This window comes from Ovis canadensis, chromosome 20, assembly GCF_042477335.2.
Source record: "Ovis canadensis isolate MfBH-ARS-UI-01 breed Bighorn chromosome 20, ARS-UI_OviCan_v2, whole genome shotgun sequence".
NCBI lineage: Eukaryota > Metazoa > Chordata > Mammalia > Artiodactyla > Bovidae > Ovis > Ovis canadensis.
Genome location: NC_091264.1, coordinates 22,091,166 through 22,163,254, shown reverse-complemented (window position 1 = coordinate 22,163,254; position 72,089 = coordinate 22,091,166). Strand labels below are relative to the sequence as shown.

Sequence of the window (72,089 nt, the reverse complement as noted above, 5' to 3'; positions counted from 1 at the left end):
GGCTTCTGTTAAGACTTTTTCTAATTTTTTAAAAAAATTTAAAAATAATTTTGTTTGTTTCTGGTTGTGCTGGATTCATTGCTGCACAGCCTTTTTCTCTCGTTTTGGCAAGTGGGGGCCACTCTTTAATTGTGGTGTTAGAGCTTCTCAAGCCCGTGGCTTCTCTTGTTGCAGAGCTTGGCCTCTAGGCATGCAGGCTTTAATAGCTGTGGCTCTTGGGATCCGGATCACAGGCTCAGTAGCTGTGGCACACAGGTTTAGTTGTTCCACGACAGGCGGGATCTTTCTGGCCCAGGGATGAAACCCATATCTCCTGCATTGGTGGGCAGATTCTTTATCACTGAGCCACCAGGGAAGTCCAGTTTTTCTGCATTTTGAGACTGGTTTATCTTGGTGTATTTCTCTTTCTGTTTATCCTGCATGGGTTTCACTGAGCTTCTTGGGTCTGTAAATGAAACAAAAACATTTCATCCATCTTTCCCTCAAACATTTTTTTTTCCTTCTCTATTCTCTTTCTCTTTTCATTCTGATACTCCCATTGCACATATATTAGATCATTGGTGTTGCCCCTGAGGCCACCAAAACTCTGTTCATTAATATTTTTTCTCTTGGTCTTTAAGTTGGATGATTTATTTTGATTTTTCTTCAGGCTCACTGACTTTTTCTTTCTTTCTTTCTTTCTTTCTTTTTTTTTTATTTTACTTTACAATACTGTATTGGTTTTGCCATACATCAACATGAATCTGCCACGGGTGTACATGAGTTCCCAATCCTGAATCCCCCTCCCACCACCCTCCCCATATCATCTCTCTGGGTCATCCCAGTGCACCAGCCCCAAGCACCCTGTATACTGTATCGAACCTAGACTGGTGATTCGTTTCTTACATGATAGTATACATGTTTCAATGCCATTCTCCCAAATCATCCCACCCTCTCCCTCTCCCACAGAGTCCAAAAGTCTGTTCTAAACATCTGTGTCTCTTTTGCTGTCTCACATACAGGGTTTTCATTACCATCTTTCTAAATTCCGTATATATGCGTTAGTATACTGTATTGGTGTTTTTCTTTCTGGCTTACTTCACTCTGGATAATGGGCTCCAGTTTCATCCACCTCATTAGAACTGATTCAAATGTATTCTTTTTAATGGCTGAGTAATACTCCATTGTGTATATGTACCACAGCTTTCTTATCCATTCATCTGCTGATGGACATCTAGGTTGCTTCCATGTCCTGGCTATTATAAACAGTGCTGCGATGAACACTGGGGTACACGTGTCTCTTTCAATTCTGGTTTCCTCGGTGTGTATGCCCAGCAGTGGGCTTGCTGACTTTCTTGTTTAGTCTTTAGCTTGCTGTTAAGCCTATCTCATGAATATTTTATCTCAGGTGACGCAATTTTCAGTTATAGAATTTCCATCTGGTTATTTGTTATTTCCATTTCTATGCTGAGGTTTTGTACCTGTTTACTGTTCATTTTTTCTGTTAAGTCTTATGGCTACTTTCATGTCCTTGTCTGCCAATTTTAATGCAAGGTCATCTCTGTGTCTATGAATGAAGCTTTAGAGGAACACAGCAATGCTTGTTATTTGCGTATTTCTGTGGCTGTTTCCCTGTTTAATCACAGTACTGAGAGACTGAGCAAGAGATTCTATGACTTCAAGCTTAAAATATTTACCATCCGAGCCTGTAACAATTTTATGCCTACCTCTGCTCTGCATCTGCTGCACTTGAGCACATGATGATTTCTGCTACCATGTGACCTTCCTGCTGCCTCAGGAGGTGCTCCGGGAGCCTGGCAAGTCCTCCCCCCACTGGCTGGGCTGGAGCTCCAAAGCCTTCCAGTGCTGGGCTGTTTCTGCTGTCTCCTTTCAGGGCTCAGTCCTGCAGCAGTGTCTGTCCAGGGGGCCTTGTGGAGGTTTGCTCTGCTATGCATACCCCCTCCCTCAACCAAGGATCTGCTGGGAACTCTCATGAAGACTTCTAGGAACTCATGTCCACAGTTCCCTGATCTCTGTGCCGTGCTCTACGCATTGCAGCCGTCTAGCAGCCCTGAGCTTCACTCTCTGCCTCTTCTGCCCAGAAGACTCTTATGCTCTCCTTGGGCTTCACCTCTTGGCCACGATGGTTTGGAAGGTGTTTCAAAGCAAAGAACCAGGGTGAACATGCTGCTCACTTTGTGGGCTTCCTTTCTCCCAAGGTTCTCAGCCCTGTGCTGCCTGGTGTCCAATGTCTGAAAATAATTGCCATATTTATTTGTCATTTGTAGTTATTTATGGCAGGATGACAAGTCTAAAACTGGTTGCTATAAATGTGACAAGAGGCAGAAGTTTCTCTGTATTCCTTTTCTATTCTTAAACCTTATATACAATTATGACTTAGTTAATAAACCCTCAATTATAGTAAGGAAAAACATATTTGAACATGAGATGGTGTAAATACTTCTCTTTAGCTTATTGGGCTAGCCCTCTGTCCTTGTACTTTGTTACTGGTGATATCTTCCATTTAATTTTTTTTGGAAAAAAAAAGATTTAATGACTTTTACGACCATGATCTTCTACAGTTATAGAAAATGTTTACATCCATTGCACCATTATGCATTTGTTTTATCCTCTGAGTTAGAAACTAACACAAAGCTGACAGCACTATTTTCCTATTCTAAGGAACATTTTTGTATAGGAAAAAAGAGATGTTTCTTCTAGTGGTGCCTAAATTTAAATTTCCAGAAGTTGGAGGCAGGCTGTGCTTATAGAAAGCAGTGTATCAAGCTGAATTGTCAAAGTCCCAACTTGTATTGCTAAACTTCTGTGGCACAAAGAAGTTCTAAATTAGCAGGTTAATTTCGGATGCTTTCTCAAAATTTTAGTTATTTTGCATTTTATCTCAATTTTAGAACTTATGCTATTGCACCAAGATACCTTGGTTTTAAACTACTACTTGATTTTAAATTACTAAGCACTTCTTGGACGTCAAATTGATAAGCATCAGTTTGAATTTTTGCAATTAGCGCCTACAGGCACAGTGATAAATGACTGTCCAGAAGAGGGAACTGAACATTCTGAGATGTGTATAAATCATGTCATAAGGAGAACAATAGAAAGAATTAAGGCTGGTGATGGAGGTGTTAACCGTGAATTTCTCAGTACTATTAAGGGCTGTTTTAAATGTAGAAAAGACTATTCAGAGGTTGGTTAAGTTTCAAGAGTCAATAATAAATTTAAAATCATATTTCCCCTTAAACTTTAAAGATTAGTCTACAAATCTTATTTTGTTTATGATCCAAGCAAAGTTTGAAGTCACTTGTAAGGGTCTTTGAAGGCAGGAGGAGAAGGGGAGGACAGTGGGTGAGATGGTTGGATGGCATCACCGACTCGATGGACATGAGTTTGAGCAAGCTCCGGGAGTTGGTGATGGACAGGGAAGCCTGGCGTGCTGCAGTCCAGGGGGTCTGGTCAGTCGCTCAGTTATGCAACCCCATGGACTGCAGCACCCCAAGCTTCCCTGGCCATCACCAACTCCCGGAGCTTGCTCAATCTCTTGTCCATCAAGTCGGTGATGCCATCCAAACATCTTATCCTCTGTCTTCCCTTCCTCCTCCTGCCTTCAATCTTGCCCAGCATCAGGGTCTTTTCCAATGAGTCAGTTCTTCACATCAGGTGACCAAAGTACTGGAGTTTCAACTTCAACATCAGTCCTTCCAGTGAATATTCAGGGCTGATCTCCTTTAGGATGGACTGGTTGGATCTCCTTGCAGTCCAAGGGACTCTCAAGAGTCTTCTCCAACACCACAGTTCAAAAGCATCAATTCGGTGCTTACCTTATAGTCCAGCTCTCACATTCATACATGACTAGTGGACCAGATGGACCTTTGTTGGCAAAGTAATGTCTCTGCTTTTTAATATGCTGGCTAGGTTTTCTTCCAAGGAGCAAACGTCTTTTAATTTCATGGCTGCAGTCACCATTTGCAATGATTTTGGAGCCCCCCAAAATAAAGTCTCTCACTGTTTCCATTGTTTCCCTATCTATTTGCCATGAAGTGATGGGACTGGATGCCATGATCTTAGTTTTTTGAATGTTGAGTTTTAAGCCAACTTTTCACTCTCCTCTTTCACTTTCATCAAGAGGCTCTTTAGTTCTTCTTCACTTTCTGGTATAAGGGTGGTGTCATCTGCATATCTGAGGTTATTGATATTTCTTCCAGCACTCTTGATTCCAGCTTGTGCTTCATCCAGCCTGGCATTTTGCATGATATACTCTGCATATAAGTTAAATAAGCAGGGCGACAATTTATAGCTTTGACATACTCCTTTTCTTATTTGAACCAGTCTGTTGTTCCATGTCCAGTTCTAACTGTTGCTTCTTGACCTGCATACTGATTTCTCAGGTCAGGTGGTCTGGTAGTCTCATCTCTTTAAGAATTTTCCACAGTTGGCTGTGATCCACACAGTTAGAGCATTTGGCGTAGCCAATAAAGGAGAAATAGATGTTTTTTCTGGAACTCTCTTGCCTTTTTTGATGATCCAGTGGATGTTGGCAATTTGACCTTTGGTTCTTCTGTCTTTTCTAAATCCAGCTTGAACATCCGGAAATTCACAGTTCATGTACTGTTGAAGCCTGGCTTGGAGAATTTTGAGCATTACTTTGCTAGCATGTGAGATGAGTGCAATTGGGCAGTAATTTGAGCATTCTTTAGCATTGCTCTTCTTTGGGATAGAATGAAAACTGACCTTTTCCAGTCCTGTGGTCACTGCTGAGTTTTCCAAATTTGCTGGCATATTGAGTGTAGCACTTTCACAGCATCATCTTTTATGATTTGAAATAATTCAACTGGAATTCCATCACCTCCACTAGCTTTGTTCATAATGATGCTTCCTAAGGTCCACTTGACTTCGCATTCCAAGATGTCTGGCTCTAGGTGAGTGATGACACCATCGTGATTATCTTAGTCATGAAGATCTTCTTTGTGTAGTTCTTCTGTGTATTCTTGCCACCTCTTCTTAATATCTTCTGCTTCTGTTAGGTCCATACCATTTCTGTCCTTTATTGAGCCCATCTTTGCATGAAATGTTCCCTTGGTATCTCTAATTTTCTTGAAGAGAGCTCTAATCTTTCCCATTCTATTGTTTTCGTCTATTTCTTTGCCTTGATCCCTGAGGAAGGCTTTCTTTCTTTCTTTCTTTCTTTCTTTTTTTTGAGGAAGGCTTTCTTATCTCTCCTTGCTATTCTTTGGAACTCTGCATTGAGATGCTTATATCTTTCCTTTTCTCCTTTGCTTTTCACTTCTCTTCTTTTCACAGCTATTTGGAAGGCCTCCTCAGACAACCATTTTGCCTTCTCATTTCTTTTTCTTGGGGATGGTATTGATCACTGCCTCCTGTACAATGTCACAAACCTGCATCCATAGTTCTTCAGGCACTCTGTTTATCAGATGTAATCCTTTGAAGCTATTTCTCACTTCCACTGTATAATCATAAGGGATTTGATTTAGGTCATACCTGAATGGTCTAGTGGTTTTCCCTACTTTCTTCAATTTAAGTCTGAATTTGGTAATAAGGAGTTCATGATCTGAGCCACAGTCAGCTCCTGGTCTTGTTTTTGCTGACTTATAGAGCTTCTCCATCTTTGGCTGCAAAGAATATAATCAATCTGATTTTGGTGTTGACCATCTGGTGATGTCCATGTGTAGAGTCTTCTCTTGTGTTGTTGGCAGAGGGTGTTTGCTATGACCAGTGGGTTCTCTTTGCAAAACTCTGTTAGCCTTTGCCCTGCTTCATTTTGTACTCCAAAGCTATATTTTCCTGTTACACCAAGAGTCTCTTGACTTCCTACTTTTGCATTCCAGTCCCCTGTAATGAAAAGGACATCTTTTTTGGGTGTTTTTCTAGAAGGTCTTCCCAAGTACTGCATTTCAGATTCTTTTATTGGCTATGATGGCTACTCTATTTCTTCTAAGGGATTCTTGCCCACAGTAGTAGATATAATGGTCATCTGAGTTATAATCCCCCCATTCCAGTCCATTTTAGTTCACTGATTCCTAAGATGTCAGTGTTCACTCTTACCATCTCCTCTTTGACCACTTCCAATTTCCTTTAATTCATGGACCTAACGTTCCAGGTTCTTATGCAATATTGTTCTTTATAGCATCAGACTTTACTTCCATCACCAGTCACATTCACAACTGGGTGTTGTTTTTGCTTTGGCTTCGTCTCCTCATTCTTTCTGGTTGTTTTTCCTCTCTTCTCCAGTAGCATATTGGGCACCTACCAACCTGGGAATTCATCTTTCAGTGCCACATCTTTTTTCTTTTTCACACTGTTTGTAGGGTCCTCAAGGCAAGAATACTGAAGTGGTTTGCCGTTCCCTTCTCCAGTGGACTATGTTTTATCAGAACTCCGCACCATGACCTGTCTGTCTTGGGTGGCCTGACACGGCATGGCTCATAGTTTCCTTGAGTTAGACAATGCTCTGTTTTGGTTATTTAATGGATTTGCCAATTAAACACCTTTAGAAATTTTGCATTACATTTACATATTTAATATATTTCACTTCTTTATCTCTAAAAATTGTTTGACCAAAAATAAACTTTCCCAGGGGCTTAAATAATTCTTATAAATTCAATATGTTAAACTTAAATGCAACAAAGTTAAAATTCTCTTAAATGTTAGTGCTATTCCCCAAATTTAAAAGATTTCAACACTAAGCAACAAGTCTATATCAAGTACTCAGTTAACACATTTAAAGTATAAATTAGAAATTTGACACTCTAATTGATTTAATTCTCCTAAATATTCCAAATACAGAAGATACTAAATTTGCACATATCCCCTAATCTCATAGAACGACAATATGGCTTTGGTTATCTTAGATATTTCTGTACTTGATTCTGAAACTTCCTGGAGTGGAAAGGTGCTTCTCCCCAGTGGAAACCATTTTACTGTCCCAGACAGTTTTGGTATTACTGTCTCGGCTTGCCTGAGGTTAGACAATGACTGGAAATCTCAGGAGGTTTACTGTATTCTTTTTGGTGACTGTGATGGGACACACTATACGTAGTTCTTGCAGCTTTGACTTTGACTCTGTGATTTCCAGAGCCAAGCAGCCCTTTAACCCTCAAACATCTAATCGCTGCAGGGAAGGCTACCACTCCTTGCTCTTTGACTTTTAAGATTTGTAAATAAGTATAGCTCTGTAACACTTCAAATTTTATGGAATCTCACAGAGCTCTTGTGCATTTCAAAATGATATCAAATTGAATTTTAGGTCTCTCTCCTGGCTCCCAATTTTCCCCAGCTTCCTGGGTCACAGTCCTGAGAAACCTGTCAGGGATTCCTGTGTTATGCTGCCAGAGGACTTGCACAAACCCTTGTAACCAGAGATAAAACACCCAGGATTTTTCTCAGAACAATTTTACTTGTTTACCGGAATCAGGTATCCATAGGTGCTTCATTTTGCCTGTATAACGTGATTTTCAAGTTATATTTTCCAGATTTTCAACTGGCCATCCAGTTATGTGCTATTTTGGTTTTCAGCCCTGGATTATGATAACACTGTTCCTCCCCTCCTTCCTGTACCACCATCCAGCCTCCTGCTTCTTCTTTTCTCTATAACACACAATAAGTGTGTACCTGCTTTCAGCTGGGTGTGGTTCAAGAATAAACAGATAGATGAGATAGAGGTTAAATCAGAACACACTAAAAATGATTTAAAACTTTAAAAAATTTGAGATAAAACTTTCATATAGTAAGACGCGCAAATTTTAAGTATTAATATAAGCTCAATGAATTACCAACAACTTAGAAGTTTTCATACACTGGCCTTCAAACTGACAATTCAAACGAAAGTTCATTCATTTTATTTGGGATATTGTGCTCATTGGTATTGAATTTTTAATAAAATTTCAGTTATCCCCTTATGAGCACAATATCCCAAATAAAATGAATGGAGTTTGGCTTGAATTGTCAGTTTGAAGCCCATTACTCAGAAATTTATGCATTGCTGGTTTGGAGCAGGGTTGGTATATTTCTATTTCTAGTTCTGTGTGGCCTGAGAGCTAGGAATGGTTTTTATATTTTTAAAGAATGTAAGACAAAATAGAAGAAGGAGGAGGAGAAAGAGAAGAAGCAGAGACTATATGTGGACTGAAAATTTTAAAGTAGTTACTATCTGACCCTGTACAGAAACGTTTGCTGGTCCTAGAGCCATAGAAGAAAGAAAGCTAACTGTCAGCCAAGGATAATGGTGGCTTTCCTCTTTTCTCTAGTCCAGGAAGCCAGATGTGTCAACAGCCTTCTTTTGACTAGCATTAACATGTTGCTCAATCAGAAAAGGGTTTAAATTTTTACTAGCTTATGTCAGCCCCACCTAGTGAAGTTGAATACAAGGAAGAGTTTGCCCAAGCCCTGTGCTGGAACCACTAAGTCAAGACACAGAGGTCATTGACCTTAATCCTCAAATGAACTCAACAGTTCAGAAACAACAGGAAGAGTTATGGCTATGTCGAACTATTTTCAAGGCTGTGAGTGTATTTTGAAGACTTTGTCACAGATACTGTCATCATTGGCTGGCTAAGGGGTCCCCTGGGACTTATGCAGCAGGTGTGTGTGTGTGGTGTGTGTGTGTGGGGGGGGCTGGGGGGCAGAAATCAGGGACTGGATGCCAGGGGCTGTGAGTTGATTTCCAACCTTATCCCCATCTCTCTTTCTCCGGATGATCCACATGCCTCGTCAGGTCTGTCCAGTTTGCAGTGTGTTTCCACTGTCAAGCTCCTCCTCTCCAGAGGGGAGTTCTGGTTCATACAGGGCAGCTGGACCAGCTTTGGGTCTGATAACTGAAAAAGGTCAGTGGGGGAATTCCAGTGGTGATGTTGGAATTGTTGTTGAGGTCTGGGTTGGTCTGTATTGTTGCACTGACTATGGTTACTGGCATACAAAGGGGGTTAGAAATAAGTGGGAGAGTAGTTAAGCTCTAATAAAAATGGGTGGGTCTTGGGGGAAAGTTTGCCATGGAAAGGAAAAAAGCATGCAAGCTAGGAAATACGTGCAAAAGCCGTTACACAGGCTGAACTAAGATGCCTGGGGTTAGAGACATTGCCATTTGCTGGGTTCCAGGCTCAGTCGGGCACGCTGCACACCAGGCTTATGGCAGGAGAGTGAACTACTCACCTGCTCATGTGCATGGTCTCTAGTAGTCTTGGCCTGGCTATGGGGCCTGGGCTTGTTGGCTAGAGGCTGGATACCAGTAGCTGGGTTGGGTTGATAAAGCCTAGGATAGACAGGACTGTTGCCAATACTATCGAGTAGAATATTTGATGACACTTGTCATTTTATTGAGCAATTACTATGTGACAGCTTATGAACAATATCCCTACTCCTTACTACAGGCAAGCTGAACGTTGCCTTATTTTACAGAGCAGACAACTACAGGTCAATGAAGCAAAGTGATTAACTCTATTCAAGCAGCTAAGCGGCAGAACTGGGCAATGGATCCAGATCTTTGAGTCCAAAGAATAAAAACCACTTAATTTTATACCCAGTGTTCCTTCCATAAGGGACACTTACCACATGTGGCAACCAAAAGACAAAAACCAAAAGTCAGTCCTCATACATCCTTAGAATATACATACCTACCCATGCAAAGATTGGGATCTATCTAAGAACTTTGGATTCAAAATAACGCTGATCTCAGAATCCTTTGAAATGTTAGTACAATGAATTTAGACAATTTAAACTGAGCATCTTTTGTGTGTGTCAATCACTATGCTAGCTGCTGAGTTTGTAACAGCAAATGAAATACATATCGTCATGGCCCTCACTGAGCTTCCAATAGAAGGTGTTAGAGAGGCATTAAACAAGTAAGCAAGATAATAGGTACGTAATTGCAAATTATGCAAATGGCTACCAAGAACAGGACTGGGGTGGTATGAAAGGGAGATTAATAAGGGATGGTACTTTAGATTAAGGAACCAGGGAGGACCTTTTAGAGGCAGTGACATTCAAGTTGAAACCTGAAGGATGAGCTGGAACCAGCTGGAGCAGTGGTCCTCAGCTGGGGACATTTGCCAGTGCCAAGAGACATTTTGGTAGTCACAGCTGGGCAGGGCGTAGGAGGGGGGTTGGTGGTGTTGCTGGCATCGAGTGGGTAGAGGCCAGAGATGCTGCTAAACTTCCTACAGTGCAAAAGACAAATTCATGGCAAAGAATTTTCAGGTCCCCAATTTTCAGGCAATGGTACTGAGGCTGAGAACCAGCATGTGGGAAAATCAGCATTTGGGAAGGCTCCTGGTCCCAGGTGGGCTACTGCTTGACGCAGCCCAGAAGTGGTTGAGAACAGCAGCATGACTGAGCTCAGCCAGTGAGGGGGTGCCGAGAAGGATGAACTGTTCATCAAGAACCGCAGAATGGGTCATTATACGGCCTGAGATCTTCCTGCAAATCCTCAGTGAGTCTGCGCCTTCGTCCATTTCAAAAGTAGTGATGCAATCAAGTTTCTGTTGTCCAGGAATTTCCAGATGGATTAACTTCAAATAAGAAGGAAGTGTCAGGGTGTGGGGAGGAAGGAAATAGGTGAGGGGGATTAAGAGGTACCAACTTGCAATAACAAAATAAGTGAGTCACAGGCATGAAATGGACAATATGGGGAATATATTCAATAATTATGCAAATATCTGCGTGATGACAGATGGTAACTAGACTTATCATCATGATCATTTTGAAATCTATGGAAATATCCAATCACTGTTGTGCAACAGGAACTAATGTGGTATATTATAAGTCAATTATACTTCAAAAGCAAGCAAACAAACTCATAGAAAAAGAGATCAGATTTGTGGTTCCCAGAGGTGAGGGGAAGAAATTGGAAGACAATCAAAAAGCACAAACTCCCAGCTGTAAGATAAGTAAGTCCTAGGGGTGTAACATACAACATGTTAAGTATAATTACTACTCTCGGATCTTGCATATGAAAATTGAGAGTAAATTTTTTGTATTTCTTTACTTTTGTATTTGTGTGAGATGATAGATGTTCACCATACTTACTGCAATCATCATTTCCTGAAGTATGTGAGTCAGATCATTATTCTGTACGCCATAGCTTATGCAGTGCTGTATGTCAATTCTATCTAATAAAACTGGGAGAAAAGAGATAGAAGGAAGCCTGGGCTGAAGGACTGCATTAACTCTTTTCTTTTCCGCTTTTGGTAGTACATCTGTAGTAGCAAAGCATCTGGTACATTTTGAAGCACAAATTACCAGGTCAAATGCTGCCTATTGACTTTCTCATACCTTTAACTAGACTTTTCCATCAAACTCTACACATCACCTTGATCTCTTTCACATGTGCCCACAAGTTTCTTGCTGGGGCTGACAGTGTAACCCTATAGACAAAGTCGGACTGAGTCACTTTTAATGGTTTAATATATCACCCATTTCCAGAAAAATGCAGTGTTATGAAAATTCCCGTAAATTTTTCTACGTGAGTAGGAGCAAAAAGGGTAAAAAAAAAAATTATTGTTACAGATGTCAGTGGGTAACATTGCACAAGCTTCAGAACATAAATTTTTTTAATCTATGAAGTTGGTATTTAATGGACTGGTTTCTTAACTATTTCGGTATTGTTGCAACTCAGAGAAAAGGTTGGACATCCTAACTGCTTCATGGAGGGGACTAAAGAAAGTAAAATATAAAGAAAAAGAGGACATACCCTCTTTAATTCTGCCAATGATAAGATTTTAAACCAGCCCTCGAAGAAGCAAGTTATTAAAATAAAGATATATTTATAAATATATGAATATGAAACCATATATTTCACATATATAAGTATGTATATATGAAGTTCTGCAAGTAAATAGATAAAACAAAGTTAAGGACACTGCAGAAATACTAATGTATTCACTCCTGAATTCTCTTCAGCCTGAGCTTTGCATACAAGCTGTTAATTCTCAGCCCTGGCTACATTTCCTGAAACTTTCCCCAACTAACCCTTCTTACTTTGCTGGGAACTCCTGGCACCAGGGGCTGCTTCTTTCTTTTTCGATACTTTTTAAGCTCATTTGCCTGGTGCCTCAGTAAGCAGCCAAAGTGTCATGACAGGTGGATGGATGAATGGATAGGGGAACTGGATATTTAATTTTGAACCGTCCTATCCTTAAGTGTTTATTGGATCTGGAGGACAAAACAAGGTGGCCTCTTCTGTGAGCTCTGCAGCCTGTCCACATGGTAATCAGCTGACACAGTCGCCAATGACTTCTTGGTGTAACTATTGAAAAGCAGAGACATTACTTTGCCGACAAAGGTCCATCTAGTCAAGGCTATGGTTTTTCCAGTGGTCATGTATGGATGCGAGAGCTGGACTGTGAAGAAAGCTGAGCACCGAAGAATTGATGCTTTTGAACTGTGGTGTTGGAGAAGACTCTTGAGAGTCCCTTGGACTGCAAGGAGATCCAACCAGTCCATTCTGAAGGAGATCAGCCCTGGGATTTCTTTGGAAGAAATGATGCTAAAGCTGAACTCCAGTACTTTGGCCACCTCATGTGAAGAGTTGACTCATTGGAAAAGACTCTGATGCTGGGAGGGATTGGGGGCAGGAGGAGAAGGGGATGACAGAGGATGAGATGGCTGGATGGCATCTCTGTCTCGATGGACGTGAGTCTGAGTGAACTCTGGGACTTGGTGATGTACAGGGAGGCCTGGCGTGCTGCGATTCATGGGGTCTCAAAGAGTCGGACACGACTGAGCGACTGAACTGAACTGAACTGAACAGGAGTCCTTTCAGCCAATGTCCTCATGACATCCAATCATTATCTTTCGGACTGAAATACCATAACATGGGCGGATCTTGAAAATATGACACTGAGTGACATGTCAGAAAGACAAATACTGCAGACAGAAAGAAAGACATATAGTCCCACTTATATGTGGAATCTGAAAACAAAAACAAAAGCAACCAAGCTCACAGGTACAGAGAACAGATTGGTGGTTCTGGTGGGAAGAGGGTTTGAAATGGGTAAACGGGGTCAAAAGGTACAGACTTCCAGTTATAAGACAAATGAGTTCTGAGGATGTAGTGAACAGCATGGTGACTATTGCTAATAACAACTGTACTGTATATTTGAAAGTTTCTAAGTGAGTTGTTGTTGTTCAGTCACTAAGTCATGTCTGACTCTTTGCAACCCCATGAACTGCAGCATGCCAGGCTTCCCTGTCCTTCACTATCTCCCGGAGTTTGCTCAAACTCATGTCCATTGAGTCAGTGATGCCAACCAACCATCTCATTCTCTGTCACCCACTTCTCCTCTTGCCTTCCGTCTTTCCCTGCATCAGGGTCTTTTCCAAAGAGTCAGCTCCTTGCATCAGCTAAATGAGTAGATCTTAGAGATTTTCATTACAAGAAAAAAATTTTTGTAATTGTGTACGGTGATGGGTTTTAACTAGATTGATTATAGTGATCATTTTGCTACTCACTCCAGTATTCTTGTCTGGAGAATTCCGTGGACAGAGGAGGCTGGCAGACCACAGTCCATGGGGTTGGGAAGAGTAGGACACGACTGAATGACCAACACTTTAACACACTTTTGCAAAATATACAAATATTTAATCATATTATACACTTGAAACTAACAGAGTGTTGCGCTTGCATGCTCAGTTGTATCTGACTCTTTGCAACCTCATGGACTGTATCCTGCCAGGTTCCTCTGTCCATGGGACTTTCTAGGCAAGAATACTGGAGGGGATTGCCATTTCCTCCTCCAGCAGTTCCTCCTGACCGAGGGATCGGACCTGTGTTTCCTGCATCTCCTGAATTGGCAGGCATATTCTTTACCATTGAGTCACGTGTTACACGCAGTTATATCACAATTTAGGGCTTCCCTGGTGATCCAGTGGTTAAGGCTCTGCCCTTCCAATCTGAGGGACGCAGATTCCATCCCTGGTTGGGGAACTAAGATCCACATGTTGCATGGCCGATGTATATATTAGACATATATACACCACAATTTTAAAAAGTGGAAAAAAGTATAGTGAATGATAAAAATAGACTGAAAGGGAGTGTTAGGATTTTTCTGTAACGTGTATTTTCTGTGTTCTTCATACTCTTAATTACTTATGATTTTAGGTTTCAGGAAATGGAGCTAGTTATTTTTTAGTTAATCAAATTCTAAACTCAACCCTACAACACTCACCAGGGTGCATGAGAATTTTAAATGCCACTCTATGAATTTAAGCACAAATTTTAGTTCTTAGTTTACATATTAGAATTATTTAAGTGCTTTGGTATATACATATTCATATTTTTATTCCTGATTTTGTTGTAGAGCAAGATTCTATTACTTCCCAGCCTGTAACTCTGCCTTTCCCCGTACTTGACTCAGGGGCTGGTTTCCATCCCATCTTTTTCTTTCATTCAGATCCTTATCTTTTAACCTTGACTGTTGGAAGTAGAGCAAACGTTTTCAGATGCCATAAATATATCAAAGTAAGCACGATGTTGACAATTTAAGGGCAGCGTGGAGATCTAATGCTGATCACAGAACAGATCGCACCTTCTCTGACAAATAGAACCAAGAGAAAAATATGGTTCATGGCGTTCACTGTGTCCAAAAAAGAGAGAGAAGGGAGACAGTCCAGTTATTAAATAAACTCTTACCATCTGCTTCACAGGCAAGCAAAAGTGCTAACATTTGAAAGCAAACTGAGAAGAAAATGCCTACTTTTGCAAGGCAGAGGCATCTGGTTGCTAGACCAAAAAAGAGACGGAAAAAACTGGGACTAGGAGAGTGGGGAATGTGTGAGAGGTGGAGGCTGGGAAACAGAGAAAATGAAGACTGTTCTTTCTCCTTGGAAACACGGGGCCCGAAGTTGCTCCGCACTAAGGCGTGGAGTGGCACATGATTGCTCCTATGGGCTTATGAATGTTGGCATTCATTCATTCACTGATTTTCCAGCAGATGTTCGTTGAGCATTCACCACTAGCCAGGTACTGTCTAGGTGTTTGGGATACATCAGTGGATGAAACAAAGATGTTCATCCTTGTGGAGCTTACATTGTAGGAGGGAGAAACACAGAATACCTATAGTAAATAAATAACTGTAAAGGGAGTCAGAGGCGATAAATGTTATGGGAAAAAAGAAAAATTAGAGTGGGATCAAGAGTGTGAGGTAGATGCATGGTCAGGACTTGATATGACCTGGATTAGGTGGCCAGGGTAAGTACGTCTCCTTGAGAAGGAGATCTGACAAGTACTTGAAGCAAGTAAGGGAACCAACCAAGTGGCAGTCTGAGGGAAAAGCATTCCAGGTAGGGGGAACAGCTTGCTCAAAGGCCTTGTGCGGGGAGGGCAGCTGCAGTGGAGGGGTCAGGCTGGTGGGGGTGGAGAGAGGGAGTGTGTCAGGAGAGGAGGAAGCTCTGAGACCAGGGTAGAGCGCTGCATGTTCCCTCTTTGTCCCCTTCCCTTACCCCACCTTCTCCCCTCCTCCAGCTTCTAAAACCCTTCTGTGATTCTCCCTGGAATTAACGATCAATTGTCACAAGGCATAATATCAGGCTAGACATAGCTCAGTTGGTAAAGAATCCGCTTGCAATGCAGGAGACCCCGGTTCGATTCCTAGGTTGCGAAGATCGCCTGGAGAAGGGATAGGCTACCCACTGCAGTATTCTTGGGCTTCTCTCATGGCTCAGCTGGTAAAGAATCTGCCTGCAATGTAGGAGACCTGGGTTGATCCCTGGATTGGGAAGATTCCCAGGAGAAGAGAAATGCTACCCACTCCAGTATTCTGGTCTGGAGAATCTCATGGACTAAGTCCATGGGGTCGGACACGACTGAGCGACTTTCACTTTTCACTTTCAGACTCTCGTCATCTTGTTCCAATGTGGACCCTACTTCTTTAGCAGCCCTGCAAGAGGGATCTTCTACAGCTCATACCATTGGGCCTGAGAGCTTTTAAGGTATTCTGTGGGGCAAATCCTTTTCCATCCTTTCAGACTCAACTTATACAATGACTAGGTGTGGTCAATTTAAAAAGTGATGTTTGGGAACAAAATCTGAGCTCAAGTTTTTCATGGGACAGTTAACAGCAGACTTTGGCCGGTCATTTAGTGTCATATCCTCAGTTTTATTCCTTGTGAGATGGGGATAATAAAACCCTGTCTGTCAGGTTTGGAAGGAAGGTGGAACGTAGCAGTGTCTCTGAGAGCGCTTCCTGAACTACTCAGGGGTGAGCCTGGTGACCTCCTGTGGTTTGCAGGAGGTTCACAGTCATTGCATCCCCCTGGTGCTTCTGTCTCCATGCTCAAGCCTGCTCACCACCTGAGGGCTTTATTCTGGTCCTGGGAGAGTGACCAGCAGCATGTGGGGCTAGCCAGGGTGCCCAGCAGAGCCCTAAACCAGCGGTGGAGAAACACCCTGGCTGCCCCGCCCTTGGCTGGGATGACTGTGCTCCAGCTGCGCCCTGTAATTGCTGACTGGATAATATTCCCTTTAGCAGCTTCCCTCCATTTCCTATTTTATTTCCTTACTCCCTTTCTGGTATTTCTTGAGATTACCTTCTAAATAAGTGGCAGAACTAGAACCTGGTCTCAGTCTGTCTGATTTCAAATTGCTAAATTATAATGCCTCTGATATTGCTTCAAATATTGTTTTTGGGTAAGGGTTATGTCACATATGTAGATGGATTTACCTTCCTCATGAACTTAGTCAAATTCTTTTAGATATTTGTATTAAGTTGAAGAGAGTTCCAGAATCCCAGCTACCAGATTTAGAAGAAGTCTAATAGTCCCCCTTTTTTGGTTCTTCTTTATGAGTTGTTGAAATAAAACTCCAAAACATCATGGTTACTTCTAAAGTCTGAAAAGGGCCTTTGTCTAACCTCACAAGTGATGTATCAGCTGCTACCACTGTCTCCACCCTGCACACACTGTTGCAGAAAAAAAGAATCCTCCCCAATCTGCAGGTGATGGTGGTCCACTCTGAAATGGTGCCTCCTGGGTAACTCTCAGCAGTCAGTGTCTTGAGGGTGGTTGGGCCATCCCATCCCTTCCCTTCCCTTCACCTCCCCTCCCAACGCATCTCGTCTCATCTCATCTCATCCCCTCCCCTTCCTCCCTCAGTTCTGGGCCTTGAGGGAATTGCGCCCACGGCTCCTCTCACAACCCCGAGCTTAGAGCCTGCTTCTTGGATCATCATCACCCAATCCTGTTGGCTGGCCAGGGGGCGTTCCAGCATCTGCAGGACCCAGGTTGTTTGCTCTTGTTTTTCTTCTGTATGTTTCCATTTTGTTAAACATATAAACACACAAAGTCAATCTCTGATGACTTAAGATCAACGCAGTGTTTACCTTGGGAACAAACATTCATAGCAAGAAGGGAGTTCAAAGAGGGCTTCAGGGTGCTGGTCTGTCTTGATCTAGGTGGTGCCTACCTGGGTGCGATCATTTTGTAGAAGTTCATCTAGCTACATAATTGTATCGTGTGTCCTTTTCTATATGTATGGCATCTTTCAATAAAAATGGTTTTACAAGTAAAAACAAAAATATTAAAGGACTGTGAATTATGTTTCCAATTACATTTGGTATATCCTAACCGATGCATTTTTAGATCTCTCTTTCTATGTTCTAGGGTCCAGCTGTTAGGTTTCCACAATTATGGGGACATAGCACCCACGTTAATTTCAGCAGTCATGAGTTCTTTTTTCAATATCATTAACAATGGCTACTTTTCTTCCCTTCAAGTATTATTGAGGTGTAATTGATACATAGCACTGTGTACATTTGAGGTGTCCAGGGTATAACATAAATACATCATGAAATGATGACCACAATAATTTTAGTGAGCATCTGTTATCTCATACAGATATAAAAGAAAAAGAAGAAAAAGTTTTTTTCCTTGTGATGAGAACTCAGGATTTACTTTTTAAACTTTCATACACAATATACAGCCATGTTCGTTTATCACATTGTACATTACAACCCTAGTACTTACTTACAGCTAAAAGTTTGTAACTTTTGAATACCTTCATCCGATTTAACTTCCCCTCTCCAAGTACTCCCCACCCCTGCCTCTGACAACTACAAATCTGATCCCTTTTTCTACCAGTTTGTTTGTTTTTAAATTATAATTGACACACAGCATCGTATGCACCGTAGTGACTCAATAATTCCGTGTGTGTGTGTAGCTGTGTGTGTGTGTTAGTTGCTCAGTCGTGTCTGACTCTTTACAACCCCATGGACTGTAACCTGCCAGGCTCCTTTGTCCATGGGATTCTCCAGGCAAGAATACTGGAGTGGGTTTCCATTCCATTCTCCAGAGGATCTTCCCAACCCAGGGATTAAACCACAGTCTCCCACACTGTGGGCAGATTCTTTACCAATAGAGCCACCTGGGAAGCCCAGCAATATTTCCTAATCATCACAAAATGATCAGCCCAAAATGATTTTTGGGCTCCAAAATCACTGCAGATGGTGACTGAAGCCATGAAATTAAAAGATGCTTGCTCCTTGGAAGAAAAGCTATAATCAACCTAGACAGCATGTTAAAAAGCAAAGGTCCCTATAGTCAAAGCTATGGTTTTTCCAGTAGTCATGTATGGATGTGAGAGTTGGACCATATAGAAAGCTGAGTGCCAAAGAATTGATGCTTTTGAACTGTGTTGGAGAAGGCTCTTGAGAGTTCCTTGGACTGCAAGGAGATCCAACAAGTCAATCCTAAAGGGAATCAGTCCTGAGTATTCATTTGAAGGACTGATGCTGAAGCTGAAGCTCCGATACTTTGGCCACTTGATGTGAAGGACTGACTCACTGGGAAAGACCCTGATACTGGGTGAGATTGAAGAAAGGAGGAGAAGGGGACAAGAGAGGATGAGATGGTTGGATGGCATCACCAACTCAATGGACATTAGTTTGAACAAGTCCCAGTAGTTGGTGATGGACAGGGAAGCCTGGTGTGCTGCAGTCCATGGCGTCGTGAAGAGTCAGACATGACTGAGTGACTGAACTGAACTGAACTGAGCAAAATGATCATCACTGAATCTGTTTGATGTAGCCTTTCTCTGTTAACTCTGGGGCAGGCTCAGCTCACCTGTTCAGACCTCTGCTAACCTAGAATTAATTTAATTTCAGGGTCATTGTAGTTCATCTTGGCAGCTTCCTGTCTTCACATATCAGAGAACTGGGGATGGTTAAAACTTCATTTTCTTGCCTCCCAGAAGACCCTGAACTCACTCAAATCAACCCACTGTCTCCTCCCTGTCTCCCTAGTTTTATATTACAAGGCTTTCAGCCTTGACTGGGACACAAAATTTGGGTTCCATCCTAATCCCAGGACAATGCCTGCATTCTTCTGCGTTTGCCAAGAAAGTTCACTCATGTGACTGTCCCAGGGCAGAAGCAGGCTCACCTCTCTGGTACAAACCATTTGAAAGCCATTCATTAGGGCACACTTTCAATCCCGGACAAAGCTTTGAGGCAGCCTCTGTTTAGGAGGTACTGTTTCAGAAGTTTTGATTTCAAAAGGAGAGCGGATTAAGATAGAGAAAGGCTTTCCTCCTCTTTGAGCTGGGAATAGAACATGAAGTACTCTATTGCCCCTTCTCCCAGCCTCTAGGAACCACCATTCTACTCTGTGTCCCTGTGAATTTGACTAGTTGATGTAACACATACGAATATGAAAGGAATCACACAATACCTGCTCTTTTGTGACTGGCTTATTTCCCTTAGCATGATGTCCCCGAAGTTCATCCATGTTGCAGCGTGTGTCAGAATTTACTTCCTTTTTAAGGCCAAATTATATCCCACTGTACCGGAAGAGCCCCTGGAGAAGGAGATGGCAACCCACTCCAGCATTCTTGCCTGAGAAATCCCATGGACAGAGGAGTCTGGCGGGCTACAGTCCATGGGGTCACAAAAGAGGCAGACACGACGTAGTGACTAAACAGCAGTAAATGTATATACTGCGTTTCTGCTTATCCGTTCATCCACTGATGGACGATGCTTGGGTTGCTTCCAGCTTCTGACTATTGTGAATAATGGTGCTAGGAATGTGGCTACAAATATCTCTTTGAGGCCTTGCTTTCAGGTCTTTTGGGTATATTCCTTGAGGTGGAATTATTGGATCATATGTGGGTGTGTGCTAAGTCGCTTCAGTCATGTCCAACTCTTTGTGACCCCATGGACTGTAGCCCACCAGGCTCCTCTGTCCATGGGATTCTCCGGGCAAGAATACTGGAGTGGGTTGCCATGCCCTCCTCTAGGGGAACTTCCTAACCCAGGGATCGAACCCAAGTCTCCTATGTCTGCTTCTTTGGCGGGCGGATTACTTACCACTAGCACCTCCTGGGAGGCCCTACTGGGTCATATGATAATTCTATTTTTGATTTTCTGAGGAACTGCCATACTGTTTTCTATAGCAGCTGTATCCTTTTATATTTCTACCAATAGTGCACAAGGGGTTTTTTATATTATAGATATAAACTTTTATGTGCATCTGTTTTATTTTTAAATATTCTCATTCACTATATATTATATCTACTGGATTTAAATCTCATATTGATTAAAATATACTGTAAATTTATACTAAAAATTGATTTTCAGGACTATGGTATCTAAAAAGCCAAGAGGGACTTCCCTGGTGTCCAGTGGTTAGGACTGTCTGCTTCCTCTGCGGGGGCACAGCTTCCTTCCCTGGTTGGGGAACTAAGATACTTCATGAGGCTCAGCATGGTCAAAAAAATAAATTAAAAAAAATTGAGAGTTAAAAAAATTAAAAACCAAATGGTACACTGTTTAGGAAAAGAAAGAATTCATGCAGAAATGGATTGCTTTTGTTACAGTTTAAAGGTTTAAGTTAACAGCATTTCAACCGCTGAACATAATCAAGTCTCTAATATTAACATGATTAGAATATTAGAGTGAACTAAAGCATCTTTTTTGAAATGTGAAGGAAAAATCGGACATGCTAGACATTTCAGAATCTGGCTACCAAGGATGTGAGCAACAAAGTGAGAAAGTTTGTGATAAATTTTCATAGCGCTCTGAACTGGCCACCAATTTCCAATAAAAGAAAAATGATTTAAATAGAACATAGATTTGGGGGATGATGGAGGCATTCATAATCTTGATTGTGATTACACAGTTGTATGCTTTCGTGAAAACCAATAGAATTGTATTCTCAAAACACGGAGCATTTTCTTTGCTCAGTGAGCCTTAGACTTCATTACAGAGAAGCACATAACAAGTTCTCTTGGGGAGGATGTGGTAAGAAACAGAAATTTGTAGGGAAAGATTCTGGGGACAAGGAGGCCAGTTTAAATCCGGTATGATAGTCCTGTAGAAACTGTTCACTCTGAATTTCTTTTTGTCCTTAATTTTTGTGGAGTTCTTCACTCTGCTCAGCATCTTTTATGGCCTATTACGTAGGTAACATCTCGTTTTTTTATGGGATCTAAATGTTCCTTGCTTGTAACAAACCTAAGAAGTTAACTGGGTGCTCTGGAATTGCCTAACTCCACTGCAGGCTGGGAGTTCAAGGGACTCTTAAGAACACACATTTTCTCAAGGTTGGGCTTAATTACCTTTCAGTAAAACCTTGGCGCAGGGACAGCCATATTCAAGGTGCATGTCGGAGCAGAGGCTTCTCGTCTTTGGAGGTTTTCGCCCACATCTCAATTATGTTTTTCATTATCCTTGGCAAGCTGGCTGGATTTCTGGCGTTCTCCCTAAGACTTTGTGGATTCTGAGATTTATGTTTCCCTTCAAAGCAACGAACAGTAGTCAAGTGGTAAACAAGAATGTGAGCAGGAAAGTAAGAACGTGCTGTTTGTAATAAATTTTGATAGTACTCCAAATTCGCCACCAATTTCCAGTAAAAGTAAAATGATGTTAATAGAACACGGATTTGAGGGAAACAGTCAGTATCTTGTGGTTATGGTCGCACAACTGTGTGCTGCAGACTCTTGCAACTGTATGTTAACTACTCTTTTCCATAGTTTGGTTCACAGATAGAGTATATGAATCCTTTTTTAGAGGATTATGATAACCCAGAGTTGGAAGAAGCTTGAGGGCCTTGTTGTTGAAAATGTGGTGCACCGTTCAGCATCTGTGTCACCTGGAGGTCTGGGAGAAATGCAGAATCCGGGCCCAGCTCCAGGCCTAGTAAATCAGAATGCACGTTGTAACAGATCCTTACCCCCACCCTCTCCAAGTGTGTGCTCACTGGAGAAGCATAGCGGGGCTTGTCATCTGGCCTCACCACTTACCTGGAGCTCAGCTCTGCCTCAGTAGTCCTGCAAAGAGCTCAAGCAAAGTTAATTCATTGTATTTTTTATCTTACAATATTATTTAGACAATATTTGCAACAAGATAGTGAAGTGAAGTCGCTCAGTCGTGTCCGACTCTTTGCGACCCCATGGGCTATAGCCTACCAGGCTCCTCCGTCCATGGGGTTTTCCAGAAGAATACTGGAGTGGGTTGTTATTTCCTTCTCCAACAATCTAATATTGAACAAGATAATACACTGATTATTTTGGCTCTCATTTATCATGTCAATAAATGTGTTTTAGCAGAAGTTTGCTAAGCATGTAAAGCAGTCATGGGATCCAATCAGATTGCAGTTCTACTGCACTGCTGAGAGCTATCTGCTTAAATATTGCGTTGGCCAAAAAAGTTCGTTCAGGCATCTTACAGAGAAACCTGAATGAACTTTTTTGGCCAACACAATATTTTCAGATGGAGGATCATCACAGAGTAACAGGCAAGAGCAAAGACCTCTTGTGCAGTTTCTTTACCCTTCACCTTGTGAACCCTCTGGCCATGTAGGGGGCAAATATTAGCCTGGAGTCATACTTGTCACTGATACTCCTGAGACTTGTCCTAGGACTAGGATATGTACATTCGAATGTACATAATATTTAGAATTTAGAAATATGTAATTCTTGATGTCTTCACCCTAAGTCACTATAGAAATGGTTCAAATTACTCAAATATAAGCAACATATTAATTTGGCCTTATTCCAGTTTCTCAAAATTTTAGGATTTTTTTTTCACTTCTGCCTGCCTTAATTTAAAGTTATTTATACCATTCCTCTGCCAAGCTGTGTATTTACACTGAGGCCATCTTTCTAAGTGTGGCTCCACAATCCCCAATGCAAACCACAGGACAGAGGTGTGAAGAACACCTAGCAGGATAGTTTATTATGTAATATTCCAAGTGGGGTCTGGGGCAGCACCCCTTAATCCAACATTAATATTTCTGCTATATATGAAATAAACAAGCACAATTGTTCATATTAATAAAGGCTCTAAATATTTTCTTCTTGGGTCAGATAAAGTTTTTGCAGGAAAATAGGCTACATTTTTTTTCCTGTTTTCATAGTTTTTGTTTAATCTTGTTTTTACATTTTGCAATTGTGGATAAAAAGAGATGGATTTGTTTACAACAACAAAATGAGAGGAAATTTGAGGAGTACTTTAGCTTACCTTTTGCCTGCAAATAGGAAGGATTTTAGCAAAAATTAGTGTGAATAGATGTTTATCAAAACTAGGATTTCTTGGAATAGCCCACAACTTTATCAGTGTTAAGAACCAACACAGTCATAACATTTATCATTTGACGCCAGGGCTGATCCTCTGTCTCCTGTCAATTCTCATCCCCTCTGTCTTTCTGAAAGAGCCTTGGTTTTATCTAGAGTGCCAAACTAAAATTCTTTGCTTCCCCAGACTATCTCGTAGTTACAGGGATCTTGTGACCCTGCAGAGTTCCATGACATGTAAGCAGAGAGTTGCTGTGGAAGCTTCTGTTTTCCTGACAGAGATCCAGCCCCTTCCTACCTCTCCTTTCCTTCTTCTCCTTGTCTGAAATATTCTCCTTGTCAGTTACATTCCAAGAAAGTGGTGGCAGCATGAAGACAAGTGAAAATCAGAAAAGGCTGTTGAGCCTGCGTACCAGCCTCGGCCTGCCTCAGACTTCTTGCTACATCGGGCAAACTTATTATTTTTAAGCAGCTGTTGCTGAATTTCTGTAATTTGTGAAGGTGAAAGTGAAAGTTGCTCAGTCATGTCTGACTCTTTGCGACCCCATGGATTGTACAGTCTATGGAATTCTCCAGGCCAGAACACTGGAGTGGGTAGCTTTTCCCTTCGCCAGGGGATCTTCCCAACCAAACGATTGAACCCAGGTCTCCCGCACTGCAGGCAGATTCTTTACCATTTGTAGCTAAATGTATTTCTTAATGCCATGTTGTATTGCTATCTTGTTTCTCCTATTGATTTTTAAAAATTATTTATGTATTTATTTTTGCCTGCACTGGGTCTTCGCTGGGGCTTCTCTAGCTGCAGTGAGCGGGGACTACTCTAGCTGCGGTGTGCAGGCTTCTCATGGCAGGGACCTCTCTTGTTGCAGAGCACAGACTCTAGAGCGTGGGCTCAGGAGTCATGGCATATATCCTTAGTTGCTCCTCGGCATGTGGAATCTTCCTGGGGCAGGGATAGAACCTGTGTTCCCTGCATTGCCAGGCAGATTCTGAACCACTGGACCACCAGGGAAGTCCTGATTTATATATCAAATTAATTGACTCAGTTCAGTTCAGTTCAGTTCAGTTCAGTTCAGTTCAGTTCAGTTGCTCAGTCATGTCCAACTCTTTGCGACCCCATGGACTGCAGCATGCCAGGCCTCCCTGTCCATCACCAACTCCTGGAGCTTGCTCAAACCCATGTCCGTTGAGTTGGCCATGCCATCCAACCATCTCAACCTCTGTTGTCCCCTTCTTCTCCTGCCTTCAATCTTGCCCAGCATCTTTTCCAATGAGTCAGTTCTTCACATCAGGTGACCAAAGTACTGGAGTTTCAGCTTCAACATCAGTCCTTCCAATGAACATTCAGGACTGAATTCCTTTAGGATTGACTGGTTGGATGTCCTTACAGTCCAAGGGACTCTCAAGAGTCTTCTCCAGCACCACAATTCAAAAGGATAAATTTTTCAACACTCAACGTTCTTTATGGTCCAATTCTCACGGCCATACATGATTACTGGAAAGACCTAGCTTTGACTATATGGACCTTTGTCAGCAAAGTATTGTCTCTACTTTTTTAATATGCTGTCTAGATTGGTCATAGATTTTCTTCCAAGGATCAGGTGACTTTTAATTTCATGGTTGCAGTCACCATCTGCAGTGATTTTGGAGCCTAAGAAATTAAAGTCTGTCACTGTTTCCATTTTTTCCCTATCTATTTGCCATGAAGTGATGGGACTGGATGCCATGATCTTAATTTTTTGAATGTTGAGTTTTAAGCCAGCTTTTTCACTCTCCTCTTTCACTTTCATCAAGAGGCTCTTTAGTTCTTCACTTTCTTCCATAAGGGTGGTGTCATCTGCATATCTGAGGTTATTGATAATTCTCCTGGCAATCTTGATTCCAGTTTGTGCTTCATCCAGCCCAGCATTTTGCATGATGTAGCCTGCATATAAATTAAATAAACAGGATGACAATGTTACCGAAAGGTATGTGTTGGGGGCTCTGGCTGCTCGCCGCTCAAAAGTCAGTAAACAGGCCAGGTTGGTGGGAAAAAAAGTTTGGTTTATTTCAGATGCTGGCGACTGGGGCAGGTGGGGTGGTAGTGGTGGCAGATATCTGTCCAAAGGCCGACTCCCCCCTCTGGCAAGCAAGGAGTGAGAGGTTTTATAGACAAGGTGGGGGGTGGGTTACGTGTAGAAACAATATAGTCATCTCTGATAGTCATCTTCAGTTTGATCATCAGTAGTCTAAGTGATATCACCTTGGTTGTTTTAGGTGCAGTTAATCTTCAGTTCCAGGGTGCACTCGTTCCCCTTTCTCTGTGGCCAGTTCTTGGAATTGTGGCAGCTCAAGTCCTGGGTACAGTCTTGTCATCGTGCAGTTAACTTCTCCACCTGGTGTTTTGGTATCTGTAAGACAGCTTACAGGATATGGCTCAGAATATTATCCACAGCCCTTGAGAAAAAACTAAAGGTCCTTGACTGTGTTTAATGACTACATTATTATTATTTAGTCTCCTTAGATTGTTTTCTATTATTTCAGTATTTCTTGTTTCTCCGATTAAACTTATTCTTTGACTACTAAAGTTTCCCACAAGCAAAAGGCAGGCAGAAGACATGGTGCGGGGTAAGGATTATAGAGTCCTGCTCTGTTTCTATCCCTCCTTTGCTTTGATATTCCCCAGTCTTGAGGAGGGACAGGTGCAGAACAAGAAAGCCAACAGCCTTGCACAGCGCCTGGACAAACATCTGAAAACTACTAGACATATGACAATGGGGACAATAATCAAAACGTACTTTGTACTATTTTTTTGTCTTAATGATTAAAGCAGATGTACAATGTATGTTTAATACATTGTTTAATAGGCCACAAACAGGCTGTTTTGGGTTAGCCTAAAGATTAAATTAAATCATGTATAGGCCAGAATGATTTCTCATATCTCAATATGTGAAAATTTCTTTAATCATTTTTTTTTTCCTTTTAAGTTGTAACTCTTTCCATAGAGAGCATTGATAATCTTTTTTTTTTTTTTTTTAAATTGTTGTCAGAGTGGTTCATTTGTCTGCTCTGGATCCATTCATGTTGCTGGATGCTAGGCCTCCTTTTTATTTGTATGTTTGTCTAGTGTCCACGTTTGGGGAAAACTAATCAGACATCAGAGGTATGTTAAAAGGGAAAAGTTTTATAGGCCATATATTTTATCATTTTTATCCAGTTGTCACACGGAATTGTACATGTGCGTTAAATAATATACGTAAAGCCAGCAATGTTACATATCACGGGCAGCTATACTTGGTGACAACTATACTGGACAGTTTTTCCATCCTGAACATTGGGGTCAAAAGTATGATTAGAAACAAAACAATTGCTTTTTACTAGAATCTTTTGTTACTAAATCAGATCAATATTTCAGGAGAACTTGGTTTTCTTTAACAGAGAGAAAAACCAACTTTAGTCCTGCATCAGTTTACAGTTAATAAAATTCATCGACCAAACTAAATTTAGTCTAGTCTGAATTCTGACAACAACATACACAATTCTTTCTTTTTAATTTCTTTTACAAACCTTTTGTCACTTTCTAGATCTGAAGACACTTGTCTTTTATTTCTTTATCCAGAAACAAACAACTGGAGGACAAAAACATTATCATTTTTTCAACAAAAATATCTCCATTTTTTTTGTATCTTCTCTTTGTTGACAATGTATATCTCACTTGTTTTACATATCGAAATATTTTGTTTATCATTTTTGTAGATCATAATTTTTAACTTTTGAAAGTTTTAACAAAACCAAGAAACAAGTGATTGAAATGTTATACCAGTATTTTTTGATTGACAAACTTAAGAACATACTTAATAACCTCAAAAATACACATATTTTTTGCAGCATAATTTTTCTTCAGTGGTACAACACATATGTTTAATAACCCAAACATCTTTAGTTTCCCTCTTGGTCTTACAAGAATACAAAATTAGGTAATCAGTTTATGGAGTATAGGCAGAATAGTCAAATTATACATTCAATTTTAAAGCCTTTTTCCTTTGCATAGTTAACCCAAGGCTGAAGATCCAGGCAAAGTGAACTGTGTTTGTATTTCAAGGACATGATAAATGTCAACCACAAGCTTTTTTTCAGGCATATTTTTGTTTTCTCAGGGTCTGAAAAAAAGTGTTTTATCAAGTTAGATTTCCCTAACTGTGTACATAAAAATGACCAGTTTTTTGAATTTCAAGACTTTCATCTTGATCAATCTTCTCCAGAGTCTGAAGAATACTGTAGCCATATATTGTCCAAAAAAAGTTATCTTTCTTTTTTAGTCGTAAATTTACAGCTAAAATTTTTCCTAATGAATTGAAGCTGAATTTCCCATAAGGCAACAGGAATACCAGTCACACAAATGGAATATACATGCACACACCAGGCGACTGATCCGCCGTAGACCCTCTCTGAGGGTGACCAGCGTGGAGTCTCAAACAAACATCTCCCCAAAACAAACGGTCCTCAATGGTAGATGTCAGAACCAACTGGCAGAATGCCCAAATGACACTTCTTGCTCACAAACGATCCTCAACATCAGACACACGTCAGAACCAACTGGCAGAATGCCCAAATGACACTTCTTGCTCACAAACGATCCTCAACATCAGACACACGTCAGAACCAACTGGCAGAATGCCCAAATAGCACTAGCACTCACAAACAGCCCTCAACAGAGCCAATTGGCAGGCACTCCCAAATGGGACGTTTGCCCGCGTGCACGCCGGTGGGCTTACCCAGTCTTGGAGCTCGTCAGCTCATCCCAAATGCAAGTTTCCATTCCACCAAGAAAAGTGGTAAGTTGGCAGCCAGTGCTGAGCAGGGGAGAAGCAGGGGAGGATCCTCAAAACAAACGGTTTTGGCAGCTGCTAGGAATGTCCCCCAGTCCCCTACTCAGGGCTGGTTAGCCACCAGCAGCAGGCTAAGACTCTGTCAGAGCCATCACGCCCCCAGGAAGACCCAGGAGAGCCAGCCATAGCCAGCAGTAGCCAGCCCCATGTTTGGCACCAAAATCTGTTACTGAAAGGTATGTGGGGCTGGGAGGGCTGTCCGGCTACTCGCTGTTCAAAAGCCAGTAAACAGGCCAGGTTGGTGGAAAGAAAAGTTTGCTTTATTTCAGATGCCAGCAACTGCGAGGAGTAGGGGTGTGGGGCGGACATCTGTCTAAAGTCTGACTCCCCCTGTGACAAACAAGGGGTGAGAGCTTTTATAGACAGAGTCGGGGCAGGGGCGGGGGTGGTGGGTTACATGCAAAAACAGCATAGTCCTCTCTAAGAGTCATCATTCAAATTGGTCATCAGGTCTGACTAACATCATTTTGGTTGATTTATGTACAGTTAATCTTTCGTTCTGGGGTGCGCTTGTTCCCCTTTCTTTGCAGCCAGTTCTTGGAATTGTGGCAGCTCAAGTCCTGGGTACAGTCTGGTTATCTTAGTTAACTTTTCCATCTGGTGTTTGGTATCTATAAGACAGCTTACAGGATATGGCTCAGAATATTATCCACAGCCCTTGAGAAAGAACTAAAGTCCTTGACTGTGTTTAATGACTACATTATTATTATTTAGTCTCCTTAGACTGTTTTCTTTTGTTTCAATATTTCTCACTTCTCTGATTAAACTCATTCTTTGATTAAAGTTTTCCACAGGCAAAAGGCAGACAAAAGACATGGCGGAGGCGGGCAAGGATCATAGAGTCCTGCTTTGTTTCAACAATATACAGCCTTGACGTACTCTATTCCCAATTTGGAACCAGTCCGTCATTCCATGTCCGGTCCTAACTGTTGCTTCTTGACCTGCATACAGATTTCTCAGAAGTCAGGTCAGGTGGTCTGGTATTCCGGTCTCTTTAAGAATTTTCCAGTTTGTCATGATCCACGCAGTCAAAGGCTTTGGCGTAGTCAGTAAGATAGAAGCAGATGTTTTTCTGGAACTCTCTTGCTTTTTCTGTGATCCAAAGGATGCTGGCAATTTGATCTCTGGTTCCTCTGCCTTTTCTCAATCCAGCTTGAACATCTGGGAAGTTCATGGTTTATGTACTGTTGAAGCCTGTCTTGGAGAATTTAGAGCATTACTTTGCTAGTGTGTGAGATGCGTGCAATTGTGCGGTAGTTTGAACATTCTTTGACGTTGCCTTTCTTTGGAACTGGAATGACGTTTTCCAGTCCTGTGGCCACTGCTGAGTTTTCCAAATTTGCTGGCATATTGAGTGCAGCACTTTCCCAGCATTATCTTTTAATATTTGAAATAGCTTAGCTGGAATTCCATCACCTCCACTAGCTTTGTTTGTAGTGATGCTTTCTAAGGCCTACTTGACTTCACATTCCAGAATGTCTGGCTCTAGGTGACGTACCATACCATCATGGTTATCTGGGTCATTAATATCTTTCTTGTACAGTTCTGTGTATTCTTGCCACCTCTTCTTAATATCTTCTGCTTCTGTTAGGTCCATATCACTTCTGTCCTTTATTGCGCCCATGTTTGCATGAAATATTCCCTTGGTATCTCTAATTTTCTTGAAGAGATCTCTAGTCTTTCCCATTCTATTGTTTTCCTCTATTTCTTTGCATTGATCACTGAGGAAGGCTTTCTTATCTCTCCTTGCTATTCTTTGGAACTCTGCATTCAAATGGGTATATCTTTCCTTTTCTCCTTTGCCTTTAGCTTCTCTTCTTTTCTCAGCTATTAGTAAGGCCTCCTCAGACAACCATTTTGCCTTTTGCATTTCTTTCTCTTGGGGGTGGTCTTGATCACTGCCTCCTGTACAATGTCACAAACCTCCATCCATAGTTCTTCAGGTGCTTTGTTTATCAGATCTAATCCCTTAAGTCTATTTGTTACTTCCACTGTATAATCATAAGGGATTTGATTTAGGTCATACCTGAATGGTCTAGTGGTTTTCCTTACTTTCCAATTTAAGTCTGAATTTTGCAATAAGGAGTTCATGATCTGAGCCACAGTCACCTCCAGGTTTTTGCTGACTATAAGAGCTTTGCCATCTTTAGCTGCAAAGACTATAATCAGTCTGACTTTGGTGTTGACCATCTTGTGATGTCCATGTGTAGAGTCTTCTCTTGTGTTGTTGGAAGATGGTGTTTGCTATGACCAATGGGTTCTCTTGGCAAAATTCTGTTAGCCTTTGCCTTGCTTCATTTTGTGCTCCAAGGCCAAACTTGCCTGTTACTCCAGGTATCTCTTTTTGACTTCCAACTTTTGCATTCCATTCCCCTATGATGAAAAGGACATCTTTTTTGGGTGTTAGTTCTATAAGGTCTTGTAGGTTTTCACAGAACCTTTTACATGCATGCATTAGAGGCATGATAATTATAACTCTGTAATATGCCCATATCCATTATTACTTAACTTACTAAGTAGAAATACCTTTAATTTGTGTCAGTTTTCACAATGCTTTTCTCATCAGTAGCTTTTGTGGAATTCCTTATCTTATGCAAGTGTTTACTCAGATAAAATGATGCCCCTCTTCTCCTAATATAAATTGCTATCAAACAAATCACTGTAGAATTTGAGACAAAAAGTTTAGAATGATTTTGGAAAAATACTTTTTCTAAATAACTTTAGAATATTTAAAAATTTTTGACAGACAAATTTGTTTCCTTCATTTTTTTTTCTCTTCTTAGGCAATATTTACAACAAAGCTTAGTTAATAATTAGTCAGTTTAGTATTCAGCTCAGGTCAAATCGATGCATTATAATTCAATCCATGCCATTTGACCCTTTTTCAGATTAGCAGATTGATTTCTCTAAATGTTCTGTTCTTGCATTACAGATTCTCTTCCTTCCTCCACCTCTTGGACATGTGGAACCTTTATTTTAAGGTTTCTTTCAAATGTCCTGTTGTGTCAAGTTAATAGAGCCAAACCTTCTATCTGTGTGGCTGCCAGCTCTCTCCCTGGCTGTTCATTTCCTGTGACCATGTCTTCAGAGGTAATCATGACCTCTCTTTGGGTCCTATTTGATCTCAGGGCTGTAGAAGAATCTTCACAGACTGATCTCTTGTTGCCTTAGCTGTAATTCTGCTGCTGGCTGAATATTTTTGTCCCCATGAAATTCATAAACTGAAATCCTAATTTCCAATATGATGGTATTTGGTGGTGGAGCTTTTCTTTGGAAAGTGTAGGTCATGAGGGGGGAGTTCTCATGAATGGAATTAGTGTCCTTATAAAAATGATCCCATCATGTGAGGTTACAGCAAGAAGACAGCTGTCTGTGAACCAGGAAGGTGTTCTCACCAGACACTGAAGATGTTGGTGCTTTGATCCTGGACTTCCCAGAACTATGAGAAATAAATTTCTGTTGTTCATAAGATACCCAGTCTATGATAGTCTGCTCTAGCTGTCTGAACAGATTATGGCAGGCTCCATAGTGTTCACTGTTTCAGTATAATTTTTTCCCTTTGTCTCTTGGTTTGAGGCTTTCATACTGTGGGGAGAGCAATTCAGAGCACCTGGGTCAGTACTTGTGTTCAGACTGAGAATTGACCGTTCCACCCATGGGCTGGGGTGGGTTGCTCTTTCCATCCCATACTCGGTGGCTGGGGGGCAATTTTGTCTTTTAAAAAAATGAGTTTATTATCACTATTGAAACTTCAGATGACTTTACTTGAAAAAGGACTTCTAACAATTCTGAAAATAAAAAACCTACACACTTGGCCCAGGGTGCTAGGGGACAACCATTTCTGGGAGAGGAGAAGCAGCTCCCTTTCCAGTATGCAGAAGTCTCTCTACTCTCTTTTTGACTCCAGACACCAAAGCCTTCATTTGTCACTGACCACCCTGTGTCCGGGTGTGTTCTTCTTATGGCTGACTTAAGAAGAAAGTCAACTGTCTCTTGCAACTCTGCTTCTATCAGCACAGTAAGTCTCCTACATAGGAACTTTCAGGTTGCAAACTTTCAAAGATGCTTTCAAAGTGCTTGCCATCACTGTCGCCTGAGTGGAACTGCAGCGTGCCCTCCGTCTCCTGTTGCTGACCGTCCTTCGGCTCCACCATCTCTCCCTTCTCCAGTCTGGAACCCGTCTTCTCTGTTCACTGGATCCTAGCCCCTGTATGTCAGCCTTTGTTCTGTACTACTGTACTTTTCAAGGTTCTGCGCTGTAAGCTTAAAAATGTTTTCTTCACTTTTGTGTTTGTTTTTGATGTATTATTTGTGTGAAAAGTATTGTAAACCTGTTACAGTACAGTACTATATAGCCAGCTGTGTTAGTTTGGAACCTAGGCTAACTCTGTTGGACTTGCCAACCTACTGGATTTACAAAGTGCCCTCAGAATGGAACTCAGTCATATGTAAGGGGCTTACTGTAGTTGGAAACCAAAGGTAGATGAATATGACAGCAGGGTTAGCAAGAAATAAAAGAGAATAAAGATGAGTGGAAATAAAGAATACCCTACGCACTTAATTTTCAGACAAAATGTGGCTTTTTCAAAAGAATACAACCTGGCTAGTTAACTCATTTTGGTGATCATCTTGGCTCCTGTGGAGATGCTTGAGTTTTTCTGCCTCAGGCAAGTTGGGCCCTAAGTCAGAGGAGTTCTTGAGGTTTTGAGTAATTTAGAATCCATCTGAGCCTCAGTTTCATCATCTGAGAGACCAGAACAATAAAACTGTCTCGTGTAGAAATGAAAACCAACTGAAATTGGGGAGGAAAGCATTATGTGAACCGCAAAGTGTTACTAAAGCGTATCATTTATATGTAGAGTTAAACTTGCCCTTCCTTAATTTTCCGTTTTATATCAGAAATTCTTTTTGAACATTTTCAAGTTGATGAGGATTCTTTGTGCATGCATGCTCAGTCATGTCCGACTCTGCGACCCCATGGACTTTAACCTGCTGGGCTCCTCTGTCTATGGGATTCTCTAGGCAAGAATACTGGAGTGGATTTCCAGTTCCTCCTCCAGGGGATCTTCACCCAGGGATCAAACCTGTGGCTCCTGCCTTAAAGTTCTTTGAGAGCATGAGCCAAATAAATAAACCCTTCTACCCAGATCTCATTCCTGGGGTCATTCTCCCCATGTATGAAAGCTAGACTTCAAAAATAGCCCTAGTCATATTTTTGTGTGGTCCCCTCCATTTGGGTCCCTGTAGTAGCTTATTTTGCTATATAGGATATGGGAGAAGTGACGCTGTGTGATTTCTGAGCCCAGGTCATGAGAAACCTTGGAGCTTCTGTTTGTGTTTCCTGGAATGCTTGCTCTAAGCAACAGTGGAGGAAGCCTGACCCTTGTGATCCTGCCACTTTGTGAGGAAGCCCAGTCAGCCTTGTGGAAGGGCTCCTGGAGGAAGAGAGATGCTCAGCCAGCCCCTGGCTGGCCCAGCTCAGGCACAGACATTTGAGGGAAGAAGTATTCTTCTGATTGCAAGTCCCTGAGACATCCCAAATGAGAATCTTCCTGAGGACTTGAATCAGCATACTGTAAGAAATAATACTAAATTCTTAAACCATTAAATCTTGGGAGCAGTCTGTTAGGTAATAATAATAAGTAACATGAATACTACATTAATCTACAAATTTAATGAGATCCAAATAAAGACACCAACAAGATATCAGAGCTAAACAAGCTGATACCAAGATTCATATGGAGGAAATCAGTTAGCAAGAATAACCAGGGAAATTCTGAAAAAGACAAAACAAGATAAAACAATGAGGAAGGAGGGTAGAGTGAAGGTGGTGAACACTTACAGCTTTTTTAAAAATATAATAATTAAAACAATTTGATACTGGAAACTCCTGGAGATAGGAACTCTAGAGCAATGATGGGAGATAGAAACTCTAGAACATATGTGGAATTTAGTAAGTAATAACAATGATATTTCCAATCAAGAGGGAAAAGGCAATTATTTAATAAATGGTGTTTATAAACCTAAATGGTCACCTTGAAAAAGGTGAAGTTATATCCATACCTTACATCATACACCCAAATAAATTCCAGATAAATCAGAGATTTAAACATAAAGGAAAAAAAAACAGTCTATTAGAACACTAAAAGATTCCATGGGAGAATAACCTTTGAGCGGAAAGGTCAAAAGCCATACAATAAAATTCAACTACATTAAAAAAACAACAAAACAAAACAAAACCCTGTACAGCAAATGCTACTATAAAGAAAGACAAATAATAATAATCTAGGAGAAAATGTTTGCAAGACATTTCCCAGTTAAAGGCGAAATTCTAATATGCAAGATGCATCTTCAAAATAATGCATCAACAATTAAATAAGAAAATGAACAAAAGTGAATGCACAGAAAAGGAAATAAATGGCTCGTAGACCCATGAAAATACACCCAGCCTCATAATGAGAGCAATGCAAATCAGATATACCTAGAGAAACCATTTTTCCTTATCAGATCGGCTGAGCTCCAAAAGTTTAATAGTACCCTGTGTTGGCAAGGTTGTGAGAAAATAGGCCCTTGGAACTTAAATTGGAGTTTAAAGGGGAACAACTTCTATGTCACTGGGTGAATATTGCAAATCTATAAACATTGCAAATGTATATGTCCTTTGACCCAGCGACTCTACTTTTAAGACATTTTTCCTGTAGATTTACTTCTGTGGAATAACATATCTTAAAGCTTTATCATAGCAAAAACTGGGAAATAACCTAAATGTTTGTCCTTAGGAAAGTGTTTCAATAATAGAATATTCTGCAGCATAGTAAAAATAGGGAAAGTCTTGAATAGGCAACAATCCATATTGTGTGTGTGTATAAACTGCAGGGTATGCAACATTGTGTATACAATGTTCTATAGAACTTGTCAGAGGAGGAAAGCTATGTAGACACATGTGTTTGCATGCATATGAGTTAAATATTTCAATAGATACTCACAGAAGTTGATATCACTGGGTGCCTTTGGATAGAGAAATTAAGTGCCTAGAGGTCGCAGCTAGGAGAGAAACATCACTTTTGTACTTTTTGAATGCACTGCATTTTATAAAATTAAGCAAATAATATGTATCTAAAGATTTAAATAACATAAATTTCAAGAACAACAAACTGTGATGATGGAGGTCAGAACTGCTCTACCTCCATAGGGAGATATTTACTGGGGAGGGGCGATGGGCATCATTACAGAGGCGAGCAGGGATGTCCTATGTCTTCTGTCTTGAATTGGATGGTGGTTCTGTTGCAGGAAGAGGGACCCCCTTCCAGGGCCCGAGAGTGGGCTCCTGTCTAACACTTTAAAATGAATTGTCTCAGGAGACACACGTGCTGACAAAATAAAAGACTTTATTGGGAAGGAAGGGGCAGAGCAGCAGGGTCAGGGTACCCAGGAGCACTGCTCTGCCGTGTGGCTCACAGTCTTGGGTTTTATGGTGATGTAGTTAGTTTCTGGGTTGTCTCCGGCCATTCAGTCTGACTCAGGTTTCCTCCTGGTGGCGCGCACATCACTCAGCCAAGATGGAATCCACCCAGGAGGATTTTAGAGGGTTGGTAGTTTTATAAAACTGTTAGGAAAATCACTGACTGAAACCTCCCACCCTGGCCAGACACCACAGTAACAATTTGCATGAATTCTCTTAGAACAGAATATCATGTCCTAGTAAGGAGCATGAAACTAACAAGCCACCACCAACCAGGAGAATTCAGGAAAGGTCAAAAGGAAACAGGAGACGCCAGTCCACATGTACTCCCAACCCCCTGGAATCTTCCTGATTGGATTCCACCTTGGCTGAGCGATGCGTGTGCCACCAGGAGGGAACACACATATATATGGGCTTTCCCTGTAGCTCAGCTGGTGAAGAATCTGCCTGCAATGCAGGAGACCCCATTTAATTCCTGGGCTGGGAAGATCTGCTGGAGAAGGGCTAGGCTGAAGGAGGAAACAGACAGAACAGGCTCCATCTTGAAAGCAGAACTCAATCTTGGGCTGAACTGTGGACTTTGATCTATATGCCCAGTATCTATGGAAACGATGTACCAACTGGAAAACCAGGCCCCCAGAAGGAAGAGCCCCAGTGTTTGTACCTAGACTCTCCATCGCCTAAAAGAATACCCTAATTATCTAACCAAATAGAATCATACTTTCTATTATGCTTATTGGGGTATGACCACAGGCCTATTGATAATTGTCTACTGTTAACTACCTAGGCTCAAGGCATATGAATCGCTGGTTAACTTTGATCGTATCTTTCTTTTCCTTTGTTCAGACTGCTGCTGCTGCTGCTAAGTCACTTCAGTCGTGTCTGTGCAACCCCATAGACAGCTCCCCCGTCCCTGGGATTCTTCAGGTAAAAACACTGGAGTGGGTTGCCATTTCCTTCTCCAATGCATGAAAGTGAAATTGAAAGTGAAGTCGCTCAGTCGTGTCCGACTCTTAGGGATCCCATGGACTGCAGCCTACCAGGCTCCTCTCTCCATGGGATTTTCCAGGCAAGACTGTTGCAGGAAGGCGGACCCCTTCCAGGGCCTGAAACTGGGCTCTTGTCTAACACTCAGAAATGAATTGTCCGAGGAGACACATGTGCTGACAAAGCAAGAGACTTTATTGGGAAAGGGCACCCAGGTGGAGAGCAGTAGGGTAAGGGAACCCAGGAGAACTGCTCTGCCCCGTGGCTCACAATGTCGGGTTTTATGGTGATGGCATTAGTTTCTGGGTGGTCTTTGGCCAATCACTCTAATTCAGAGTCTTTCCTGGTGGCGCACGCATCACTCAGCCAAGATGGATGCTAGCAAGAGGGATTCTGGGAAGTGGATGGACACACGGTGTCTCCTTTAGACCTTTCCAGAACTCTTCTAGTTGGTGGTGGCTTATTACTTCTGTATTCCTTATCAGGATCTCCTGTCATAGAACAACTCATGCAAATGGTTACTATGGTGCCTGGCCAGGGTGGGCGGTTTCAATCAGTGTGCTTCCCCTAACAAGACTACTGGAGTGGGTTGTTCAGATTAGTTTCAGGGAATTTGGGGAGGTGGGTTTGGGCACGTACGCTTAGGGTATATAAAGTTTTCACAGAAACTGGTCGGGGTCCTTGGCTAAGAGGAGACTTTGTCTTGGGCGCGCAGTGTAATAAACTGCACTCCACTATCTGCATTGTCCTTCTGAGTGAGTTTGTTTCCCGGAACACATGGCTACAACAAGGCTACCCACTCCAGTATTCTTGAGCTTCCCTGGTGACTCAACTGGTAAAGAATCTGCCCGCAATGCAGGAGACCTGGGTTCACTCCCTGGGTTGGGAAGATCCCTTGGAGAAGGGAATAGCTACCCACTCCAGTATTCTCGCCTGGAGAATTCCATAGACTGTATATCCATAGGGTCATAAAGAGTCAGACATGACTGAGCAACTTTCACTTTACTATACTTCATATATGTGTATATTTGTGCACTTTATATATTGAGGTATATATATAAATGTGTACCTCAATATATATATTTATATATAATTTATACATATATAATATATAAATATATATAATATACCTCAGTATATAAATACTGAGGTATATTATATCTCAGTACATTTTTAAAAAATGTATAATTAGAATAATGGGAAAGGAAGTGAACATATACAATTAAACTGAACATTCTGTAGAATCCTTGTTCACTCTAGTCTTGTCTTAGTTCAGTCACATAATTTCTGCGCACTTGACCTTTAGTTTTGTAGAGTTTCATGTGAGTATATATATATATGTGTGTGTGTGTGTGTGTGTGTGTGTGTGTGTACTCAAAGAAGCAGTGATGCAGAGGGAAGTTGTGGCCAATCTGTAGTGTTATTTCTTATTAAAAATAACTTTCGTTGACTTCACTTGAGTGGCTGGTTGTTCCATTTTCCTCTAATCATGCTGTGTTGGCAAGTGACTCACGATTACCTATTTGTTCAGGTGTAAATAGACCAAGTCACACATACTTTTAAGAATTTGATATTGAACTTTGCTTCCACATAGAATGAGTTGCTAAACATTAGCTTGGTGCAACTTTGAGTAATTTACAGTGAGTCAGCAAAAGCTTAACTGGGAGAGTGTGAACCAGTGACAAATGCCTTTTGAAAGGCAACTTTGATCTGGACCAGATTACTGCCTGCTTCTGCCCTGCCATGTCTGTCTTCGCTTTTAGTGTAACAAGCACATTTTCCTGCATTGAATATGTTTTCCTAGCAACAGTGGTGAGGTGTGGCAAGACAACACATTCGGTGCAATGTGTGTGTCCTAATAGAATAGGATCTGGCACCAGTGACAAAAGAGTCTGAAGGTGCTGAGTCACTGTGATTAGGTGATTCTCAGAGAAAAGGCTGTGGAGATCTTGACGCAAGTGCATTTCCTTTTGTGCAGTGAGTCTGGAGGCCCTGTCACATGATCACCTTTCATTCACTAAAGCTCACGTTCCCGGTGCTTCTCCCTCTTACATAATAAAACAGCAACCCCGTCGCCTTGTTCCTGGGGGAAAACGATTTAGCCTTGCTGCCTCCAAGCCTCTGGACTAGAGGCGCCTGGGAACCTTAGGCAAGGCTGATGTGTAGGAGCTAGGATTGATGCTCAGGATCAAACCCGGACAGAGAGAGCAGACTGGTAGTTGCCAAGGGGGAGAGGGCATGGGGCAGGGAAGGACTGGGAGTTTGGGATGAGCAGATACAAGCTATTTTATATATAGGATGGATAAACAACAAGGTCCTACGGTATAACACCGGGAACTATATTCAATATCTTGTGATAAACCATAATGGAAAAGAATATATAGGTATAACTGAGTCACTTTGCTGTACAGTAGAAATTAACACAACTTGTAAATCAACTATACTTCAATAAAGTTAAAAAAAAAAAAACACACAGATTTGGGTTACCGAGCAAAGGTGTGTGTGTGTGTGTGTGTGTGTGTGTGTGTGTTGTGCATCTGTATGTATCTGTGTGTTCTTAACCTTACTAGTAGGTGGTTCAGAAGCTTACTCAATACTGAACACAGTAGCAATATTTCAAGTTGCTTTAGAGAGAAAATTATGAAAAAATAATCTCCAGGAGCCAGACAACTTTCTGGAAATCCCTCATGATAACATCAAGGTTCACCCGGCAAGTTGGTTATTTGTGGCAGAAGTGAGGTGACAAAGGGGCTGGAAGGATCAACAGAGACCGTCTTTCTTGGAGTGGTATTAATAGTCATCCTGCCGGAGACAACGCTAAGATCACCGAAGAACACTCTGAGTGATGGGTATCCTTTCAGGATAAAAGAGGGGCTCGGGAAGCCCTTGTGTTGTCACCCTGCCTCTGGTGGCAGCTATTGAACTGGACTGTCCTTACCTGCCTGGTCTTTGGACAGGGAACTCCTTAGTGATATGGCCATACTGTGGACCCCTAATGTCTACAGCAAATGTCTTGTTGAATTAATGAATACATTCATCTATCCTCTGCTTTTTATCAAAGCTCTGAGATATGATGAAGCAAACTAGAGTCTCTACTTGGGTTTTGGAGCCTTCTGTATTCTGCACTCACATGATCCTACACACCAGTGTTAACCACGCCTGCCACAGTTACTACTATTGCTAAGTTGGCCTTCAATCTTCGCATGTACAAATTTAACTGACTTTGGTAATTTCCTCTCATCACATTCCCTGGTCCCCCCCTTTTCATTGTAAGCATATCCAGGTGGCCTTTGCATAACAGTATGAACTGTGGTGTCGGAGAGGACTCTTAAGAGGCCTTTGGACTGCTAGGAGATCCGAAACCAGTCAATCCTAAAGGAAATCAATCCTGAGTGTTCATTGGAAGGACTGATGCTGAAGCTGAAACTCCAGTACTTGGGCCACCTGATGTGAAGCTAACTCATTAGAAAAGACCCTGATGCTGGGAAACATTGAAGGCAGGAGGAGAAGGGGATGGCAGAGGATGAGATGGTCGGATGGCATCACTGATGCAGTGGGCATGGGTGTGAGCAGGCTCCGGGAGATGGTGAAGGACAGGGAAGCCTGGCGTGCTGCAGTGCATGAGGCTGCAAAGAGCCGGACGTGACTGAGTGACTGAACAACAACATGAGGTTTTATTTGTATGATCCTTTCTATTTTCTGCACAAATGTTTGTTTCTCGGGTTTTGTGTTTCTTCTGTACATTTTTCCAGTGACTGAGGTCATGAAAGCGGACCTTGAGAGCTGATTTCAGATCTAGGGCTCTGGTTAGACACAACCTCAGGGAATTGTGGCTGGTTTATAGTCTCTTCTTACTTAAAAAATAAAAATCCCTTTCTTGACCTCACTTCAGTGTCCAGTCGCCATGTCATTTTCCACAAGTGTTTTGACCAAATGTCTAGTGAAGAAATTGACGTGTCCACCCTCTCCTCTCTGCCCACCACTTATCAGAACACACTGCTTTCTCTAAAGCCTGGTGTTTTTCTTCTGACCTTGATCCAGTGAGCTGTTTTCATAGCCCTCCTTCATGCTTACTTAATTGGTTTATCATTGGTAAAATGACAAACAAAACAAAACCCCTAAACCCAGAGCGTTCCTCTTTTGAGATGGTCTCCCCGTTCTGACATCTGTAACCCTAAGTCCCTGTGCATTTTGTGGACCTACCTGGCGGTTTTTCAAGGTCCTTCTCGCGGTTAGCATCCTTCCGCTTTCCAGGTGAGCCCACCACCCTCCTCCCTCTGCAGGGCCGTGTGTGTGGTCCCCTCTCAGCTCTGTGTTTTTGTCTCACTCAAGACACCCTTAACTCCACAGTCCCTTGGTTTTCTAAATCTGTTTTTTAAAAATTTGTATTTCTGTATTTATGTTTGGCTATGCTGAGTCTTCGTTGCTGAGCGGACTTTTCCCTAGTCGTGGGAGCGGGGCTTGTATCCGCGGCTTCTCGCTGCAATGGATTCTCTGGTGGAGCACAGGCGCTGGGTCATTCGGCTTCGGTAGTGGCACTGGGCTCAGGAGTTGCAGCTCTGGGCTCGCGAGCACAGGCTGGATAGTTTCGGCGCTTGGGCTTCATAGTTCTGCAACACGTGGGATCTTCCCAGACCTGCAGGTGGATTCTTTACTACTGAGCCACCAGGGAAGCCTATTCTAACCCTATTCTAAAACCTCTTTCTCTTCAAGGAAAAACTTGTCTCCTTAAACTTTCCCTACTCTGATGGCTCCCTCAGGGTTTGTGTGAATCCTATTTTCTTTGTATTAACATAGTACTAATTTATCAACACATGTATATTTTTGGATAAATATTCATTAGCTTTTGTTTTTTCACGAATGCATATTGCTCCCTAAGACCCTTTTTCCTATTTGTGTTTTTTTCCCTCCAAAATGCATCGTATGGTCTCCCATACAGTGGACACTAGCAAAGTGTTGGTTAAAGTGGATAATAATTAAAAGTGAAATATTTACTCCTGTTAGCTGAGCAAATATTTAACTTAACATGACTCCGTGCCTGTTTGTCTGGACACTGCCACTTCCTGCTTGTGGGAAACTTGTCTGTTGCTGACTTCTTGTTTCTCTGGTCTTCTTTCCCCACCACGCTCAGATGTAGAGCACGGTGTGTATGAAGTTGACCAGGACATTGTTCCTAAGAATTTTGTTACCCAGATCATATGCCATTGTATCCTAAAAACCAAGCACTCACTCACTAGGCTGGATACTTATGAGAGAGATGATGAGGTTATCTGGGAGAGATGAAATCCCCAGAAGCGTCTAAAGCCAGATGGCTGGAGTCAAAGTTCAGGTTTTGCTGTGTTCTAGCTGTGTGGTTTAGGCCAAGTGACTTAATTTCTCTGTGCCTCAGTTTCTTCTGCTATAAAATGGGGGTGACAATTGTACTGATACCCCAGTGTTGTTACGAGGGTTCAATGACAGTGTGTGCGCTGCGCTAACCACTATATAAGTACTAGCTGCTACTGCCACAACTGTTTTTTAAGTTTGCCTTGAATCTTTATATGTGTACATGGATTCAGATGCTACACAGAAAGATTCATGAAAATGAGTTGTTAGGTTCATTCACCCTTAAGAAATAGGTTCTGGAAGGTCAGGATAGCACCCACCAAGGTTTACTGCAAAGGCAACACTAACTCCAAAAAATGTTGAGAAGAGTGAACACTCCTTCCTACGCCACCAGCTCTGCACCCTTGAACACCGTTGATGTGAAGTCCAAGAAAGCCAGAAGGACCAGCCCAAATTAAAGGGACGCCTAAACGTGATTCCTGATCCGTGCTTGCTCCCGGAGTGCTCTAAGGGACAGTACTGGGGACACTGGAGGAACTGGAATACAAGCTGAATGACTGGTAATGGTTGTTGTATCAGTGTCAGATGTCTAATTTTGATAAATGTGATTATGTAAAAGAATGTTCTTATTCTTGTAGTGTGTATGTGCATGTGTGTGTGTGTGTGTGTGAGTGTGTGGACACGTGGGGAGAGAGAAAAAGAAGAGTGAGATGAGGGGAGAGAGACTCGGAAAGCGCATGTGGCAAAATACTAGCATGTGATGAATCTGAGTTAATCTGGTCCAGTTTTTGCAACTTTTCCATAAATTTGAAATTAATCCAAAATAAAAAGTGAAAAAAATTGTCTTATGATTTGGAGACCCAGTTTCCCAATTTGAAAAATGGATTAATTTTAGTTTTTGGTCTTCGGGAATGATGGCAATATTTTCTGAGTTGCAAACTGGGATATCTCTAAGTTTTAAATGTTTTAAAAATCTTGTAGGGACTTGCCTGGTGGTCCAGTGCCTGGGGTTCCATGCTTCCAACACAGGAGGTTTTGGTTGTCTCCCACCCCTCTTTTTCAGGCTCTTGATTTGAAAACAGGCTCATTATCCTGTAATATATTGCTTGATTATTGATTTGACTGATTGCTTCCTGGTGGTGATCTTTGAAATTGTCCTTAATTCCTTGTATTTCCTGAAAGTTAGAAGTTAGAACTAAAGCCTTAACTAGATTCAGTTTAGCTTTTTTTAAAAAAATTTATTTTTAATTGGAAGATAATTGCTTTCCTATATTGCGTTGGCTCCTGCTATACGATAATGTGCATCAGCGCTGAGTACCAGTACGGCCCCTCCCTCCTGAACCTCCCGCCTCATCCCACTCCTCCAGGTTGTCACAGAGCACACAGTTGAGAGCCCTGCGCCCATACAGCAGCTTCCCACTGGCTCTCTATTTCACACGGGCAGGAACACTTGACAAGTGGTATGTGTACTTCATCATCATAAGATACCTGATCTTTGGCCTTCATACTTCGAGAGACACTAAGATTGATCACTGGCTTTAGGTGATGGCAGCTTGATGGCTTTGTAAAGTTCCCCGTCAACTTTCTTCTAATCCTTTTATCATCATTGTTTATTATTGCATGAAGCAGTTGCTTCATGAGAGTGAAAAATGTATTTTTCTAATTAGATCATTTCCATTTTTATGGTTGGAATTATTAATTTTTTAAAAGATTTTTTAAATCCCTGGTTGGGGAACTAACATCCCACATGCTGTGCAGTGCAACTGAAAAAGAAAAATAAAAGTAAGCAAATAAAAAGTTTAAAAAAATTCAGTTTAAAAATCAATAAAAATCCTGTAAAGATGACATAAAGGCACATTAACAGATACACTCAGTCCAAGCTGACTCAGCAACTAATACACACATCGTGGTAGAAACTTCCAATTCATCCAAAGTTCTGGATATAAAAACTAAATGTTCTTAAAAATTTATAAATTCTTAGTATAAAAATACTCCAAAGTAAAAAGACAAAGTCATGGGGTTTTTTTCTTTAGTTCTGAAATATTCATATTCACAGAATAAAAATCTGTAAGTACACTTTATCATCTTTGATGTATAGTTCCTTTTTCTGTGCCATATTCAGCTATTAAGTTCTCTTCAAGATAAGCTTTTACGAAACAAAGTTAATTTTAAAATCAAATTACCAATAGCAGGGAATGTTAAAAACATGACGAATGGGCTACCAGTTTAAAATGCAACGTGTCCTCAAGCAACACATAAAATTAGTATACAGCCAGCATCTCACCCAGACACTGAAAAATGATGAATCCACAGAACCGTGACCCTGGAAAGGAAGTGGAAGCAGCAGTCGGAATCTGAGAGCAAATGCCATTAAGTGAAAATCTTTTGGAGCCTGACTGACAGTCCCCGGCAGGAGCAGTCAGCCACAGCTTTGCCCCTTGACATGGAAAATCTTGCTGGTGGTTGAGACAGCCTCTGCCTACTTCCTGGTTCAGGAACCCATGATCTTTATCAGCCAGAGCCCAAGGCAGCCATTCTTCTGCTGTGAAGGTTAAAAAGTAAAAGGGCCAACAGTATAATTTACAAAAGGAAGAAAGAAGACGGAAGAAGAAGAAAAATAAAATTGTCATTTTATTAACATTAGTGTCATTCAGAGCAAAAATAATTTGCCAGAAAAGCAAGGGTCATTTCATATTGATAAATGATATAATCCACAAAGTGAGTCAAGTCGCTCAGTCGTGTCCGACTCTTTTCGACCCCATGGACTGTAGCCTATCAGGCTCCTCCATCCATGGGATTTTGCAGGCAAGACTGCTGGAGTGGATTGCCATTTCCTTCTCCAGGGGATCTTCCCGGCCCAGGGATCGAACCCGGGTCTCCCGCATTGCAGGCAGACGCTTTACTGTCTGAGCCACCAGGGAAGCGATATGAAGATATAAAGTTTGTGAACCTTTATAAAATAAGACAGACAGGCTTAAAATAGAAAAGGAAAACAAAATATGGAAAATCAAGGAGAAACTGGCAGAAATATGAATTGTGATAAGAGGCATTACATGTCTTTCTCAAGACTTGGAGACTGAAGAATAAAATAAAATTCAATCAGTAGGTTGATATTGAACGATGTATCTTACAAGTAAGGGTTACCCTATGCCTTTAACTGTGGACAACTGGCTTCACAGCCTCCAGTTCAGCTGCCAGATCCTCGACCAAAGTCCTCCCTCCGCCCCTGCTCCCCACTGGGCTCCCCATCTGGGCAGGGTTTGTTGCCTGAACAGCAGGGCACCTGTGCCTCCTGCCCTCAGGCCCCCTGCCACCCCACCCTCCTTGCCTGCTGAACCCTGATGCTTGTCAGCTCTAGCGAACTGCTCCTGTTCTTTGTTGAAAGGGCCATGATGAAATTTCGCTTCTTTTTACTTGTTTAAAATTAAAATTAGTTATTTTCTTAGGAAAATGGTTATATACTAGGTCACAAACAGAATTTGGGGGCTTCCCTGGTAGCTCAGAGGTTAAAGCATCTGCCTGCAATGTGGGAGACCCAGGTTCGATCCCTGGGTTGGGAAGATTCCCCTGGGGAAGGAAATAGCAACCCACTCCAGTATTCTTGCCTATAGAATCCCATGGATGGAGGAGCCTGGTGGGCTACAGTCCACGGGGTCACAAAGCATCGGACACGACTGAGCGACTTCACTTTTTTACTATATAATAAAAATGAGAAAATGTAAAAGCCGCATTGATAGGGTCATAGCTAACATATACTATAAGTTCAAACAAAACTCTTCAATCCATGACTTATCTAACAATTTCCAAAATGAAGTCTTAGAACATTTGTGTTTTTGAAATTTCAATTTATAAGCTGCAGAAGGATATTCATTACAACCATGTTTGTAACAACAAAATGTTGGCAAAACCCACGTTTGTCAATAGGGAACCTAGGACATCTGTCAATGGAGAATTATGCAGCTGTAACTGACGAGTGTGTATAAGTTTGTTACTATCTCATCTCCATATATTCTGCAGGATGCATTGTTATCTGAAAAAAGCAAGATGGAGAAAATATATATAATATGCTACCATTCACCAAAATATGTGGCAAGAATATGAATATCTCTTTGCTTATATTTAATTCACAGCAAGAAAATAAGAGCATAATAAAAAAACTGAAAAAATATAACAAATTGGTTACCTGCCCTGGGAACAGGGTGAAGGAAACATGAATAAAAATCTTACTTTTTGATTATACCTTGTTTTGTAGATTGGACTTTGAAACCATGTGAAGATTTTTCATGATTACGAAATAAAATTAAATTTTAGAAATAATTCCTAAAAACAGCAAAATAAAGATTACCGTGTTGTTAGTGACTTAACTACACAGAGAGGATTATTTCAAGTGACTTAAAAAAGCCCAGTAATTTAATATATAAACCTAGTGGGATATATTCTGAGGATAAAAAGAACTGTAAATAGCTTTAAGCTGTTTTCTTTTTTTTGTTTTGTTTTAATTTTTTTAGTTTTTTATTTTTTAAATTTTAATATCTTTAATTCTTACATGCGTTCCCAAACATGAACCCCCCTCCCACCTCCCTCCCCATAACATCTCTCTGGGTCATCCCCATGCACCAGCCCCAAGCATGCTGCATCCTGCGTCAGACATAGACTGGCGATTCAATTCTTACATGATAGTATACATGTTAGAATGTCATTCTCCCAAATCATCCCACCCTCTCCCTCTCCCTCTGAGTCCAAAGGTCCGTTATACACATCTGTGTCTCTTTCCCTGTCTTGCATACAGGGTCGTCATTGCCATCTTCCTAAATTCCATATATATGTGTTAGTATACTGTATTGGTGTTTTTCTTTCTGGCTTACTTCACTCTGTATAATCGGCTCCAGTTTCATCCATCTCATCAGAACTGATTCAAATGAATTCTTTTTCACGGCTGAGTAATACTCCATTGTGTATATGTACCGCAGCTTGCTTATCCATTCATCTGCTGATGGACATCTAGGTTGTTTCCATGTCCTGGCTATTATAAACAGTGCTGCGATGAACATTGGGGTACATGTGTCTCTTTCAATTCTGGTTTCCTCGGTGTGTATGTAAGCTGCTTTCAATTATCATGTTGTTTGTAATAATATTTGCATTGCTGTTATGAAACTATGGTATATAGTACAAGATATGGCAGATAAGTAATTATGTTTATATTAATAAAAATCAAGGGGGTAGCATGAGAAAAATATATAAAATCAAAGAATAGCTAACCAAACAACCCTAAACTTGAACTGAAAATATCAGTATGATCTCAGAATGTATTGCTCTTAAAAAACAAAAAGAAAAACAAACAAACAAAAAAAAACCCCCTTATTCCTACCTCTGGCCACCTAAAAAGCCTAGAAATAATGACTGTCTTAGTAGCGATATGAACCGATAGAACTTGGACTGTTTCCTATTACTATTTTCCACTAAAACGAACCTGAATTCTTGAAGAAATAGCTAATTTCAAGACTGGGGCAGGAAAAATTCAAGAAGGTCCTGGGACATATTGTCATATGATGAAAGCAAAAATTTTTCAATGACCATCAAAATAATGATAAAAAGAACTCAGAAGTCAATCTGAATGGATTTTCACTGGCCCAAAATGGGAGCATTTGGGCTATGGATTGAAACTCAGGCCTTCCTAGGTGGCGCTAGTGGTAAAGAACTCGCCTGCCAATGCAGGAGACGTAAGTGATGTGGGTTCGATCCCTGAGTCTAGAAGATCCCCCAGAGAAGGGTTCGGCAACCCACTCCAGCGTTCTGTCCTGGAGAATCCCATGGACAGAGGAGCCTGGCGGGCCACAGACCATGGGGTGGCAAAGAGTTGGACACGACTGAAGCGACTTAGCTTGCAGGTATGGTTAAATCTACGAGTTCATAAAAAATAAAGAACTCCTGATCACCTATAGTGGATTCCGAGACCTGGCAAATAAAAGGAAAGAATCAAGGGTTTATCTTATGTTTCTTATACCTTGGGGTAATTAAATAGTTGACAAGAAAAAGTTTCTGTATTATAGAAGCATTTCTGCTAATAAGTGAATGAAAGTGAGGGAATATTTGCATGCTCTAGTGAAATAATGAACTTGGACAAAAATTCCTAACACTATGCAAAGAAAGACAACTGGGCATTACATATCTGCTAATGAAAAGTCCTGTCATTATCATCAGTGGTGTCTTCTAGTTAAAATATCCAGTCTGTTAAGTTATTAAGTCTGTGTCCAACTACCCATTGGAGAATGAGAGCAGGGAGTACAGGGGACAGCAAACAGATGAAAAGACACCACCTGGATGCAGTCAGGAATACCCAGAGTACTCTCCAGAACAAATCACCCTGGTGTCCTCACCATATAAATGGCGAGAAGGGGAGAGTAGGTAGCAAGCACTGTCCGTGCTCACCCTGGTCTTCTATACCCTTCACGTACTCAGCCTGACTTCCAGTGGTCACTGGCTCCTCTTTGTGCCAAAGGAGCTTTCCCCCTGAACCGTGGGAGGCTGCTCTGTCCAATTTTGAAAGGTCAGGAGTGCCAGGAAATCAATCCCCGCAGAAGCAGCCCTTAATCAATGATTAAATCAAGTGGGTGAATAAGTACCCAGCTTTTTCAACTCTCAGGGAGATAATCCTGAGGGGCGTATGTGTGTGTGTTAATACCTTTTCCAAGAATTGCCCTGAAAGGATTAGGCTTCTATTCTGCACTGGTAAATGGTTAAATGGCCTCGTTGGTTTATGTTTAATACCCTTTGTTTGTTGTCTTCTCCCCCTGATTCCCCTCTCTCTTTCCCTTGTGGTGTTCCATGAACTTAAACTCCATGGACTTGAATCCTGTCTTACGGTCTCTTTTTGGAGGAACTCAAACTATAGCGGAGGAAGAGCTTTGGCTTAAAAGTGACTTAAAAGGCAGGGAAATTTGCACACTGACTGGATATTTGATAACTATATAGAAAATGTTTTTGGTGTTTTATTTAGGTGGCATGATGCTATTATGCTTGTATTTAAAATCAAGAGTAAATAATAAAAGTATACAGATAAAATGTTATGATATCGGCAACTTGATTTCAAATAATATGGAGTTGTGGCTGGGAATACAGTATAAGACTGACAATGAACTGACAATTTTTAAAACTGGGTGGTGGGTATGTGAGGGTTCCTCACACTTTTTTGTATACTTTTGTATATGCTGGAAATTTTCCCTAATTAATTACCAAAAAAAGCACTCCCAAGGTGTTGTTTATAACTACTTAGTGCTGGATACTGCCTTGTACAGAGTAAGCCAAGAGGCACTCAAAACATTATTGTTGCATTAACATGTTGTGCCTTATGTTGGGGATACCAAGGCAAATACTGTTAATGCTAATACTTTTAACTGATATACCAGAAAGCTTACATAGAACAGGGGGGAAAAAATCATTGTATCAATTAGAATGATGTCAGCTTTTAAAAATTTGTTTGTTCTATCACTATTAAAGTATTAAAGTATTTCTTTGGCTTATGATTATTCATCATCTGTGGCTTGAAGTTATTCTTAAGCTGTGAATGTTTTCATTGTAACGCTTAAGTGCTGGAATTTTGGGGGCATTTTGATGGCTCTGTGGGACGGGATACGGGACAGAGCACTTCAAGCAGGACTCAGGAAATCTGAGCTTGTGAGTGCTGAATCTTCAGGCTATGTGTTTGAAATTTACAAGGTGACTGTTTTGTAGGAATCAAAACCTGGTATAGCTAACACTTTATTGAGAAAATCTTTAAAAGTATTTTATGTTAAATGGAAGGGTACGGTATATCTGAAGTCTGAAGCTTATAAACAGAAACTTGCGAGCAATTCCTACAGAAAATTTTTATCTTAAAATAGTATAGATATAGATGTGTGTATACGTCCCTAAAAAATCCTGTCACTTCCCAGGAGTTCACAGAGGCTGAGATCTGCTTTTTGTAGGACTTTCTAGTGATATGACAATCCTTGTTTTCAAGCTATTAGTTTGACATATCAGTATTCAGTTTTATATAATATTAATATAAATGTCATAATAAGATGTGACTTTGATTGTAGGAAGACTCACTAGAAGATTATCAGAAGTGCAAAAGAATATTTTTGGAATGTCCTTCAAATGTCCTTAAACTGGAAAAAGTGAAAATTTAGATATTTTAAATATATAAAATGTCTAGCTATTTTTTTCCTCACTTCCTCTTAACAAAGTTGGTACCAAAGTAACTAAATAGCTTCATATAGTAGACAATATTTTTCTTGGATTTATTCCTAGTTCTATTTCATGTATTTGTTTTCCACCAATATGTAATTTATGTTATCAAGCTCTATTTTATAAAACCATCTAAGTGGCTTATTATTCTTCATAGAAAATGGTGTGGGAGTAACTAATTAGCCTACTAGTTAAATTTTAAAACTATAACCAAGTAGATAAAGACTGCACAACATTGTTCTCATAGATTGTTATCCTCACAGTAACATTCATGGAATTTATTTTCCTTTTAACAATTTTTTTTGCAGTAATATTTATTTATTTTTCCTGCACTGTGTGGCGTGTAGGGTCTTAGACCCCTGACCAGGGATTGAATCCGTGCCCCTTGCCTCAGGAGTGCAGAGTCTTAACCACTGGACCACCCCAGGGAAGACCCAGAATTTATTTCCTAAGGTATTTCAGAGAATGATATTCTCATTCATGTCATCAGCTAGATTCACTCAAATTTACTATTTGGATTTGGCTGTTTAGCCTGTATAATTAAATCCTAAAAACAAGTTTGCTAGTTCTTGGAATCCATCAATGATATTTCTGTTAACAAAGAATCAAAGAGATTTACTATAAGCTCTAAATAAGTAATTTAATTTCTTTAAGTTGTCAAGAAACAGTTTGGTTTCCCCAAAGGACTCTGAATTGGCTAATCATATTATTAAGAAAAATGACTATTAATTTCCTTTCAACTCAGTAACATAATAAATTGTAATTCTCAGTAACTCCCAACTTTCTCTCACCATAAATTTTATCTGCAAAATTTCAGTTGTGATCCTGATGCAGAATGGTGCTGACTTCTACTGTTCCCCTTCCTGTGACCCTAGTGCTCCACGGCTTCCTGAACCTTCCCTAAAGTTCTCATCTGAATCCAAGGTAGGGCTTCCCCGGTGGCTCGGTGGTAAAGAATCAGCCTGCCAATGCAGGAGACACGGGTTTGATCCCAGGTCCTGGAAGATCCCCTGGAGAAGGATGCTGCTGCTGCTAAGTCACTTCAGTCGTGTCCGACTCTGTGTGACCCCATAGACGGCAGCCCACCAGGCTCCCCCGTCCCTGGGATTCTCCAGGCAAGAACACTGGAGTGGGTTGCCATTTCGTTCTCCAATGCATGAAAGTGAAAGTGAAGTCGCTCAGGTGTGTCTGACTCTTTGCAGCCCCAAGGACTGCAGCCCACCAGGCTCCTCCGTCCATGGGATTTTCCAGGCAAGAGTACTGGAGTGGGGTGCCATCGCCCTCTCCGGGAGAAGGATATGGCAACCTATTCCAGTATTCTTGCCTGGGAAATATGGGCAGAGGAGCCTGGTGGGCTACAGTCCACGGGGTCGCAAGAGAGTGAGATGTGACTGAGCGACGGAACAACCACCGCACGCGTCTGAAAGCGCATTCTTCCTATGCTGCAGCATGTGAGGGCACAGAAGTGCCCCTGAGCAAACGTCCTCCGTCCTCCGCCCGCGTCCCGCGCCTTGTAAACTTGTCCTTAAGTTCCATGCACTCCTGGACCCACTAACAGAAACTCGGAGGATGCAAGTCCTCTGTTACTTTGAAGGGAGGGGTGGGAAAGGCCGAGCCCCTGCTGGTGGAGACTCGTCTGAGCTCTACAGGCCTGTCGACAACCCAGGAGAGCAGACATATCTATTGTTTTACAACCAGAAACTTAGGCCCAGAGAGGCACTTGGGCTCCTTAGCTGTGAGCCGTCAGCCTGTCTAAGTCAGATCTTTTTATCTACAGCACAACTTCCTGTAGGACTTAACAACACGTGGGTGACTCAGAAGAAAGCAGACCCTTGGGGGATGGGCCACCATCCACTGTGAGCTGACCTGGCCTTGAGCACAAGGGAAATCAGGCTGTTATGGGCACCGGGGGGTGGCAGTTGAGCAGTCACCCTTCTAAAGCGGGGCACTGAAAGAAACTGGGGAAATAAAAATGTTCAAGCTTCAAATTCCCCCCTTTCTGCCAGGTCAAGCTGGAGCTTGTTTTACAGTAGAAATTAGGCAGCCAGACCGGTCTGTAGGGCACCGATGTTTTTGTTGAAAATGTATGTTTGATTGGTGAAACAGAGTCTTTTACCAAATCGAGGGTCTCTTGTGTGTTCTGCAGAAGTGTGCATGCTTGGTTGTTTAATATTTTCCTCTTCATGCTGTTCAACGTCTCTTTTTTCCTTTCCTCTATCCAGAAACACCAGTTAAAGAGGGCAAGAAAATGCTCTCTTTTATCAGCGTTACACATCAGGTGGGAAGAAGGCTGTGTTAGGTGAGAGGGTAAGATCTGGTTATAATAAAACCAGGCAGCTCATCCGTGATTCCAGGCACCAAGATACCCTCTCTCTCATCCTCCACTCCCATGGGGTACTATGCTCAGATGGTCAAAAGAGGGAAGCTGGGTGATGGGCCTGCAAAGATTTTCACTGATTTTTCTCTGTTTACACTTTTCTATGTGCTATTCCTAGATCTTCAGTATTATCTAGGCAAGAGGATCGTTTGTTTGCAACGAGTGAAAACAAACTGAATCTTGCCTAGGTAACGTAGGGGAGCTGGGTGGATAAGGGGAGGATTTGAGGAAATATCCTGAACTTCACTTGCAGGAAGTGTGTGCATGGACCTCCGGGGAACTCTCCCTGTCTCTCACTGTCTCCTGACTGAGGTGACAACTGCTCTCTGCTATTTCCTAGGACCCTTGCTATAAAGTTGCCCTCGTGACTATAGTGCTGTAATAGCTACATAACCACTCAAGTTCACTTTTTAAGAACATGTCTTTTGGGGATGTCCCTAGTGGTCTGGTGATAAAGACTCCATGCTTCCACTGCAGAAGATGCTATTTCAACCCTCAGTTGGGTAACTAAGATCCCGCATGCCTCAAGATGCAGCTCCTGTCCAACCCCCGCTGCCAAAAAAGGTGTTTTTTTAAGCCAAGGTTTTGCAAGTTGCTTCAGGAAGATTCTGTAAAATGCTTACAATAAAAGTCTTATTAATTCACTTTCATCTTAAAAAGTGTAATGAATCTACGCCTTGTAAGTTGCTTCCTGTAAGTGCAGACGGAGGCTGCGCATAAGTCTAGGTGATCAAGCAGATAGTGATGGGGTGGCAGAATTTCTCAGAGGTTGGGGGTCGTTGTTGGGGGTGGTCAAAGAATCGGTTCCCCCAAAAGGCATGTGGCTTCTGGCCAGCACAGCTCAGAATTCCCGCCCTTCTCGTCCCTCCTCTATTCCTGGCGCCTTCTTAAAATGTCTCAGAGTAACCAGGTGGAGCAAACGATAAGCTATGTCACCCTTCAAACACACACAGTTACGTCTGCGATACAAGGCTGCTTGCAGGGACTGGGTGTGCTGTTCTGGCTCTTGTCCTTTGAAAGTTTTAAAGTCACTTCTTCATCTTGTATCAAATACTGGGCCAGAGGTCAGAGTCCAGAACATTAGACTCAGATGGTAAACTAGGGGGTTGTAAATAGGGACAAGAATGGCACTAAATCGACATAGCTCTAGAATGAGTTACTAAAATTAAGGAAATGAGAAGCAAATTTGGATCCACTTAAAAAGAGTAAAACAGAAAGGGATGTTCTATTTATGAGCAGAATGAAGAGAACTTGCTTGTTCCCTGGTAAGAGACTGGTTGGTTGGCCATCTCTCCTGCGGTGACTCTGGCCCTGCTGTACTGGCCACACTGTTGCTGTAGCTTCCAGGAGATGGGACCCCATGAGTCAGGCACCTCCAGAGGGCTCGATCAGGGTGACACCATAGGTACTAGAACGTCAATGTGATTGGCACCAAAAGGCCAAGAGATGCCTGTAGTCCGATTAGACAGAGACCATTTAAGGTCACAGAGATGTGGAAAGTTTTCTTCTTCCCTAGGAAAGGATGATGCAATAGATGACAACCAGCATCTGGGTAAATCCCTCCATCCAGACTTGGACGGCATTCACGCCACCTGGCAGGTGGGTGGGAGAAGTTTCTTTGGTCCCAAGTGTTCTTCCAGGGCCCACATCCAGCCAGAGCCTTTCAGTTCTAAGCCAAGAGTGGGGCCAACATTCACAGTCCGTTTGTGAATGACCCAGAGAGTGAGATGGGGAGAGGAAGAGACCACTTTTAATCTGGCCTGGAGGAGTCTCTAAAGCCTTGATCTGATTGAGGGGTGTGTGGTCTCATTGAGCAGTGTGTGATACAGTGTTATATTTAACTTGCAATTAATTGATTTGTTAGTGAATTGGCTGATTGATGGGCGTTGGGGATCTAAACATGAAAATCACATGGTCATACCCCTTACGGAGCTCAGAGTTTAGTGGAGAATGTGGATAAATATTTATGGTATTGTGTGATGAGAGCAACCATAAAGCAAGTTCCAAGACAGAAGGAATCTTCTGGACTTCATGTTAGACACAATGCCTCTGGAAGGCCCTCTTACCTGCAGGCTGGTATGGGCCTAGCTCCAGCTCCTGTTCTGCTAAATGAGACCTGAGTCTAAAGATCACAGATTATCTCATATCTGGAGCCATGCCTGCTGTCTGAAATTTCCTTGTGGTTACCAAGTTACTGGTCTGGTCCCTACAGGCCCATTAATTATTATCCATCCCACATGGCTACTTCTGGAGCAGACACTGGATAGGCAGTGTCAGGAATGGTACAGCATGTGTTTGTCTCAAATAGTCTTTGAAACAGGCCTGCTCCCATTTGGCTGGTGCTGGGGAATCCGCACCTTTGCTTCCTGGTTTCTGTTATCCCTTTCCCTCAGCCCTGTCTGCCAGGACCAGCTGGTCAAAGAGCTCAAAGGGCAAGACATTAGCATGGGAGAGACCCGAAGCTCAAGAAATGAGCAGTAATGTCCCAGCCTGGATGGGAGCGGAAGCTGGGGGAGAATGGATACATGTGTATTACGCATGGCTGAGTCCCTCTGCTGTTACCTGAGACTATCACAACATTGTTAATTGGATGTATCCCAATATAAAATAGAGTTCAAAAAAAAAAAAAGAGCAATAAATAGTACATCATAATCATGGATAATTCAGCAGCCCATGAAAATAGATGACCCTGGAGGGCTGCTGTGATGTTTAATAAATATGCTGTCTCTGTCTCTGAGTGGTTCTTTCTGTGCTAGTCTTTGGGGGAAAACAATCTTTGCTACATGCAAAAGTATAAAAGACAGTCTGTTGAGAAGATGAAAAAGGAGCTTCTGTTTTAGACAAAGCTTGTGAAGGTTCAAGGATCGCTTATCTATTGGTCCAACTGAGTTTCAGTTGCTTAAAAATAAAAGAAGAAAAATAAATACAGGTATTCTGGTCTTCTCATTCTACTTAAAGGCACGTTTCCTAAGATTTTCTTCTCCACTTAGAAATAGGAATTGAGAACTATTCAGAAGAGATACTAGATAAGACTAGAATTACAGTAACCTGAAGATAAAACCTATTCTTAGAAGTAAATGCTTGGTTCCAAAAGGTCTCTGAACACCATGGAGCAAAAAAGAAACCACAGTTACTGGCTCAGATAACATAATGCTGCTACTACTGCTGCTAAGTCACTTCAGTCGTGTCCAACTCTGTGCGACCCCATAGATGGCAGCCCACCAGGCTCCGCCATCCCTGGGATTCTCCAGGCAGGAGCACTGGAGTGGGTTGCCACTTTCTTCTCCAATGCAGGAAAGTGAAGTCACTCAGTCATATCTGACTCTTAGGGACCCCAGGGACTGCAGCCTACCAGGCTCCTCCATCCATGGGATTTTCCAGGCAAGAGTATTGGAGTGGGGTGCCGTTGCCTTCTCCAGATAACATAATAACTAGCATGTATTAGGTGTTTGGGCTTCCCAGATGGCGCTAGTGGTAAGGAACCCACCTACCAATGCAGGAGACGTGAGTTATGGGTTTGATCCCTGGGTGGGGAAGGTCCCTTGGAGTAAGGCATGGCAACCTACCCCAGTATTCTTGACTGGACAATCCCATGGACAGAGGAGCCTGGTGGGCTACAGTCTGTGGGGTCACAAAGAGTCGGACACGACTAAAGTGATTGAGCACACACGAACATTAGGTGATTATTATAGTCAGGCACGATTCTAAATGCTGTATATACCTACTAACTTATTTATTCTTGTAGGGCATAAAAGATTAGCAGCCCCTTCAGGTTCTGGTATGTTCCAAGATGGGGTTAACCCAGAAACTGTCACGGAAAGACAGATTCAGCAAAAAGACAGCAGCCAATATATTAGAATCAAAGTCCCTGTGGCTTAGCGGTAGTGACTGGACATTGTGCCCTTGGGGAAAAATTAATGAGGTCAGAGCAGACTGGGCGAGATCAGGTCTGGCCCCTTTTGCCACAGAGCCTGGATTCGGAGATGATCTGATGGGAAGCCAGGCAGACAGTGCAACTGAGGCATTCACCCACGGGGCCGGGCCAGAAAGGCACAGTTTGGGTTGAGAATACGGACTTGCCTGATGAAAGCCAGAGGCTGGCAGAAGGGATACGAGAGCCGAGAGGAGCCTCTGCCCCTGGGACAAAGTTGAAGTGCTTTTTACAGAGCGCTGGGTTTGGGATGTTCCGGGGGACCCCGGGAAGGCCTCGAGGGTCCCCAGCACTTTTGGAGATATCCTGCTGTGATTTGATGACTCTAGCGAAGGAGGGAACAAACTACAAGAATGGCCATAGCAGGGAGAAGTTGTGCCAGGCTTCATCCCAGCACCAAGCATAAGATTTTATCTGCTTGTCAGAGACTTATCCCCTAAAGGCAGAGAATTCTGTTTTATTTGACAGGCTTTGCTGAGGTCTTAAGCCTGGGAGGCAGCCTCTCATGTAGCTCTGTGGGACTGCTCTGAGATCATAAGGAGGAGTCAGGATATATAATTTTTGCAAGAAAAACCATGAATTTAGGAACATCAAAAGATGACTTAATTAAAGAAAAGCAGCATCCTAAATGGATGAGTGTAGCCCTTTTCTATGGATGGGAAGATCGAGGCGTCTGCGCTCTCTGAAGCCACCCTCTGATGTGCACTCAAACTACACAGGGCCGGTACCCAGCTTTTTCTCGGTCCGCGTCCCCTCAGGCCCCCTGCGGCGGGGCAGCTGCCATGGCTGAGGGCTTGATGCTGCAACGTCCTTGGTTTACTGATAAGGCAGATGACAAGCTTCGTTCACACCCTGCTTCAAGCCTTAGAGGGCTGTTCTAAACCGCGATTCAGTCTTTTCTCTATTTGTTCTTGGATTCTGGTTCTTAATAGTGCTTACTTCTGGCATCTCTATTGTTATGATTGCTAGGGGGTTTTGGTGGTTTAAACAATACCTGGCTTGTACCAATAGGTACTAATGCCAAGCATTAACCACTAAGCTCATAGGCTTGTTATGAACCAGGAGGTTGCAAGTTACTGCTGGTAACCCATGTGTTTGGGGCCTTGTGATATCCTTTAGTTTCTAATTCCCTAAATCTGCATAAAGCGTTGGCAGACTTCTTCTGTAAAGGGCCAGATGGTAGATATTTTAGGTTTTGCTGGCAATGCCCAGTTCTGCCGTATAGTGGGTAGCAGGGATGAACAATAAAACAAATAGGGTTGGCCGTGTTCCAATAAAACTTTATTCACAAAACAAGTGGCCATCAGGTTGGCATGTGGGCCCCCATTGCTGACCCATGATATAAATAAACACACAGGCGAGCAAACAGGTAAATAACTTTCATGCTCTTCACAAGCAATTTTTTTTTTAAATTTTAAATTGTCTTTTCCTGAAGAATGGGGAAAGGAGGACCCATTTTGCCTGCATGGGACTATGTCACTGTCATTTCCCTTCTATCTCACGTTGTGACCTTGGAAACTAACAGCCTTAACTTCATGCCTGCTTTTAAGATACAGAAAGAAAGTGTTGCTCCAGGCTTCCTTTAAACAGAGGGTCCCCCTTTGCTATTCCCCCAGCTGGTGAAGTTCTCTGCTCGCAGATGGCCTCTGGTGCAGGTTGAGGAGCGTCTCTGAGGCCGTCTCTTTCTTCTTTCTCCCACATCAACGCCAACAATGACCAACTAAATAGCTTTTAGAATTTTACCTTCTGGGGTGACATCCACACGAAGAACAACAGATTTAAAGACAGGACAAAGACCATTTCTTCCAAACCTGGAAGCACACTAAAACAGAACTCAAGTGAAACAGTAGAAGAGAGTTTTTCTTAGAAGATCAAGTCTAAGGGTGAAACATGTTTACGCTCCTCATTTAAGGAGTGAAGATGCTCAGACTAGTGGGCAAAAGTTGATCGACTCTGAATTCTCCTCGGCAATTAGCAAATCCACACCTGTTATTGTTTGCATTGTGTCCCCCGCCCCCAAAGAGATGTTGAAATCCTAACCCTTGGTATTTGGGAACGTGATCTTATTTGGAATCAAGGTCTTTGCAGACGTGATCAAGGTAAGTTGAGGTCATTAAGGTGGTACCGATCCAACACCCTGAGGAAAGTTTGGACACACACACACACACACACGCAGGAAAATGCCATGAGAAGACACAGGGACACACTGAGAAGATGGTCATGGAGTCATGGAGTTTCAAGTCAAGAAACGCCAAAGATGGGTGGAAGACTCCAGCAGCTAGGGGAGACGCACAGAACAAATGCCCCCTCGCAGCCTTCCAGAAGGAACCAACCTTGCTGGCACCTGGATTTTGGACCTCTTGCCTCCAGAACAGTGAAAGAATACTTTTCTATTGTTATGAGTCATCCAAATTGTGGTCATTTGTTATGACAGTCCTGGAAAACTAGTCCACCGCCTGTGGACTCAGATAAATCCTGTGCAGGGCTCCCCTCTGCTCATGTTTGCCAAACGCCCCCTTCCTCCTATTTAGATGCCTCAGGAATGGAATAAATTTAATAATTCTGCCATGAGATGCAACAGGCTGCACTCTGGTTTCAGTTTGACTGATCTTTCAGATAATCTGGGACTTTTAAAGTCTGATGGAAGCGAGCATTGTAATACCCATCCTCTTTTTGTTCTGTGAACTCAGGGACGATGCCGAAGGCGGTTTGGCAGACAGTCAGCCACTGGTAGTATGACTGCAAAACCTGATATGTCAGCTATTGTCCTCCTGTATTAGCGGCATCTTTGGGTGCCATGAACTCATGAAATATAACAAAGCAGTGTATTGTCTAAACTCTTCTGAATATGTGGCTGGTGTTCACATAACTCCCTTTGTCTTGGTCTGTGCCTGTCAAATGGGAATTCTCTGGTGTCTTTGTTTTCCTGTGGAGCCTTCCTCTCTAATCTGGTCCGTGTTTGATGACATGCACAGAAAGGGCACCATGCACCTGGCATAGCCAGGTCACGACAAGCACTGCTGAGCCGTTCTGCAGTCTCTGCACTCCAGGGGGAAAGGAAGGAAATTTTCCAGGAAGAAGAATTGTCACAGCTATCACACTTAGCCTGTAATACCTACGTGCCAAATCCTCCTCTAGGCACTGACAGCAGATAACTCTTTCCATTCTCATGGGTACCACTTGAGGCAGGTACCCTCACTCAACTGCCCAGGCATCTGAATTGCAGGGATGGTAAAGAAAACCTGCTGGTCACAAGATTGGTCAGGGCCGGAGCTGAGCCGAGGGATCCAGGGTGACTGGCTGCAAAGTCTTAGCTTTCACCATCACTCTGTTGGCCTCCTGCCTGGGAAATACTCCCACCCTGAATCTGAATGCTGTGATTTTTTTTTTTTCCCACTGAAAACTAGCCTTTCTATCCTTTTCAGCTAATGCAAACTTTGGGTCTATGTCCTTGCCCAAGGTTGTGGGATCATCTTTGGAGGAAGGGGAGAGGATGAGATGGCCCCTGGAGCCCAGCTTGAGGGAGTCACGATGGGTGGTGGTATAGAGGTCTCTCCATTGTGGAATGAGGAAAACCATGTGGGCACCATCGTCAAGCAGTTACATTTCCTCCAACTAGGCCCACTCACCAGAAATCCCTGTTGCTATTGTTCAGTCGCTCAGTCATGTCTGACTCTTTGTGACCCCATGGACTTCAGCATGCCAGGCTTCCCTTCACTATCTCCCAGAGTTTACTCAAACTCATGTCCACTGAGTTGATGATGCCATCCAGCTATGTCATCCTTTTTTGCCCCCAATCTTTCCCAGCATCAGGCTAAAAATGGAATATTTTACTTAAAAATTTTTTAAAGTAATATTTTACTTTAAAAAGTCATACTATTAATTATATGATAAAATTAATGATAGTGACCATTTGGAGATCTACTCACTTCCTTACAGAATACACACATTTTGGCAGGGGAGTGGGGATGTCAGAGGCCCAGGAAGGGAGGGCTAGGGCCCAGTGCCTTGTCGTCCTGCAGGCCAGCATCTCCACTGGTTGGAGTGGGCAGGAGAGAAGGGAACTAAGGGAAAAGATGGTCAGAAATGCTTCAAGGGCAGGGTTTCAATCCCATCTTCCCCAACACCTCTCCCTGTCAATTAAAAAATAAATTAACCCCTTTATCTTAAAATAACTTTCAGAGATAATATAGCCTTGTATACAATCAGTATAATGTCCCCCCTGAAAAATAAAGGAAAAATAAAAGGAACATCAGTGAAACTCGTAATAGTTTGATATCTGTTGCTCGGGACCAACTAAAATCACAGTGATGTTGCCAAATGTTTGCACCCACATGGAGCCTCTGCAAAGCCACACAGAGGAGGATGCGCTGAATCGAGGGTGTGTGTCTGACTCAGGCGTTCCCCGTGGCCTTCATCGTAAGAGCTGAGATCTTCCGGTGGTGAGCAAGTCAAGTAGAATTATTACAAAACAACGTACAGTCGTCCTCTGCTTTAAAAAAAAATTATCAACAAAGCAACATACAATTTTCTTTTTAATCTAGCAGCATTACTGGGATATTTGGCTTATATCAAAATAGAGCAAAAATACTGTGTGCTAATATGGAAAACAGAGTCGACTCCTGGATCTGCCACCGTCCTGGATTAGTTCCATGGTTAAGCAGGATGTGGTGGACAAACAACACGATCCTAATAGCACAGAGAAATTTATTAGTATCTGATGATAAACAATAATGGAAAAATATTTTTAAAAAAGGATGTGTATATATTTATATATATATATATAAGAGAATCACTTTGTTGTACAGCAGTAATGAACAGAACATTGTAAATCAACTCTACTTCAATAAAAAAATAGGATATAGAAACCATCATTAAGTGACTTTTAAAACATAATAAATATTGATAAGATAAAATTTTTTATAAAAAGCAAGCTGGGACCCTTCTTTGAGTGGTGGGATCTGGAGACCCACATGACATCTGCCCCATGCCACCTGCAAGTGTGGGGACAGGCAGCCATGCCCTTAGATTTTCCCAGCACCCTCTGGGGCTGTAACACTCCATCCAAAGACTCTGAGGTGAGCACGTCCCCGGTCACAGGGCTTCTCTCGCCCCCTTTCCCTCTCCGTAAATTTCCTTCTCCCTCCTCTGTCCCTCGACCACCTTCTTCTTCATTTTGCTTGCTCCTTACATTCTCCAGTTCTCTCTTTGCCTCACCCAGACCCTCCCCCTTCAGCAGGAGGAGGTGACGGCCACTTTCAGGAGTGGAGCTGACGACTGCTTGTCTCTTGTGGAGAACAGATCTCATAGGATTGCCCACTGTGGTCCTCCCAGCCCTGGCCTCCTGATACTGCACACTCTTTCCCCTTTTTCCAGTTTTCAAGTTTTAATCTATAATTTCAACTGTAGACGTCAGACAACACTGTCTGAGGAACACTGTGATATCAGAACCTTAACTCTTTAATATAGTTTTCATATAGATGCTTAAGCACCAAACAATGGCTAAAATATATTTGTGCAAAAACTTACTTACCTGCACTATGCCAGGTGCTTCAATACACATTATTGGCTTTGATGTCCGTGTTAACCCCATCTTGCAGATGAGGACTAAGACTTTAGGAAATGAAATGGTAGGCCGAGCTCTCAGATCTCATAAATGACAGAACTGGAATGTATGCTTATGCACCAGGTAAGGGAGCACCAGAGAACCAATTTCCCTCCTCAGAGAGCTGAAGAGAATCTGACTGCTAGTACTTACTGGATGGGCTTCCCAGGTAGTGCTACTGATAAAGGACCCACCTGCCATTGCAGGAGACGTAAGAGACGTGGGTTCGATCCCTGAGTTGAGAAGATTCCCTGGGGGAGGGCATGGCAACCCACTCTAATATTCTTGCCTGAAGAATCCCATGGACAGAGAAGCTTGGCGGACTACAGTCCATAGGGTCACAAAGAGTCGGACATGACTGAAGCCACTTAACACACACCCGTGCATTTGTTGGGCATTGCACGTGTCATCAAGTGTGTGCCGCTTGCATTATCTTATCACCATTATCCCCTTAACAACCCTATAATGATCAGGCCATTATTAGCATGGCCTCCACAGCCTCCCCCTTACAGATAAGGGGCCAGAGGTAGGAAGGTTAAGTAGCAAGGCGGAGGTTCAGACTCAAGCTGACTTCCTAGGGGCCTGCATTCTTTCCCACTAATTTAAGCTGATGAACTTATTCCCAACATCTGGGATCAGGGAGGAGTGGCAATTGGGCTGAGCTTAGGGAGGAGAAGGGCTTCCCTGGTGGCTCAGATGGTAAAGAATCTGCCTGCAATGCAGGAGATCCGACTCCATTCCTGGGTCAGGAAGATCTCCTTGGAGATGGGAATGGCAACCCACTCCAGTATTCTTATCTGGAGAGTTTCATGGACAGAAGAGCCTGGCGGGCTACAGTCCAAGGAGTCACAAAGAGTCTGACTTGACTGAGTGACTAACACTTAGGGAGGAGAAGAATTTCCACAGGCAGAGGTGGGAAAAGGGGGTTCTGTGCTCAGGATGGCTGGAGGGGAACAGAGCAGGGGGGTCCCCACAGCTGTGCAGAGCCCTGGGAGGAAGGCAGGAGCCCGGGCAGGCAGGCAGCCTGTGCTTTCTCCTTTATATGTTAGAGGCATGGGATTTTTTATTTTTCCTTTATTTCTCCTGCTGAATATTGAAGGGAATGAACTTTACTGTTGAGCATTTGTAATTGGAATGAATATATCCCTGTCTGTTCCGAGTGGCTATTAACATGATGTGTTAGGAGGGCCGCTGTCATTCCTCCTGGCGCTCTGGGCACCGTGTGTGCACAGGGGACGCTCTGAAACCAGGAGCTGGAGTCCGAGTCTGGATTCCACACTGTGACTTCATCTTCCTCACTCTTCTGCAAGGCTGGGGCCCCAGCTTATCCTGGAAAGACATTAGGGGGTCCGAGAGAGAACAGATGTGCAAGGCTTCAGAAGAAAGGTGCTGTGGAACGCGAAGGAATCAAATCGTGTATCACTCTGATGAGTCTGTTCTTTTAGAGCATGGCAGTCATTCACAGCAGCCGCAGGAACTCAGCGTAAAACGTAGTGACCTGAAGTACTCTGTCAGATTGCCCTAGTGTTTTCGTATACATGGTCTAATTTAATCTTTACAGTTGTCCTACGGGATAAGCAGAATGTTATGATTTACTACCATTTTTACAGAAACCAAACGATTTGTTTAGCAGATGCTGGATTTAGATACAAAACACCAGTTTTCCAACTCTCGATTTAGGCTTCTTTCCAAAGAAGAGGAGGTCACGAGGGGATAATCCTTGTTAAATTTTTTGGCAAAATTCAAGGGAGGCCAGAGTATACACATATAATGCTCTTTGAAAAAAAAAAAAACCACAATGAATTCTGAATTATTTTTGGCTCGTTGTTTTGCAGGCTTTTCTCTAGTTGGAATGATGGGGGCCTCTCGCTGTGGTGGCTTCTCCGGTTGCAGGGCGCAGACTCTCACACACGGAGTTCAGTGGCTGCGGGTCTCTGGTCTCGGGTCCTGGGTCCCGGGTCCCGGGCGCTAGAGCGCAGGGTCAGCAGTTGCGGCGCACGGGCTTCCTTGCTCCACAGCAGGTGGGATCTTCCCAGAGCTGGATCGAACCCATGTCTCCTGCATTGGCAGGCGGATTCTTCACCAACTGAGCCACCAGGGAAGCCCTCCAATACTCTTTGAATGTAGTGCATGATCCACAGAAACACTGGATTTCTAAATCTTTTTTTAAAATCCAGTTGGAAGTTTGCCTCTTTTGCGTTGACCCCATAGAGAAGTTGCCTCTCCCGCAGGATCCCATGAGGCTCTGCACACACCCTGGGGTTCCCTGCATTGCATCATCGGGCAATTACTTGTGTACACTTCTGTCTCCCAGCCTCTCTCCCACACCCCTCCACCCCTGGGGACTCGCAAGGTCTTGTCCTCTTGGGTCCAGCGCCTAGCAGGTTGCTAGACATAACAGTTCAAGATGTATCTTTATTTTTTTACAAAGGGAAAATTTGTTTTGACTGCATAACATTTAAAGACATTTAAACAGTAAAGGATATATCCTAAACAAAATAAAGGATAAAAACAAGTGGAAAAATAAGAAACAAAGGTGAATGTCAAATGCCCTAAACTATGAGTTAGTGATTATACAAATATTGCAAGACTAAGTTTAGCTGGGGATGGTGTTCTCATTTGGGTTTGTGTGTGTGTGTGTGTGTGTGTGTGCACACTCATATGTTGTTTTAAAAAACAGTCAACAATTTTGAGATATTAACCTACTATTATAGATTTCTAATAACAGCTCATAGGATATAGAAATGGTCTTTATCCTTTTGAATGTTTCCTTCTGGCCATGTTGACTTTTAATGATGGCTTAAATGATCATGGACCTTTTATTTTAAACAGAATCTAATATATATATGATTTATTCTCTACAGGAAATAACGTATGCATAAGAATTACATAGCAACCATTTCTATTTGAAAAACAACAACTTAGGAATTGTAATTTTATCAGTAAATGTGGCATCAATTAAAAAAATAATGGTTAAACTAAAAACAGATAAATAGACTTTTAAAGAGAGAAAACACAGGCAAATTTCCTGTGGCCGTGGATGCACAGGGGCCAGTGAAAGCGGGAACACACCAGCATGTGACCCTGGGTTCCAGAGTCCTTAACTCTCCTCTTCCCTTGGGGACCTGATGCACTGATCTTTTAGGACCTGTGCCCAGGGCTGCTTGTCAACTGGAAGAGTATTAGCTCTCAATTTAGTTCCTCAAAAGAACACACATTTATTCTGGTCCTGTAGGTTAGAGGTATGACTTTGCTCTCCGGTTTCTTTGCATCAAAGTGCGGATGGGCTGGACTTCAATAGAGAGGCTCAGGCTAGGCTCATTCAGGTTGTTGGCAAGACTCAGTTCCTTGCAGCTGTAGGTCCAAGGTCCTGTTTCCTGGCCAGCTGTCAGCTGGGGGCTGGCAGTAGCTTCTAGAGACCTTTCTTCAACCTTTGCACATGGACAACTGCAACTTGGCAGTGCAGTGAATGCTTCTCCCACCTGGAAATTCCCTGACTTCCTCTCAGACTCCAGTTGGAGAAACTGCTCTGGTTTTTCGAGGTCTCAAGTGAGTAGATTGGGTCCATCTGGTGAGTCCAGGATAGTCATCCCCTGAAGATCTGTAACCTTAATTACCTCTGTGAAGTCCCTTTGGCCACATGGCATAAGATATGCACAAGATCCAAACAGTAGGGTATGGCCATTGATCAACCTACTCTAGGGCTGCTTGGGGAAATTGGAAATTTACTTCAGCTGATTTTTGCCAGGTACGGCCATTCCCTTGTCTTAGCTCACTGAGCTTCCTTCCAGTTGTCGAAGCTGCCAGCCAGCTCTCTTGAGCCTTTTTCTCATGGGAGATAATCCATCTAGCTTTCCAAGAAGGAAGTTGTAATTCTATATCCAGACCTTCAGCCAAACCTTCTGGTTGGAATTGTGTCTCCAATTCATGCTTCTGATGCTTTTCTACATTTTTGGAAGTTTTTCCTCTAAGAGAGAAATTACCTCCTCAGTTGCTTTTCTGCAAAGTTTCACTGTGTCTTCTTGATACAGTTCAGGCAGTATTTGAAGTTTCAGTTGAAGTCCTTGACTCTCACCTTTAAGCTGTGAATTTTTGGACGTTAAGATACTTGCTCAGTTTGGAAACTTTTCATTTGAACTATAAACTCTTCATCCCTCTGATTTTAGTCAAATTATTTAAAATAATTCCTGTTTTTCTCTTTCAAGGAAACATTTAATTAAGCAGCATTGATACGTTTCTTCAAATTGACTTCTGACTGATAGTATAACCAGCTGTGTTTGAATCACTTTTTTCATCTAATTCAAATGTAATCTTTCCTAACACAGGCAGACAGATGTATCATCTTCAGCATAGTTTCAGTTAGAGATGTGAACTGGCTCCCTTCATCATTTGAAACTATTTTGTCTTGTATGGTTTAAATATTTTTTTCCCCTTTCTTTAATTCCCACACTTTCTTCCATCTCATAACTTCTTGGATCAGCAGTTTAAGGCTTTCCAGAAGATGAGTGTTTTCATCCAAACCATTCATCATTTCTCTCTGAAGTTGTTCTACATTCTTCTGAGATGCCTATAAGATATTTTTGGTGTGAGTTACTAGGCACTGGGGGATGTTGATGCTTCTTCAAGTGACTGTGTGCCTGTCCGTCCTTGAAGGTGAGCCAATGTCACATCAAGAAATGAGAGGTTTGGGGTCTCGATTTTCTATTTTTTGTCAGGAAGGCCTATTGTACCCTCAAGTGAAGAGATGGACGTATTCGGATTTTTGTCACATGCTTGTAATTTCAGAGGACCGGTCTCCACTAGAGGTGACTCAGGCCTTCTTGGGTCTTGTAAGCAGTCTGATCTTCTCTCTGACTTTACTGTAGTATGAATCCCTGGCACAAAACCTTTTGCTTCACTTTTTTTCCCTCCTTATAGCTCAGCTGGTAAAGAATCCGCCTGCAATGCAGGACACCCCAGTTCGATTCCTGGGTTGGGAATATCCACTGGAGAAGGGATAGGCTACCCACTTCTGTATTTTGGGGCTTTCCTCATGGCTCAGCTGGTAAAGAATCTGCCTGCAACGTGGGAGACCTGGGTTTGATCCCTGGGATGGGAAGATCCCCTGGAGAAGGGACAGGCTACCTGATCCAGTGTACTGGCCTGGAGAATTCCCTGGGCTGTACAGTCTATGGGGTCACAAAGAGTCAGACACGACTAAGCGACTTTCACTTTTCCCTCCTTAAAGTACACGGGCTCTTTAGTATAAAGAGCAGATACCACACTCAGTGGGAAACTAGGAGAGAACTGAACACCATTCCCAGCACGCTGACAACACAGGGGGACCTCCACCCAGCTGTCCCACGGCTGCTGGAAAGATATTTCTGTGGCAGTCAGCAGGCCCTCCATGGCTCCAAAGAGCCCTGCAGCTTTGTCCCTGGTTGCCAGTGTCCTGTGAGCCACAACTGATACTCTGCATGGAATCCTGCAGAGTTATGACCCAAACAAGTGCCTGATATCCCGGGCAGACCATCAGTGGGGCTGGATTCAATAAAATGGGGCTCTCTAACTTTGCACTGCATGAGCAAAGAGAAAATGCACAAAGAGAAAGTGGAATTATGTAATGTGGTGCGTTGGGGGAAAATGGGAAAGACTGACTGCTGCTGGAGAAGCACTGACCTCTGCGGGTTCCAACTGGCAAACTCACGGCCAAATCCCTTCCACTATATCCCAGCAGCAAAGAGGAACTGAACGGTCTCTTGATGAAAGTGAAAGAAGAGAGTGAGAAAGCTGACTTAAAACTCAACATTCAAAAAGCTAAGATCATGGCATATGGTCCCATCACTTCATGGCAAATAGATGGGGAAACAATGGAAACAGTGACAGACTTTATTTTCTTGGGCTCCAAAATCCTGCAGATGGTCACTGCAGCCAGGAAATTAAAAGACGCTTGCTCCTTGGAAGAAAAGTTATAACCAACCTAGACAGCATATTAAAAAGCAGAGATATTACTTTGCTGACAAAGTCCCTATAGTCAAAGCTATGATTTTTCCAGTAGTCATGTATGGATGTGGGAGTTGGACCATAAAGAAAGTTGAGCCCCAAAGAATTGACACTTTTGAACTCTGGTGTTGGAGAAGACTCAAGACTTGAGAGTCCCTTAGACTGCAAGGAGATCAAACCAGTCCATCCTAAAGGAAATCAGTCCTGGGTGTTCACTGGAAGGACTGATGCTGAAGCTGAAATTCCAGTACTTTGGCCACCTGATGCAAAGAACTGACTCACTGGAAAAGACCATGATGCTAGGAAAGATTGAAGGCAGGAGGAGAAGGGGATGACAGAGGATGAGATGGTTGGATGGCGTCACTGACTCAATGGCCGTGAGTTTGAGCAAAGTCCGGGAGATGGTGACGGACAGGGAAGCCTGGCATGCTGCAGTCCATGGGGTTGCAAACAGTCGGACACGACTGAGCGACCGAACTGAACATCCCAACAGCAAACCTGGGAAGCATCAAAGCAGGGCTGGGCCATCACTTGTTCCCTGCTCAGGAGCGTGGCAGAGTGCATGGTGGCACATGCTCCATCCCTAGGGAAGCTCCTCCCTGCCGCGATGTAAAGTCTCCTGGAGCTTAGAGCCCAGGGCTGCCTGTGGTCACAGGGACCTCTCCCCCCTGAGAACTCCTTCTCTCATCTGCGCCTGGTCAGTGTAGTCAGGGTTAGAGGACCAACAGACCTCACCAAAGGCACTGACTTATTGAGCTGGATTTCTACTGGAGGATGGGCTTCCCTGGTGGATCAATGGTAAAGAATCCTCCTGCCAATGGTTTGACCCCGGGTCAGGAAACTTCCCTGGAGGAGGAAATGGCAACCCACTCCAGTATTCTTGCCTGGAAAATTCCATGTAGCCTGGCAGGCTAGTCTATGGGGTCACAAAGAATTGGACATGACTGAGTGGCTGAGCATGACTGAACGAATTCATCAGAAATCAAAAGGAAGTGACAGTATCTCAATATTTCACGGACTTTTGGTGGAGCCAGTCTGTCCCTGTTCCATCCACTCCTTCTTGGATGGAGAAGCTCTCCTCCAGGGACCCTGCCACCTCCAGCACGTGCCTTCCCCCCTTGCCTGGAATCAGTCTCCCGTCTACTGCATCACCTACAGAAGGGTGCCTCTGGGGAGAGCCTCTGAAGAGTGGGCAGGTCCTTCTTTCAGCTGAGTTTACCACCTTCTATGTTATTTAATATCACATTTTAGTGTCTCTGGAAGATGTCCTAGTATCTCAGGTCAGAGCTGTGCTGTCCATCACCCAGGACTGTGACCCGAGTCCTGACTGGTCCTCAGTATCTTTATCCATGAGGGAAACGAGAGAACCGTCAGTGAAGGCCTGTCTGGGGGATCTGAAGGGCTCAAGGGTTTGGGCTGCAGATGCCCTGCTCCCCGGAGTCCCTCTGTCTATGGCTCATTCCTGAACCAGAAGAAGCCCTCTGGGGGTCAGTGGGTGGGCTCCAACCTTCTCAGGCTTCTCCATGTGGCCAGGAACATGGCGGCCCTCAAGACGTATTTAAAGAAATGAACGTTGCCTACGAACTCATTCAGCTCCCATGTCATTTAAGGCAACGGCATCAGACTGGCGTTAAATCTCAGAGCCAAACGTGATGAGACATAGATATGTCTCTGTCTCTGTAATCGTCATCTCCACCTCTGTTCCTAGCTCAGTCTGCTCCAGCTGGGGCTGCTGCAACAAAACACTGTAGACCAGGAGTCCACGACATAGGTTCATTTCTCACCGTTCTGGAGGCAGGGAGGTCCTGAGAGCTAATGTGCTCGGAGTCTGGGTGAAGGCCCTTTTCCTGGTCCACGGATGGCCATCTTCTCAAGATGACCTCACAGGGGAACAGGGAGGGCTCACTCCCCCTCTTCTTACAAGGACACTAATCCCATCATGGGGCTCCACCCTCATGACTTAATGTTCTCCCAAAGGCCTGCTTCCAAATACCATCACATTAGGGGTTCAACATAGGAATTTTGAGAGGACACGGTCCCTTGTTACACATAACATTGTAACTATATATATAAGTACATATATCTGTATAAAACTATATATAGGACTTGTTTCTACATTTAGCTGGTATTTATTTAATGATAAATATAGATAGATCTAGCTAGCTACAAAATTTAACAGGATATATATTTATATTCATATATATGCACTATTTGACAGAATAAATATAAACAGATCTATTCTATCAAATTATATATAATTATATATTATATATTTATATTCTATATAGTAAGCACTAAATAAATGCTTACCAGCTAATTGCTGAAATTAGTCCTAACCTGCTTTTAAATGTTTGGCAATGTTAGAGAAAAAGTATGTGATTAAAAAAAAATGTAATGGGGAAATGGAGAAGGCAATGGCACTCCACTCCAGTACTCTTGCCTGGAAAATACCATGGGTGGAGGAGCCTGGTAGGCTGCAGTCCATGGGGTCGCCAAGAGTCGACACGACTGAGCAACTTCACTTTCACTTTTCAGTTTCATGCACTGGAGAAGGAAATGGCAACCCACTCCAGTGTTCTTGCCTGGAGAATCCCAGGGACGGGGGAGCCTGGTGGGCTGCTGTCTATGGGGTCGCACAGAGTTGGACACGACTGAAGCGACTTAGCAGCAGCAGCAGCAGCAGCAATGGGGAAATAAGTATAGAAATATTATCAACCTTCTAAGAAATTTAAAAGTAAATAGGCAGATGTAGAGTAAAGTGTGGCTGGATAATTCCCTTTGCCTGTGATGTGTTCTCAGCAATAGAATTCGTGATGTCCCATTCGTCTGGAGAGGTTCTTGTTGCCATGGTTGTGGCAACAGCCTTCATTATACTCACCTCTTCTTGGGGCAAGGGAAAGCGCTTTGAATGTAGTAGATGTGCAGTAATTGATTATTGAATAAATGAATGAGGCTTCCCTAGTGGCACAGTGGATAAGAACCCACCTGCCAGTGGAGAGGACACGCGTTCCATCCCTGGTCCAGGAAGATTCCCGCATACCACGCAGCAGCTAAGCCCGTGCACCGCAACTACTGAACCCTCCTGCTCCCACTACTGAAGCCCACGTGCCTAGAGCCCGTGCTCCTCAGTGAAGAAGCCACCACAATGAGAAGCCTGCACGCCACAGAAAAGAGTAGCCCCCTCACTAACTAGACAGAGCCAGTGCCAAGCAGCAAAGACCCAGCACAGCCAAATCTAACTAAACAAACAGAAATCAAGCTGTTTCAAAATAGTAATAATAAAGGACCTTGTGTGTGTGCTAAGTCGCTTCAGTTGTGGATGACTCTGTGTGACCCTACAGACTGTAGTCCAACAGGCTCCTCCGTCCGTGGGATTCTCCAGGCAAGAATATTAGAATGGGTTGCCATGCCCTCCTCCAGGGGCTCTTCCTGACCCAGGGATTGAACCTGCATCTCTTACGTCTCCTGCACTGGCAGGTGAGTTCTTTACCACTAGCACCACCTGGGAAGCCCCATAAAGGATCTTAGCATTCTTTGAAAATAGTTGGAATGGGAATCTAGCAAGCAGTAGGTTACATGGGTTTGTAATTTCATTCATGTGTTCACTCATTTATTCAGTCAACAAAACGTGCTGATCCCCTGCTGTGCACCAGGCATGTTCTAGACGCTGGGTGTTCACAGCAGTGCCTGAGACAGACAAGGTCCTCTCTCTGAAAGAACATATTCCCAGAAGGGTGACAGGGTGTCAACAAGCCAGTGAGAAGGTACCCAGGGTCGGCAGCTGGTGTGGAGGTGTGAGTCCAGTGAGAGCCGGAGTCCC

At 42.6% G+C, this 72,089-nt stretch overlaps 2 long non-coding RNA genes across 8 annotated transcripts; one reads left to right on the top strand and one right to left on the bottom strand.

Annotated features, from left to right (window-relative positions):
- Window positions 1-25,528: 25,528 nt before the first annotated feature.
- LOC138425792 (uncharacterized) lies at window positions 25,529-28,705 on the bottom strand. The gene is made up of 2 exons (XR_011251404.1): window positions 28,261-28,705; window positions 25,529-25,896 (listed from the first exon to the last, which is right to left on the bottom strand). It is a non-coding gene; the product is annotated as an uncharacterized lncRNA (long non-coding RNA).
- LOC138425790 (uncharacterized) lies at window positions 28,144-53,395 on the top strand. 7 transcript variants are annotated; one of them, XR_011251398.1, is made up of 6 exons: window positions 28,144-28,320; window positions 32,282-32,392; window positions 36,683-36,763; window positions 50,683-50,827; window positions 51,192-51,298; window positions 52,152-52,681. It is a non-coding gene; the product is annotated as an uncharacterized lncRNA (long non-coding RNA). The 7 variants fall into 7 exon arrangements; XR_011251397.1 differs by lacking the exons at window positions 28,144-28,320; window positions 32,282-32,392; window positions 36,683-36,763 and adding exons at window positions 42,543-42,708; window positions 53,005-53,063; window positions 53,193-53,395 and having other exon boundaries at window positions 52,597-52,681; XR_011251402.2 differs by lacking the exon at window positions 32,282-32,392 and having other exon boundaries at window positions 52,597-52,681.
- Window positions 53,396-72,089: the final 18,694 nt, after the last annotated feature.